Source organism: Maniola hyperantus, chromosome 20 (genome assembly GCF_902806685.2).
Source record: "Maniola hyperantus chromosome 20, iAphHyp1.2, whole genome shotgun sequence".
Lineage (NCBI taxonomy): Eukaryota > Metazoa > Arthropoda > Insecta > Lepidoptera > Nymphalidae > Maniola > Maniola hyperantus.
In genome coordinates, this window is record NC_048555.1 from 1617984 (window position 1) to 1686968 (window position 68985).

The 68985-nt window shown below is 38.0% G+C and overlaps 3 protein-coding genes across 3 annotated transcripts; 2 read left to right on the forward strand and 1 right to left on the reverse strand.

Annotated features, from left to right (window-relative positions):
- Positions 1 to 12509: 12509 nt before the first annotated feature.
- Positions 12510 to 17886, reverse strand: LOC117991951 (protein D2-like). Its single transcript, XM_034979590.2, has 4 exons — positions 17768 to 17886; positions 16987 to 17107; positions 14627 to 14837; positions 12510 to 13000 (listed from the first exon to the last, which is right to left on the reverse strand). The coding sequence occupies exons 1-4, from the start codon at positions 17825 to 17827 to the stop codon at positions 12856 to 12858; spliced, it is 537 nt and encodes a 178-aa protein (XP_034835481.2). The 5' UTR covers positions 17828 to 17886; the 3' UTR covers positions 12510 to 12855.
- Positions 17887 to 19632: 1746 nt separating this feature from the next.
- Positions 19633 to 36232, forward strand: LOC117991952 (uncharacterized). The gene is made up of 9 exons (XM_034979591.2): positions 19633 to 19771; positions 20219 to 20387; positions 21684 to 21804; positions 22180 to 22399; positions 23619 to 23740; positions 31312 to 31436; positions 32137 to 32272; positions 33206 to 33626; positions 36106 to 36232. The coding sequence occupies exons 2-9, from the start codon at positions 20244 to 20246 to the stop codon at positions 36218 to 36220; spliced, it is 1404 nt and encodes a 467-aa protein (XP_034835482.2). The 5' UTR covers positions 19633 to 19771; positions 20219 to 20243; the 3' UTR covers positions 36221 to 36232.
- Positions 36233 to 48362: 12130 nt separating this feature from the next.
- Positions 48363 to 52199, forward strand: LOC138403759 (uncharacterized). Its single transcript, XM_069505542.1, has 4 exons — positions 48363 to 48371; positions 48648 to 48768; positions 50210 to 50573; positions 51407 to 52199. The coding sequence occupies exons 1-4, from the start codon at positions 48363 to 48365 to the stop codon at positions 51522 to 51524; spliced, it is 612 nt and encodes a 203-aa protein (XP_069361643.1). The 3' UTR covers positions 51525 to 52199.
- Positions 52200 to 68985: the final 16786 nt, after the last annotated feature.

Genomic DNA, 68985 nt, shown 5'->3' on the forward strand with positions numbered 1-68985 from the left:
ATGTTCTCAAAATCGTTTCATAGCTGACACCTACGTCTTACGAAGAAACCTACCTTCCAAATTCCAAGTTTGTAGACCATTGTTCCTGAGATTTCGTGATTGTCAGTGAGTGAGTGAGTGAGTGGTATTTCGCATTATAATATTATATTATATAGATTAGCGACTGTGTTTTCTAGGAGTGTTTTCTCTGTAAATAACTATTTCATAAAATAGATTAGTTGATAGTTCCATTTTATACCTGGGATTGCTCGTATTATTTCCCGTACCGGGTAGCATAAATCATCCAATCCCAAAGAATACTTACGTAAGATAAAAATATAAAAAGTTCGATGATAAATTGTCTTGATGCCATTCGGCATTCGCAATAAAAACTTTGTTAATCAATCCAAACGGCATAATATTTACCGGAATCATGACGCGATAAGTAATTTCAACAAAGTTACCTGTAGTAACGTAAAGAAATAAATGTTTTATTAGCTAAATAAAAGTAATGACATGAGAAAATCACCGTGACCAATCTATCACCGGCCGACTCCTGAGTATGGGTCTCCTCTCAGAATGAGAATGGTTCAGTCCAGTCAAAGTCAAAGTCAAATGATTTATTCAAAACTAGCTAATGCCCGCGACTTCGTACGCGTGGATTTAGGTTTTTAAAAATCCTGTGGGAACTCTTAAATTTTCCGGGATAAAAAGTAGCCTATGTCCTTCCCTGCAAGCTACCTATGTACCCAAATTTCGACAAACGGTTGAACGGTTAAGCCGTGAAAAGCTAGCAGACACACAGATAGACAGAAAGACACACTTTCGCATTTATAATATTAGTATGGATAGGTAACAAATTACTCTTTTCGATTGTCAGTTGTTGGATTTGTAAGATATAGTGGTGATAAATATTACGCAAACTTAAAACTAAAGCTAAGAGGGTTCCAAAAGCGCCCAGTACCCGTAGTACAAGATTTTACGTCTCACCAAACCAAACCAAATTCGAGAGTCGAAATACTTCCGCGTTACAGTAAACTGGATCTTAAATGCCTTGTTTTAAAGCTCAAGTTTGTCTAGACTTCTACAGCCAGCGCTCCAAGCGGAAACATTGCGAAATTAAAATCAGTGGCATTGATTATTTGACTTCAATTCAAGGCTGTTTAGGTCCATTTTACTGTAACGCGGAAGTATTTCGACTCTCGAATTTGGTTTCGTTTGGTGAGACGTAAAATCTTGTACTACGGGTACTGGTCTGAGAACGAATCTGCTACGCTGGCCCAGTACGGTTTTTTTTTTTTTTTTTTTTTAATAGATATAGCGAGCAAGCGAGCAGGCGGGTCACCTGATGTTAAGGATGACGGACTTCACACACCATGAAGAACATTTTTGTACAACTCTTAGGCATGCAGACTTCCTCAAGATGCCCTCGATTTCCGGCAGAAGGGGTTTGGAATTTTATAATTTCTAGATCTCTGGTCTGGTCTGGGGGCTACGGCCGTGGCTAGTTACCACCCTACTCTTAGACTGCATCATCACTGGCCTGGGATCGAACCACGGAACGTCCCGAATAGGAAACCCGATGTCTTACTCTTAACCACTATGCTATCGCCGCTTACGTCCGTAAACCATGGTAGCATCGAATTCAAGAAAAAAACCGGCCAATTGCGAGTCAGGCTCGCGCGCCGAGGGTTCCGTACTACAGTCGTATTCTTTCGACATTTTACACGATAATTCAAAAACTATGATGCATAAAAATAAATAGAAATCTGTTTTAGAATGCATAGGTAAAGCCCTTTCATATGATGATGAACTTGATATCTTTATCTTACTTTGAAAAAACTAATTAAGTACCTATCTGCATAATAAATTATTCTCTGCTCCATATCTACGTATCATGTTGACTCTTCTAGCGATTGTAGAGCTCAGTAGTTAAAACCCGCAGCCGTCAAAGCAAACTGAGTGAAAATATTCTCTCAGCGAGGAAAGCGCTTAAATCGAAAGGAGGTGATGAGGTTTTAATCGAAATTCAATACTAGACGCATTTAAGCCTTTTTAGGGTTCCGTACCTCAAAAGTAAAAGCAGAACCCTTATAGGATCAGTTTGGCGTCTGTCTGTCGGTCTGTTAAGAAACCTACAGGGTACTTTTCCTAATTATTTTTTTTCGTTGATGGTTTCGTATAGAAGACAAAATTCATCCAGAGGTAAAATAAGGAGAGAGCTGATGATTGAGAATTTCGGAGACGGGTGAAGAGCACGCTTAAGGTATTGAAGATAGGTGGGGGGTGCTTGAACAAATGTCACTCGAAACGTCATCCGATTGCCAGTGAGCTGAAAAAAAATTCAAAATGGCGAAAAAAAGATGGCCGCCATTTTGAATTTTGTCGGTGTCCATCTCGGAGAGTATAAAAGATGGAAGAGTGGTTTTTTAGCAAAAGATGATCAGGATCCGAAGGTCTACTCGATGAATAGAAAAAAATTCAATAGGTATGGCGAAATTTATTTTTCCATATAAAATATTTGGACGACCAAACTATAAAAAAAAAATTATTTACAACAAGGTCCGCGTTTGTGGTCCGCACCCACGCACCCTACTAGTATAATATAATATAGAAAGAAATTAAGGCACTAACCTCTTACCTCTACTTTGGTCTTTCACAGAAAATTAATTCACCACAGGCAATCAATTTTTTCGGTGTTTCGGTAATTTATTATTTTCATTACAATACTTGCAATTAGCAAATTAATCGAGCAGTAACCTACCCCCATAATAACGACCAGATGTACGGGACCAAGTCTTTACGACTGCCAACAGTTTTTCACCTAATTTTATTCACCAACACATTTGTGTGCACTACATAGAGTTGAAAATCCTTTGATACTAATTTTGGTGATTGTAAAGTTAAAGTGGTTTTCACAGTATAGGACAAAGTTATCAATGCGTGTTGTTAAACCAAAACTAGACTTTAATGCGTTGTGATAAGGGAATAGTTAGGTGTAAACGGATATGTAAGAATGGTTTATGGGCCTGTTACAGGAGTACAGTGGACAATGTTTAGGGGCAGTTTGAGTGGCCGTTACACGCGTCTGTAGGTTTTATTGTCAAAAGTCAATTATGGTTTTGTCTCGTTATTCTGTGTGTCTGTGTACCTATCAGATACCTACACCTACACTTTTACCTATACGTACCTTTATGGTTAACGTAGAAATGCCTTGAGTATCCTGAACGACATCCTTTGACGACCTCCCTGGCGCAGTGGTGAGCGCTGTGGTCTTAATTGCGGGAGGTCCCGGGTTCGATTCCTGGCAGGGGTTTGGAATTTTATAATTTCTAAATTTCTGGTCTGGTCTGGTGGGAGGCTTCGGCCGTAGCTAGTTACCACCCTACCGGCAAAGCCGTGCCGCCAAGCGATTTAGCGTCCCGGTACGATGCCGTGTAGAAACCAAAGGGGTATGGGTTTAATAAAAACTGTCATACCCCTTCCAGGTTAGCCCGCTATCATCTTAGACTGCATCATCACTTACCATCAGGTGAGATTGCAGTCAAGGGCTAACTTGTATCTGAATTAAAAAAAAAAAAAAAACAACACACTTGAACTTGAACTAAACTTGGTACCCTGAACAAGGTGAAGTTGTCCTTCATGCGAAAACAACGTCTTACTCTCTATCAGGCTCAAATCCGGTCTGGCATGGAGTATGTACTGTTGCCATTTTGGAATGGCTCTGCCAAATACCAGATCGACGCATTAGACTCGACAGATCGCCGCGCCCGTAGTATCATTACTCTTATTATAAATGCGAAAGTGTGTTTGTTTGTTGGTTTGTTGGTTTGTCCTTCAATCACGTCGCAATGGTGCAACGGATTGACGTGATTTTTTGCATGGGTATAGGTAAAGACCTGGAGGGTGACCAGTGGCGTGCACAGGATTTCAAGCCAGGGTATGCATTTACGTATGAACTTGTTTTACGGCAGGTTATAATGAAAAAGTAAGCATTGATTTCTTACAATGAGGGTAAGCAGTGCGTTTATGCTTCTATGAGCTGCACGCCACTGAGGGTGACATAGCATAGGCTACTTTTTATCCCGGAAAATCCAAGAGTTCCTACGGGATTTTTAAAAAACATAATTCCACGCGGACGAAGTCGCGGGCATCAGCTAGTAAGCAATATATGCGTGTGGTTTAAATTTACTTGATTTTTTCGTCCCCGAATCTTTATTGTCCTGACATTAAATCGCAAAAATTATTTTTTTATTTAGTTCATTTTTAATTATTAATTAAAAAGTGCAAAATAAGCGAGCGAAATTTAATTCAATGAACCAAAAGCTTAATTTGCTGTAATCGAAACGTGCGTCGATTGTGTTTGGGATTTGTGTGGTGCTGCGTGGTGGTGGTGCATATTGCTTGCCTGGTGGCTGCTTCTTCCTGCATGTTTAGCAGTGGGAGGGCGGGCGGTGCATTTCGCATGCTGCATGTTGCATCATACAGATTCGACCTGTTTCAGCGGATTACAGCAAATTAAGCTTTTGGTTCATTGTATATCATGGACTTCCGCAAAGTAACGCCTGCTTCTAACAACATTCGAAATTTAATTTGCGAAACGGAACGTGACGTCACGATTCACGTTTCAAATTTATTTGGCCTCCGTATCCAATAGTAATAATGACGTGACAGGTGACTGACGTGAATTGTGACGTCATTCAAAGCCCGTTTGAACAAAATTTGGTAGAGTTTTAGGCTTTGAACTTCATAGTGTTCATTTCATCTGTTTAAAGGCATTTTCAAACACCATTATGTGGCAGACGTCCACTCGTAGCCAAAAATAAACAGGTTAAAGTCATAAAGGAGTGCTATAAAGGCATTATAAAGGTGGGATAAATAGAGAGCGCTAACGAGCTTGCCAGAGAGTGCATCGGATCTTCTACTCAAAGGCTTCCGATGGTAGAGAAATTGCTTCTACTATCGAGTTCTAAGTGAGTATTTTGTGAATTTTGTGTATTTTTAGAATAAAGAAACTCAATAAAACTATGCTTTTTGAGGCATGTATAGGCTATTAAAATCACAGTAACTATTTTGAAAATGTTATAGAAGATTTTGGATGTCTAAATTTTTTGTTATTACGAATATCGACTTCCTAGGATCGAGTTGCACTAATAAAAAAGATACAACTCATAGTACTTCTTAGTTTATTTTGTTTTATCATAATCTGTTCCATATTCAGTGTTTAACAAAAAAATACGTTTTTACAAACTTATTAAGATTACTATTTCATTATTGTAAGTATATTTTTTGGTAGAATCTATAATCTCAGGTAGACGTGGCATCAAAATTAACAGGTTAGATATAAGGTGTGCTATTAAGGCATTATAAAGGTGGGATAAATAGAGAGCACCTCGAGCGACGCCTCGAAGTTTTGTTAGAAGTTCCCTAACCGTTGTGAACTGTGGCATTATGGTGAGGCAATAGTCCCTTTAGCTCATCATGAAATACTATTTGTTCTTTGTATGTTCTACCTCGTAGTTAAAAGTTTAGTTGTAATTTTGTAGTTTTGACATCTTTCTTTTTTTCCTTGTATCGTTCTGTGAGCTAAATAAATATCTATTTATTACTAGCTGCCCCGGCGAACTTCGTACCGCCTAACAGTCGATTTTTTTCAGGCAATTTTTTAAATTTTTCTCTCCGTCAGAACCATCCTCGTACTTCAAGGAATATTATAAAAAAAGAATTAGCGAAAAGAAAAAGCGGTTCAGCTGTTCTCGAGATTTGCGATCAGCAACACATTCAGCGATTCATTTTTATATATAGAGATTTAATCACAAGGTTTTCGCAGCTCTTAGATGTTTAGTCGAGTTAAAATAATTTTGCTTTTATGGTAAGTTTGAGCATGCACTGGTAGTAGGGGCTACTGGCTTAAAGACTCCTTTCGGATACAGCTCGACGGTCTCAAGTTCGGTCGAAGCTCAGCGATAATCTCTTCCTACCGCAGGGCTGCCAAAATTTCATTAATATAATATTTTTAGTTAAGTAGGTAAGTACTATATACAATATCTGTCACCGGCTGTACTCACGTATTTAGTCGACGTTAGCGACGTGCGCGAATTGACTCCCTTGAAAAAGGACCCCGGATGGGTTCGAAACTAGTCGGGCTTAACGTCGACTAAATACGTGAGGTAAGTACTCTCATTCATTTACAGACCTCATGTTATCATATTTAAAAAATAATGTTTACAAAAATAACATGACAGAAATGTTAAAAATAAAATAACAGAAACAACAGAATAAAATAGCAAGATAATATTCTTATCTTTGGTAAGGTTAAAAAGGTTATGGTTAGGTTAAAAGTCATGTATCTATCTAATTGCTGGATATCATACAGACATAACAACATAATAATAAAATACCAAATTATGCAAATTGTAAAAAAAAGAAAACGAAAAATTCACCACTAACCAAGATTTTGAACAGTGTCAAATTACAGACAAGATTATTACCATACCCTAGATCTTAATATGAACTAGCTTATGCTCGCGACTTTGTCTGAGTGTACTACATAAATTTCAACCCCCTATTTTACTCCCTTAAGGGTGGAATGTTCAAAAATCCCTTAGCGGATGCCTACGTCATATTAGCTTTCTGATGCATGCCAAATTTCAGCCCAATCCAGTAGTTTCAGCTATGCGTTGATAGATTAGTCAGTCAGTCACCTTTCCTTTTATAATATATTTAAATGTAGAATTTAAACGCTAAAATAAGATAATAGTTATACCTAATTCAAATCCTATTCAATCAGTTTCGGTGCGAGCTCTTTTGAAAGTTACCAATATTTTTTTGTTTTCAATTTTTCATTGTTGTTAAAAGTGATGCTGCGCCACAGTTCTGAGAATATTTCCAATATTTTCAAATCTATATAATATTCCCACGTAGGTACCTACCTATAAGTACCCAATTTTCTGAATGCTGAATGCTCTATCTTCAACCAAAGCATTGCTTTCGCGTTTGTCTGTGTATGAATTTGAATATTTTATAGTCTTACTTGTATAGAAGTTGTAAATAATAAATCAAAGGTACGAAAGTGGCAGCCCTAGGGTTGGCACATTAAAAAGGCGTGTTGACTCAACAAGTCTGGTAGGATACGCCGATCGTCGGTTGCACGCCCTGATGCTACGATATTCCGTCCTATAATGATCCTATATTAAAATACTAGCTGAACCACCCTTGCTTCACCTGTGTGAATTTTTTTAAACAAATACTTAGGTATTTCATCTTCTCTATATTATATAAAAACGAATCGCTGAATGTGTTGCTGATCGCAAATCTCGACAACAGCTGAACTGATTTCGCTAATTCTTTTTTCATAATATTCCTTGAAGTACGAGGTTGGTTCTGACGGAGAGAAAAATTTAAAAAAAATTACCTGAAAAAAATCGACTGTTAGGCGGTACGAAGTTCGCCGGGGCAGCTAGTTACAAATAAAATAATAATAAGCAATTGACTGACCTATGCCAGTTTTATAAATACCACACACACTCCTTGATTTGGTTTCTACACGGCATCATACCAGAATGCTTAGTCGCTTGGCGGCCGATTTTGCCGGTAGAGTAGTAGAGTTCCTTTTTTCCTTTTGAGGTACGGAACCCTAAAAATCTGTGTTCCCATGGGATTTACAAATACCTAGAGTCCCCGCAGTCGTAAGCTTCAGTTAATTCAACATATTTAAACATTATTCTAAGTCAACACTCAGAAGCCTAAACAGAGAACATTACTTTGAAATATGGCGAGAGAAGCATTCCGTTCAAACTCCCGCTCTCAAATTTATAACCTCATAAATCAGGCTTATTCATAGGTGTTTTGTACATTTGAAACTCATATTGGAGCCGCGTCTGGCTATTGTGCCTATAGTTATCTATATATATGTCGGGATACCTGCTGCCCTCATAAAGATGATGATGATGATTAATCGGAATAAGTCAGGATTACAAGATATTAGATTAACCGAGCCTTCGTGGGCGCACTAACAATATTCTCGCACTACGAGAGATAACAGAAACTACCCTCAACAATAACTATAGCAACCCTTATTTATGAGTCATGACAACAACGTCTCCTTTGACTAGACAATCCTAAGTAACACTACCTAGGTCACTACCTACACCGGCTCCTCCACCCCCATATCGGTCCCAGACCAACCAGCTAACCTAGCACACCACAACATTAACTAACCCAACAAACAGGAACCACATTATAATAATAAAACCTACAGTATGACATACATAGTGTCTACTAAGAAGTGCCCTCGGCAAGAGCCACACGAATAATGAATCACTACGCACAGTGTGTTCGATTTTATAGTCTCACAACAACGGTGGGGACGATGACGTGATGTTTAATGAGCAATCTGTTTACAATTACGGCCCTGCCTTAATATATATATATATATAAACTAGTATTTTTTCGCCATATACAACCGCCAATTCTAGCTCTCTGCCAATTGGATGTGGTTTTGAGTATTTTTTGTTCGAGCAGCCCCCATCTATCTACAATACCCTGCCTGGGCTCCTCGACCGTCTTCCAAACCCTCAAGCATCATGTCTTCCCATTTTTTTAAAAAGTTCTCCAAAGAACCGCATCAAAGCCTCTTCAATATTCGCCATACAATTTCTATAGAAAAATAAATTCCGCCATTTTGATTTTTTTTTTCTGCTCATCGAGTACACCTTCAGATCCTGATCATCTTTTGCTAAGAAACCACTCTTCCATCTTTTATACCCTCCGAGATGGCGGCCATCTTTTTTTCGCAATTTTTGCTGCCCGCTCTAAAAATACGTTTTTAATAAAATGTATCTCATCCACGAAACCTATCAGCTGTGTTCTAACAACAAAAAATTGGGACTTTTTATAACACCCACTAAAACTTTTTTATGGCTGGCAACACCCGTAAATGGTATAAATAAAATATAGCGCGGCAACACCGCGCCGGCGGAGTGCGCAATAATTTCCACGTTTTTGGCGATCCGAGAGGTTGCCTCTTTTCGATTATAATTTATAGCTTTGGACGAGGCCCCGTCTGGTATCGTGAGTTCGTGTCACTCAGACGAGCGACATTTCACAATTTTATTCCACAACTTTTTGTCTTGCCACTTTATTGCACACAATATATCTATCTCTTTTTTTTTTTGATAAAGAAATGTTTCATACATAAATAGCTAAAAGCTATTAGGATTTGGATCAAATAAAAAATCCGTAAGAACTCTTTGTTTTTCCGGAATGAAAGTTAGCTTACCCGTCTCCGAGATGCAAGCTATCGCTGTATCAAATCTCCTCAAAATCGGTTAAGTGAATGGGACGTGAAAATGTTTGTGAATTCCTTAGTGATAAAGTAGCGTTAAAGCAACCCGCTGAGCTTAGTTGCCCACAAGATGCCATGGTGATATTGTAACTTTATATGATTTTAAAAGAGCAACTGCTGAGTTTCTTACCGGTTCTTTTCAGTAGCATTCCGAGAAGAGTCACAGACATACCGTGGCATGAGGGGGGGCACATTCCCGCATGTTACTCGCGCTCGCCCGCACTGTGTTAGCGTGGGGGTTGTACGGGTGTGGCGTCCCCACCACGATTGCGATCTCGACCTTTTTTTTTTATTCAGATACAAGTTAGCCCTTGACTGCAATCTCACCTGATGGTAAGTGACGATGCAGTCTAATAAGGTGGGAGCGGGCTAACCTGGAAGAAGTATGGCAGTTTTTATTAAACCCAAACACCTTTGGTTTCTACACGGCATCGTACCGGAACGCTAAATTACTTGGCGGCACGGTTTTGCCGGTAGGGTGGTAACTAGCCACGGCCGAGGCCTCCCACCAGACAAACTCAGTCTGTCGCGTACTATAGTACTTCAGTGTCTCTTGCGGCTGTCGCTAGTCTAGGGTACCGGTAAGCCTGAGAGCATAAAAAGTCATAAATGCTGTCGTAAAATTGTTTGCTGGAACTCCGGCCGCCGTAATCAGATCACGTCCGGTACCTACTGATAAAACAGTACACTCGTAACTGCTACTGATAAAGAACCCATTGGAAAAATAGGATTTATTTAATTGGTGGCAGTAAAAGTGGGCGTAAAATGAGCTTGTAGGCTTAGGTTTAAAGACGTTTATTCTCATAAAGACAAAGTCACTTACATGAGAACTTAATTCTAAGAATAAAGTTTACAAATATTCGCCATTTAGGTACTCATTCAATGCATTTGTCGAAGTGATTCGCATTACTCATAATGTGAGCAGCTAATTAAGTTTTAAATGCATTGAATGAGTGTACATTTTTTATGTGTGCAGGTATTTGGTTATAAAGTTTAGCTCCTTCATAGGTAAGGGTTTTTCTGCCATAATTTGTTCTAGTTTTGGGTAGGATAAGGTAACTGGCTCGACGAGTTTAATAGTTTTAATTTTTGTAAATGTGATATTTGTGTGGATTGTTTTATTTGTCTTGATACAAACAATGCCCAGGGGGAGTAATTTTGTGACGCACTACTTTCAATACTTATCTGTGTATACATACAGAACTAGCTGATGCCCGCGACTTCGTACGCGTGGAATTAGGTTCTTAAAAATCCTGTAGAAACGATTAAATTTTCCGGGATAAAAATAGCCTATGTCCTTCCCCGGGTTGCAAGCTACCTCTGTACCAAATTTCGTCAAATTCGGTTGAATGGATGGGCCGTGAAAGGCTAGCAGACAGACAGACAGACAGTAGCTGAGCAGACGAAATCCAAAAGAGTCGCAGAAAGTCGCTGGATTCAGGCGACCATGCCATGTGGAAGTCCCTTAAAGAGACCAGTTTTCGTCTGTCTGTTGATGAAGAAGAATAGTTTTCTATAATGATCATCATCATCATCAACCGATAGACGTCCATTGCTGGACATAGGTTAACTGTAGGGACTTCCATACGCCACGGTCTTGCGCCGCCTGAATCTATAGTGATTATACTTACCTATTCCTACGTACGGACGGACGACATCAGACGAGTCGCAGGGAGCCGCTGGATCCAGGCGGCGCAAGACCGTGGCGTGTGGAAGTTCCTAAAAGAAACCTATGTCCAGCAGTGGACGTCTATTGGTTGATGATGATGATGATTCCTACGTACTAAGGAGGTACTCTGCCCATTTTCTAGCCAAACCTTATCTGGAATGCTTCAATGTTTTTGAAAAAATTGACTTTTCTACATCGTTTACGAGGGTTGTAAGGGCCGAAACTACTCAGGGCTTTTAGCGTAAAGGGCACCGACGACGGTCATTATGACTGAATAGAGTCTACTTTAGATGCTTTCTCTACGAAGTTTGCGGTTTTTGAACCCTTTTTTGGTATCGATAACTTACGTTTAACGATAGGTACCGTCCGAGAAACTAATAAAATTTTGATACCGAATTACACTACATGCCTAATCTATACGTGCATATTGCTGACTGACTGACTGACATATCAACGTGCAGATTCTGCGCTGGGTCAAAAACTTGATAAATAAGTACCTAAATATCATTCAGATATACATACTTACATAATAAGTATTATGAGTCGCATATAATCAATCATTTATATTTTGTAATCTGGCGATAAGTTACTAAGATACTACGGTGTTATATTTTCTTAAAAATCTAATGTTTTTTTGACAAATAGGAACAATGATGCTAAGTAACTTATCTACAGATTACTGATAGATTATAATATAACTGGCCGTTAGAAATCTTGTACACTTTGGTTACGACGTTGTAACTTGTAATCGAAGGTTTTTATTTTTATTACAGCGCCATCTATTATATAACCTGGGAAGTAACACTGAAAAAGGTTCTGCCTCGAGTATGCCCCAACTGAACCAAATTGGGCACACTTGGGTGTCTTTCTCTCTTGGACTTGGGTTGTCAATTTGGGCAAATCCCAGCTCGCCTAGCAAACCTTTTACCCGACTTGTTTATGATTTATGCGTGCATAAGTATGTCTTTGTTTGGATTATGACTATCTATGGAACTAGAAAACTTATGGTGGACTATGACGAAACATGGGCCACAGCCTTCTCATACTAAGAGGAGACCCGTGCTCTGTAGTGAGCCGGTTATCGGTTCATCATGATGATGATGCTTTTGATTCCCATGAGATATTGGGTAATTATACAAAATTATATACATACATAATTATAAAAGCAAACCCAAAACATTTATTTTTACTTAAAACTATATTATTTTATTAGGTATTTGTCATAAACACTTTTCTTTTATTAAGTTTGATTAAAATCGCAGACCGACAATTCGGAGACGTAAAAATTGCCGGCCGACCGGGTCCCCTAGTCTGAATTCCTTTCGCGAAATCACTCATCTGAAAGTTCGTCAGGTTAAGAAAAAATTACACTACAAAGAGACCAGCTGCGCAATTGCGGTAGAATGACAGCTACAATGTCACGATCGCAGTCACCTCTGATAATTCAGCCAATCATAACAATTGAGATTGTAATAATGATTGATGCAGGTTTTACGAAATTGCCCTACAGGTAGAAAATTCTAACAAATGCTATTACCAAATAATTAAATCAGAATCAATGTAAAAACGACTTTAATGCAAAATTGCTGAAGATTATTTTTCAATAAGGTCAAAAGGTAAAATAAAATCAGTCAAGTGCGAGTCGGGCTCGCACACGAAGAGTTTCGTACCATCGTACAAGAAATAACACTTTTTTATTTTTTTTTATTTTCACGGCGGCCATTTTGCAATTTTTAGTATTAGTTATTATAGTGGCAAAAAGGAACGTACTTTCTCGGACTCGGATCGCCGTTAGGGTAGAACTAAAGATTCTTTTTTATTGTGTTATTTTACTGGTTCAAAACTTTTTCGTCACAATCATTTACAACGCGCATTGCTTGTAAGTATATTGGTCATTGTCGCACTCGACCGTTTGCGACAGGAAGAAGTTGGCGGCGATACATTCTCCGAGTCCATACCTCGATGCAAAGTCGTTCATGCTGAAATTGGTGAGGTTCTTGTGTCTGCTGTACAAAAAGAAAAGAAAATTAATCACTACCCATATTATATTATACATGTGTGGCGGTTGCCACAGATTCAACTAGATGGCACTGTTCAATCGATAACATTTCATGATGTAGTCCCGAACAATTGTACCGCCGACAATCCTCGTACTAACGGAGTTTTCTGCAATCTGGACTATACATAGAAATTTCAAGATACAACCGTCGGCCCAGCTGGCGCTACCGAACACAACCAACCGCTCGATGGGAGATCTCTCTTTGGTACGGTCGAGCCTGCACACCGCTTCCGTACACATACGAACATTATTGTGTTAGCTTGTTGGTTTGTTTAAAAAATAAAAAAAAACACGTCACAACGGGGCAACGTGGGATCAACGTGATTCTTTTTAATTAAAGTTGAGAGTGACATGAGCTACTTTTATCCCGGAAAATCAAGGAGTTCCCACGGGTTAGTTTGTAGAGGAGGGTACTGAAATGCAAGCTATCTCTGTACTTAAAGCCAGCCCTACTAAAAGCCCTGGTTAAAATGTTGAGAACATGTGAACTAAGAGACTTACTTTTGCATTTCTGGTGTTGTAACATCGATTTTTTTTGTTTGTAGAGAGGTCACTGGAATGCAAGCTATCTCTGTGCTAAAAAGTTTGCCCAACTAAAAGCCCTAGTTAGCCTAAGAGACTTACTTTTGCATTTCTGGTGTAGTAACATCGATTTTTCTTTGTTTGTAGAGAGGCCACTGGAATGCAAGCTATCTCTACGCTAAAAGCCTGCCCTACTAAAAGCCGTGGTTAGCCTAAGAGACTTAGTTTTGCATTTCTGGTGTAGTAACATCGATTTTTCTTTGTTTGTAGAGAGGCCACTGGAATGCAAGCTATCTCTACGCTTAAAGCCTACCCTACTAAAAGCCGTGGTTAGCCTAAGAGACTTACTTTTGCATTTCTGGTGTAGTAACATCGATTTTTCTTTGTTTGTAGAGAGGCCACTGGAATGCAAGCTATCTCTACGCTAAAAGCCTGCCCTACTAAAAGCCGTGGTTAGCCTAAGAGACTTAGTTTTGCATTTCTGGTGTAGTAACATCGATTTTTCTTTGTTTGTAGAGAGGCCACTGGAATGCAAGCTATCTCTACGCTTAAAGCCTGCCCTACTAAAAGCCGTGGTTAGCCTAAGAGACTTACTTTTGCATTTCTGGTGTTGTAACATCGATTTTCTTTGTTTTTTTTTATAGAGATAGCGAGCAAACGAGCAGGTGGGTCACCTTATGTTAAGTGATTACCGCCGCCCATGAATATTTGCATCACCAGAGGAACCGCCGATGCGTTGCCGGCCTTTTAGGAATTTTTTGGTCCACCGCCCCTTGAATAACCCCATGTTGTAATCTAGTGGGAACACCGCCGATGGGAGTTGGTTCCACAGTTTGCATGTGCGTTGAAAGAAGGATCTGGCACAGCGGACGGTCGAAGTGCACCAGACACCCAGGTGGTGAGGGTGAAATTCCTTACGGTGGCGCGCGGTGCGGTTGTAGAAAAATGAGGGTGGAATGAGGGTGGTTTGTAGCGATGTTACTGGAATGCAAGCTATCTCTACGCTAAAAGCCTGCCCCACTAAAAGCCCTGGTTAGCCTATGAGACTTACTTTTGCATTTCTGGTGTAGTAACATCGATTTTCTTAGTTTGCTTGTAGAGGACGATCACGTATCTATGGTACCCGGACCCCGGATATGGTGTGACTGGGTAGTAACAAGTCAGATAGTCGCCTTTAGCCAAGTTGTTGCTTTGGATGTTGACTATTATGGCGTGGACGAATTGAGCGTCCACGGGTGCTCCTGCGCAGGGCGTGTCAACATCTAAAACAAGATTTTTTTTTTAAATAAGTTAATTTTAAATAGTTTTGCACGCTATATTGCGTTTTGAAAAATACTAAATCACTAAAACTACAAAATGAGACAAATGGTTATATGGAAGTGTATAATCTGCTGTTATGGCTCGTAGCGTAATATATTATATTATCTAAAGAATATGAAACTACTTGATTGAATAGTTAAGACTTAATTTATTAGAGCAGAATTCATCCAGAGTTAGTTACAATAATTTATAATAATGACAAGATGATTTTCTACCAAAGACTAATGACAGTCATATTGCATGAAGATTTACACAGACTGAGTATGTATATAAGTAAGTATATATGTAAGTAAGTATGTTATATACTCATAACAGGAAAGTGGAACGCACCTGCTTCGATAGTGCTTTCTTAGGTTCAAAAACGAATACCGGCTTAAACATCGACGCAAACACCGCCATAATATCATCTACACTAATATTATAAAGAGGAAAACTTTGTTTGTTTGTTTGTTTGTTTGTACTGAATAGGCTCAAAAACTACTGGACCGATTTTAAAAATTCTTTCACCATTCGAAAGCTACATTATCCACGAGTAACATAGGCTATATTTTATTTTGGAAAAAAAATAGGGTTCCGTAAGATATTTGGGTTTTTCGGACACAAGGTGTAAAAAATCAACCAGAAAAGTTACTTATTTTGCGTACGCTGCCTAAACTATAAAAGATAGAACCATAAAATGTTCTAATTAATTGTAGATCTTATAAATATCTACAAAAAAGTCCGCGACACACTATACCCATCTATGTCGAGTGAGGCACAGCAACCATTTTTTTATTTAAAAATCTTGAATTTTTTTTGGACTACATTTAAACGCGTTTATTTTACTCATGCTATTAATCCTTATCAAAATAAATGATTTCATCACTAAGAACAGTTTATGGAGATAATATTTGGTCTTTGAATGATTAAAATTGGACGTTTGGTTTTGAAGTTATGGCGAAATTAAAATATTACGATTTCTGCTGCACGGCCCGTTGTATATTATTATATAAAGAGGTAATGTCGTTAAGTTTGTTTGTAGGGGGTAATCTTTAGAACTACTGAACCGATTTTAAAAACTCTTTCACCAGTAGAAAGCTACATTATTCCTGAGTGACATAGGCTATACGGGATCTTTAAAAACCTAAATCTACGCGGGCGAAGCCGCGGGGATCAGCTAGTAGTTTATATTTTAACTAGCTGATGCCCACGACCTCGTTCGCGTGAATTTACGTTTTTCAAAATCCCGCTGGAACTCTTTGTTTTTCTGGGATAAAAAGTAGCCTATGTGTCAATCCAAGCTATAATCTATCTCCATTCCAAATTTCATCCAAATCTGTTCAGCCGTTTTTGTGTGATTGAGTAATAAACATCCAAACATCCAAACATCCACACTTTCACATTTATAATGTTATTAGGATTAGGATACCAGCCGTCATTCTCTCTTCATTTCGAACTCATATCTCTTTCGCCTTTTACCACCGTACTGAAAGATGCGGGACTCGTTTCCATTCTTGTGGCGTCGATTTTTTTTATATACACGCACGAAACGCTTGAGGGTCTTTATTTCTTGCGACAATGCGGCATGCTACATATTATGGAAATATTAATCAGCATGCTACCGACGATTCTGGGTACATTTTAAATTAATGTAGCATGCTGTCCCGTGGCATGCCTCAATGACGCACTCTGTTGCTCTGGCGCAAGGCTTGCAAAGCATTGCTTTGTCTAGCAATGCGGTAAGTTTTGACGTGCAGCCGAAGTGCTTCTACCAAGATATTATACACTTTTCCATACTATAGTTGGGCCATTACAAACGTGCGAACTGGGTCACAAATATTTTTTTATCAGACCTCTCACTCGCACTTACAGGCCTTATAGAATCGGAATATGATGCTCTAGTGTTGTGTGCAACAATAAGAAAAAGGATTTCTCGATAGTCGATAACAGGTTATGAAGAACGAGGGGAAACAGTCGGTATAAAGTTGGCATCCATAGTGACTTTTGCGGAACTCTCTCACCCAGTTCGAACGTTCATAATGGTCAACCTATAGCTGTGCTTTCGCGCAAAGCAATACCCCTCGAGGCTGCAGAGCATATTTTCTTACTTACCGACCATTATGATAGTGTACAGTTCACCCGGTTCTGCAGGATAGTGTATGTATGGCGGGATAGAGGCGGAGTAGGCTGGTATCTTGTTACCTAAGTCCACTTCTTCTGAAGAAAATCTCACCTGGAAAACATAAGCACATTACCAAGAATTGCCCCGCAGTAAAGCAGTGTGTGTTTTAGTATGGAGCAAAGAGAAATCACACATTCACACACACATCAGAGCAACAACACATTCAGCGATTCATTTTTATACCGGAAGATTTTTTTGGTTTTGCACATTTTTTTATGTTGTATAGAAACGAAATTTAATTAACACATATTTTTATTTATTTTTACTTAAGAATACCAAAGTTATCATTTACCAAAGATATCCACTTTTGAACAGATCATTAGGGTCATCCTACAAACGTTATCTTCAGCTGTTGATCAAAATACACGCACTCACACCCGATGACGCGCGCGGCGGCCGTTGACCTCTGCGCGCTTTAATATCGTCTAAGATGCGACTACTGCGAAGGTACTTTTTTTAAGGGAAAACGTCAGAGTCAGCTAGCGTGCTTATAGCGTGCTTTGTTTACGAATAGTATGACCATGATTTGCTTATTGTAAGGTAAAAAAAATATTTCAAAAAAGGTACAAAATTATGAATAGAAATGTGTTCTATTAACGATACAGGACCACCAAAAAAAATTTGTGCAAAACCAAAAAAATATTCCTGTATAATATAGAGATAGATGGAGATGTCAAATGCTTTTTAAAGTGTCTTGTTAGAAATACTCACTGAAAGTTTGGTTGATGGAGCATTTTTCAAGACAAACGGCGTCAAAAAGTAACTATTCATCTGTTTCTCTATTCTAGAAAACTTTTCGCCTGCAGTACAGATTGCAATGAATAGAAGAATTGATCCTGACAACCGCATTATGATTGAGATCGGCCTTCTCCAATCTAAAAAAAAAACCGACCAAGTGCTAATCAGACTCACGCACCGAGGGTTCCGCACTCGGACATTTTGTACGATAAATCAAATCAAAAACTATAATGCATAAAAAAAACTGATACAATATACAGGTAAAGCCCTTTCATATGATACTCCACTTGCTATAGTTATCTTACTTTGAAAATTGAAAATACTAATTAATTGTTCAATTAACACATTTTAATTTATTTGTCTGATGTAACCACAAATCCACGGTTTTAAGATTTATTCCTTTACTTGTGCGATAAGACTTAACTATTCCATTCCAAAAAGTTGGCCTACGCCCGTTCGGTACCTACCCTCATTCCGCACATTGTCTTGATTACGTGACTTTTGAGCCCACCAATCACAACAAAGCATTCTCCCCTGTCCCCCACCAACATTTTACGATTTTGTTTTCATGCAAGGCCTTGTATATGCGTACTCTTGTATTGTGGCCATAGTCCATTACGCTGACCAAGTGTGGATTGGCATAACATTATGGACAACTCGCAGGCATTCTCAGGTTTCCTCACGACGTTTTCTTTCACTGCTAAGCGGGATATTTAATTGCTTAAAACGCACATAACTCCGAAATGTTAGTTCCCCACTGCTTCATTATCATTCACTATCATTATCACTGCTTCATTATCATTCACTATCATTATCACTGCTTCATTTTATTGTTAGCTATAATTTTTTTTATAACAGGAATCAAAATTTATAAAATTTGAACTTTATAATTTTGACCAGGTTACTCTCGGGCCTTTTTTGCGTGGACTACATAAATGTCACCTACTTTACCCCCTTAGGGGTTGAATTTTCAAAAATCCTTTCTTAGCTGATGCCTACGTCAAAATAACTATCTGCATGCCTTTCAGCCTGATCCATCCAATAGTCTGAGCTGTGCGTTGATAGTTCAGTCAGTCAGTCAGTAAACTTTTCCTTTTTGTATATTTAGATATATTGTATGAAAATTAACTTACTCAATACCAAGAGAATTTTTCAGCACACAGGTTACCTTCTTTAAGGTAACTTAATAATTAAAAATATCAACCAATATATATTTATTTTAACCCACATTTTATATAATCAAGTACTTTATTTTCGTAACCATTCAATTAAGCTAATTAAGGTCTATTGTGATAAATAAGAAGGTTAATTTAATTATTCATTTCCCTTAACCTAAATTAACCAACAACTTTATTTTCAACTAGATGATGCTCACGACTTCGTCCGCGTGGATTTAGGTTTTCAAAAATCCCGTGGAAACTCTTTGATTATCCGGGATAGATACTTAATACTTCCCGGGAGTGCAACCTATCCCTATACCTAATTTCGTCAAAATCGGTCGCGAAAAGCTGGCAGACAGACAGACACACATTCGCATTTATAACATTAGTATGGATTTTATCGAGATCATGGAAATGTTTAAAATCAGGATTTGTTCAGGATTTAAGAGTTCAAAAAGGAATGTTTTATTTTGCAAATTATCTGATGGACATATCTTCCATACTAATAAAGGATGAAATTAGAATACTAACGAAAACTGAGCACTATTACTAATTATTATAACTACCTAAACACAAACCAATACCAATATCCATTTGTCTTATACATACTTGTAATTCTAGTGATTTAGTATTTTTCAAACCCACAATGTATATCTAAGTGTAAAGCTCAGGGTCAGTGCCCCACCTACGACGTTTGCACATATCTACGCAACGTTTGTTGACCTCTTGCGTCAGTCAGATGTTTTGTTTGCAATACATTGCGAACTTCAAAATCAAAATCATATTATAATCGTAGACGTTTTCCTGCTGCGTTAAAGTAAGTGATATTTAATTGCTATATTATAACTGCGGAAAGTCAGAGGTTTCGCCCGGGATCAAACCCCCGACCTCCCGAATAGGAGGCGGATATCTTTACCACGAGGCTATCAATCACAGCTTCGAAAAACTTACAGCCCAAGTTTAATTTTATCGGCAACTTTAGATATTACTTAGAAGTATATTGTAGTTATGTACATGTATACATATAATATTATAGTCATGTATTTGTGCTAAATTTTAATTACCTATTTGGTATTGAGACAGCCAATTTAATTTGTTTATTTTATCAACGAAAATGCATTTAACATTCGTCTACTTAGGGCTCAGTATAAAAGTCCCTTGTGTATAAATTAACGTTGATATAGGTTTAAAAAATCGAAGATATAGCCTGGCGGTAGCGAGCAGAATTAAAAAATATCTAGTATTTTAAACAATTGTTTTCTAGTAAATGTGATTGAGTTCACTACAACATGAGATTAATACTTCTTTGTATTACTATCATACCATGGCCGTCTGCTGCATCCGGGGGCAAGCATCCTAAAGTCGCTAAGGCGTTTGAGACTTATCTATTAACTCCTGCCATACTCCCTATAGCTCCTAACGAGTTATTAAATGTAAGTACAATTTTATCTGATTACTAGCTTATCCCCGCGACTTTATCCGTGTGGACTTCGTCCACATTAAATTTCAATCCCCTATTTTATCCCCTTAGGGGTTGAATTTTCAAAAATCCTTTCTTAGCGGTTTCGTACCATTATCCTAATATCCTAATATCATTTTTTTTTTTTTTATTCAGAAACAAGTTAGCCCTTGACTGCAATCTCACCTGGTGGTAAGTGATGATGCAGTCTAAGATGATAGCGGGCTAACCTGGAAGGGGTATGGCAGTTTTTATTAAACCCATACCCCTTTGGTTTCTACACGGCATCGTAAGTACCGGAACGCTAAATCGCTTGGCGGCACGGCTTTGCCGGTAGGGTGGTAACTAGCCACGGCCGAAGCCTCCCACCAGACCAGACCAGAAATTTAGAAATTATAAAATTCCAAACCCCTGCCAGGAATCGAACCCGGGACCTCCCACTATTAAGACCACAGCGCTCACCACTGCGCCAGGGAGGTCGTCATACTTCCTATTATAATATTATAAATATGAAAGTGTGGATGTTTGGATGTGTGGATGTTTGAATGTTTGTTACTCAATCACGCAAAAACGGCAAAATGGATTTGGATGAAATTTAGAATGGAGATAGATTATACCCTGGATTAACACATAGGCTACTTTTATCCCAGAAAATCAGAGTTCCCGCGGGATTTTGAAAAAGTCGCGGGCATCAGCTAGTTATCTATAAAAACGGCAAAAAAACACGTTTATTTTATTCTTTCTTTTAGTATTTGTTGTTATAGCGGCACCAAAAATACATCATCTGTAAAAATTTCAACTGTCTAACTATCACGGTTCATAAGATACTGCCTGGTGGCAGATGGACAGACAGACGGACGGACAGCAGAGTCTTAGTCGGAGTCGAAACCCTATGTCTCGTTTTACCCGTTTGGTATGGAACCCTAAAAAGCGAAATAAAAACAATGAAACAAAAAGGAAATGTGCTATCATTTTTGCTTTATTTTTTCGCGACTTCGTCCGCATGGATTTAGGTTTTTCAAAAATCCTGTGGGAACTCTTTAATTTTTTTGGGATAAAAAGTAGCCTATGTCTTTCACCGGGATGTAAGCCAACTCAGTAGCAACGTTCATCAAAATCGGTCTAACTGTTGGGCCTTGAAAAGCTAGCAGACAGACAACAGACAACACTTTCGCATTTATAATGTATGGATGGTACGGAACCCTTCGTGCGCGAGTCCGACTCGCCCTTGGCCGGTTTCATACTCTATATTTCTATATATTTTTTGCAGCTCAATTACCCAACCGCGGAAGTATGTTTAGGAGATGTGATCCCACAAACTCGAACGATGATTGCGCCCAAAATCGACTATGATTTTAAACCTGGTTCTTACTACACTCTTATTATGATAGGTAAGTATCACATTAACTTTTTTTTTAATTCAATACAAGCTAGCCCTTGACTGCAATCTCACCTGTTTTTTTTTTAATTTTTTTTTTTTTTTAAAGAATATTAGCCATGTTAAATGACAAATATTCCCCTCTCCTCTCCAATTAAGCGTCAGGCTTGTGCTAGGAGCAGGTACGACAATAGTGCAACGGGCGGGGTTTGAACCGTTGACCTTACGTTTTCAGTCCACTCCTATACCGGTTGAACTATTGAGGCTCATGAACATTATTGTGCAAAATGTCGAAAAAATACAACTGTAGTACGGAACACTCGTTGCGCGAGCGTGACTCGCTGTTGGCCGGTGTTTTCATTTGGTGTTCACATGGTCTAAATTCCAGATCCCGATGTGCCATCAGCGCATGCCCCTACACTTCGCAGTTACCTGGTTTGGCTTCTAATGAACATACGCATCGAGGCAAAGTCAGGGCAGCAAGTGAGTGACACTATTGCGTGCTACATTCCGCCTACCCCATACCCAGGCTCGGGGTATCATCGGTATACTGCACTGCTCTACAAACAAGCCGCATTGATTGATCCTAACAAATTGGCATCTAGACGGTAAGTTTTTTTTAATGAAGAAAGAAAGAAAGAAAATGCATTTATTTCTCAGAATAAGGACTATTAGAAGTAGCCCTATTGTGACACTTACTGTTGGAGGGAGATAGCTAAATGCATTTAAGCTCTTATTAGAACGTGACAAAATGATTATGTTTTGTCCTTATCACCGTGGCCACTTTTTTTTGTTTGCCAAAATGTATTTGTAGGTGAGTATTTGGCAAACAACGTGAAGTGAGGTTATGTTGACTCAAGTAGTAAATAATTAATAATTGATTCGTTTTGTTGTTTTTTAGGGTTCCATACCGTAAAAGGAAAACGGAACCCTTATAGGATCACTTTGTTGTCTGTCTATCTGTCTGTCTGTCTGTCTGTCTGTCAAGAAACCTACAGGGTACTTCCCGTTGACCTAGAATCATGAAATTTGGCAGGTAGGTAGAGCTTACAGCAGACATTTGGGAAAAAATCTGAAAACCGTGAATTTAGGGTTAGATCACACAAAAAAAATTAAATTGTAGTCATGAAATAATAATTAGTATTTTCAATTTTCTTAGTAAGATAACTATATCAAGTGGGGTATCATATGAAAGGTCTTTGCCTGTGCATTCTTAAACAGATTTTTATTTATTTTTATGTATCATAGTTTTTGAATTATCCTGCGAAATGTCGAAAAAATACGACTGTAGTACGGAACCCTCATTGCGCGAGCCTGACTCGCTCTTGGCCGGTTTTGTTTTTGAAGTTATTGTACAATGGTGGGTTGCAGTATACTAGGCTACAATAGCCGAAGCGAACGTAAAATAGACGGAATAACATTTCACAAGTTAGTACCTCTGCTTGAGCGAGAGGGACTGAGGGGGCCACGCCAGTTGCATATCTGGACATATCTGTGATTTATTTGTTGTTGGTATCACAGATAAAAACAAAGTACAAATGTAACATTTTCACCTGTGACACCACCCCAAATGGGTGTACAGCTCAGCATAATGTCCAGCATCATATGCGTTAACACACATAAGATGCAGGACGCTTATTTTCAGCTGTGACCCGTAATGTGTACCAAAAATATCCATACTAATACTATAAATGCTAAATTGTGTCTGTCTATCTGTCTATTTGCTAGCTTTTCACGGCCCAACAGTTTATCCGATGAAATTTGGTACAGAGTTAGCTCTTCCTTCGGTTGTCGGTTCTTTCCAACGGTTTCCTTCTCTCTTTTCAGTTTGGGCGTAAAGCGCTACAAGTTTGATGTGATCTCTATCGCCCAGCAGCTCGGCCTGGGTAACCCGGTCGCTGGCAACTTATTCAGATCCAAGATCCCGGCGGTCTACAATGAATATTATTGTACGAACTCGACAACATGTCTGGCAGGATAAATGCAATAAAAATTAACATGAATTTTTTTAAGTTAAGCAGTTTTATTTCAAAAATATGCTTCTACATAATCTAGATATATAAAAGGAAAAGGTGATGACAGACTGATTGACTGACTGACTGACTGACTGATCTATCAACGCACAGATCAAACTATTGGACGGATCGGGCTGAAATTTGGCATGCATGTAGCTAATGTGACGTAGGCATCCGCTAAGAAAGGGTTTTTGAAAATTCAACCCCTAAGGGGGTGAAATAAGGGTTTGAAATTTATGTAGTCCACGCGGACGAAGTCGCGAGCATAAGCTAGTAATATTATAAAGAGATAAAGTTTGTAAGTTTGGTTGTAGGGGATAATCTCTGAAACTACTGAACCGATTTTGAAAATTCTACGCTATATTTTATTTCAAAAAATTAGAGATCCCTACGAAAATTGTAATAAGCTACCCGTGCAAAGCCGGGGCGTGTCGCTATAATAAATGAATAAATAAGTAAAGAGTTACACAGCTATCTTGCGATGGTATTCCCATTAAATGAATGGTATAGTGGAATTATTCAATTAGTCTGCAGATAAAAGTTTAATGACATCAATGACGTCATACTTAGTTATTTTTATTGCATTGATCCTCCTTATCCTTACCTACTAATATTATAACGTGTCTTTCTGTCTTCTGTTAAGTTATCGATATAAATGACAAGATGTGGTCAATCGAACAAAATTTTTCACGGTTTTGGAACCAAGTAAATCAACGCCACCTCTTAGATACTAATGAACGACCCGTTTGAAATCCAGACGTCACGGAGGTTGCATTGGTGCTAAATAAACATTTTAGGACCAATAAGTCGGTGCCATTTTGCTTTTTCAATGGACCTTTCCTTACGAAGTAATATAATATAAGTCATTGTGTTTTCTCGGCTCAGTGCGGGGTGACAGGTGATTCGCTAACTCAGTGTTTCTACATTGCTGTTTCATTGAGTGATATTGAATCATTTTTTCTAGAAAACCTTCAATGGATTAAGGGGACTCAGTTCGGTGCTTTCTTCATACAAACGTAGGAGGGAAATTACAACAATATTCGATATTGTACACACAAAACTAAGAATTATATCGATTTATCTCGTCATTATCTAGGTTTATTGATATATAAAACATTGAAAAAGTATTGATTTAAAAGTTACGAGGCTCAAAAGATTCCTATTTTAACACTAAATTAATGACAACTTTGGGCGTAAATAAATAAGATTAGGGATATGAAAATTCTAAAACAATTTATCATTAGACGTAGTTTATTTATTCATTAGTTGAAATAATTTTACTTTGCAAACATAAATTCAGCAGTTTTTTCTCAAAAATACTTTTCCTGAACCCTTTTCGCGCGCTTGATTTCGGTGAAAATCATCGTGCCTCTCAACTTTCACATACAATGTCAAGTGAAAAGCAAACATGTTACCCACGTGCGCTGCCAATTTCGGTCGAGCGTCCTGCGTCACCTTAAAAATAAATGTCAAATGAGCTTGGTGGCTATCACTCAGAGTTAGACACTGATTTAGTGAATCAGTAGGCAGGATGCTGAACCGCAAGGGTGATGGGGATTGGGATGATGGATATCCATCATCCCAATCAAATCCCAGTCAAAAAGAAATTAATTATTAGGAATCATTATCAACTGGTGACAGAAGGGCTGGCTCATTTTTTGCGCAGCGGATCAGCCTGGCTGTCCAGCGCGGAAATGCAGCCAGTATTCTTGGCACCATTCCACGCGGTCATGATTTATATAGTAATTAGATAAGGCTAGCTTTAAGTTTTATTGTATTAAAAAAAAAAAAAAAGAATACTTAAAAAAAAAAAAAAAAAATTATTAGGAACTATTCAATTCAATTCAACCTCATTTATTTGCTGATACAGGTATACGAACATGTGTTAATACATTTTTTTTTTCTTTTTTTTTTAATCGAAAATATTACAATAAAACTAAAGGCTAGCCTTATCTAATTACTATACAAATCATGCCCGCGTGGAATGGTGCCGAGAATACTGGATACATTTCCGCGCTGGACAGCCAGGCTGATCCGTTGCGCAAAAAATGAGCAAGCCCTTAATACATAATAGTACATTGGACAAGCTGATGCCGAGCTGGCATGCAATACTTAGTCTTAAACATAAAAACTACTAAATCCATACTAATATTATAAATGCGAAAGCGTGTCTGTCTGTCCGCCTGTCTGCTAGCTTTTCACGGCCAGTTTAACCAATTTTGATGAAATTTGGTACGGAGTTAGCTTACATCCCGGGGAAGGACATAGACTTTTTATCCCGGAAAATTAAAGAATTCCAACGGGATTTTTAAAAAACCTAAATCCACGCGGAATAAGTTGCGGGCAACATCTAGTACAGTATAAATACCAGGTAGAATTTTCGGTTATTTGAAATAATGCCAATAAATTCCTAAAAGGCCGGCAACGCATCGGTTTACCTCTGGTGACCCGCGTGCTCGTTTGCTCGCTATCTCTATTAAATAATAATAATTTACTAAAGGGATTAAATAGAGGGTTTTTCGAAATTGTTAGTCTGTCAACGCTGCACTTTCAAGTATGAGGTCATTATTCTAGGACCTACCTTGTGAACTCAACGTCTATCAATTCTTTGAACTATATACCCGACCATTGTCACTACTGCTCAGTAGGACAAACTCTAGTTCTTCTAAGAACCTCCTGTGAATTTCTGACCACTAAAAAGTCAATGTGTATAACATAGCGGTAAATTAAAACTACCTGACTATTCATAAGTACTTGTAAAAAGTTTACATGAATAAAAAACATTCTATTCTATTCTATTCTATTCTATAGCACTAACAATACCTACTTTATAACCAGTACTAATCCACAAAATTCTTTGTTGTCTGTCTGTCTGTCCGTCTGTCCGTCGTGTCTGTCAAGAAAACCTACAGGGTACTTTCCGTTGACTTAGAATCATGAAATTTGGCAGGTAAGTAATTATAATATATTAAGTATAGTAAGGTCTTATAGTAGGTACAAAATAAAGGGAAAAATCCGAAAACCGTGATTTTATGGTTACAACAAACAAAAAATGTGTTTACGAAAAAATAATTTACTGAATCACATAGATGGCGCAGTCCGTTATTAAGTTGCAGTGTTAAAGTGTATATCTTGTACGATGGTACAGAACTATTCGTGTGCGAGGCCGACTCGCACTTGACCGGTTTAAAAAAACCACGATATCTATTTTATTATTTCACTTGAGATCCTGATGCTGCTCCAGCTTTGGTAGTGTCGAGAGATTAAACTATGCAAATTCGATTAAATTTTTATTTTTATTTCATGTAAGCCAACTTTTGACCCAAGTCAAGGCTTTTGATGCTTTGAAAAAAAGATGAACTGATTAAAACCTGTGGCTTTTGTCCTGGACCTAGGCAGTTCTATTCAAAAAGCAAACTGTTACATTATTATGTAATCCTAGGCACTGATTCTATCACTGATAGCTAGCCACATTACCCAGAGTGTGGGTTGCGGATATCAGGCGGACGAAGTCGCGGGTAAAAACTAGTGTACCTAATTATAATTTTATTAAAAGGAAGCCCTTATCACAATTTACAACTAATGCAAAATTTTGGCTGATATAAAAAATTTCGTTCGTCGTTTCCAATAAATTACAGTAAAATTATGCGATTGCACTTTGTATAAAATGTGTGCATTCAATCGAGTTTCATTGACAAAGAAGAATTTCTGGTAAGTGAAAGACGAATAATATTTTATTATACGCTACCCACATAATAAGTTTTATACATAATAAGTATATATTATAATATATTACAAATTTTAAGTAGTTTAATAAAAATGAGTAACTACTTATTATTTCATCGAAAAAAGAATTATATGCGTTCATTTTTTCAAAAGTTGTGTTTGTAAAATCTATCGTTGTCTAACCGTATAAACTGTAATGTTATAACTGAATAAGTTTTCTTAAGAAGTAGGTATAAGTAGAAAATATAAAAAATTTGACTTTACACTCTAACGTAAGATTTTTTTACAATTTCTGTTATCTTTCAAATCTAAATAAAATAAAATAAAAATAAAATGTTTTTATTTCGACCAACAAGGATCATATTGGTGTTAGTAATTACACAAAACTTAAACCTAATTGTTAGTAATTATTAATATTAGTGTTAGTAATTACACGAAACTTAAACCTATTTGTTAGTAAAAAATCTATAACTATTTAAATTAGGACAGGATCGATTTGCCAGCACGTGAATCATACAACAGTGATTCAAGTACTGGCAGTCGATCCTGTCAGAAAATACCTTCAGGAGGCCATTGGGGCTGGACCGGACTCTACGCAACAGGGATGTGCACCACTTTCGCATAGTAGTATAAAAACAGTCTACATGCGCCTCGGCGAACATCCCTGACGCGCTGCAGAATCTGGGCAGCCCCATCAGCATCCTGAATGCATTATTATATTGTACACGCAGGGCATTGTACTGCTTTTGCGTGTAATCGATCCACAGGCTGCTCGTGTAGAAGGAGGTGCAATATGCTCTGAAAAGAGTGATTTTGACGGCTACAGAACAACGAGCAAACCTGCGGACGATCATGTTTGCCCTAACAGACAACGCCCTGCGTTCTCTCTCTATATCTGCATCGTCTTTCAGGTCAGAGGATATAACATGCCCCAGGTATTTAAACTGCTCCACTCTCTTTAGTGGAGTCTCATACAGCTTTATAGGTGGTACAGTGGGAGGAAGTGTTTTTCCCCTGGCCTGAAAGACCATGCATTCACTCTTCTTGACATTGTAGGTCAAGCCGTGACTGTGGGCATAGGTCTCACAAATGCCCAACAGTTTCGTGATACCACAGACAGACGCACTCAGCAACACCATGTCGTCTGCATAACTAATGTTATTGAGACACGCTCCATCAATATGACATCCGACACGCGTACTGCTAAGTGCCTCTATCAGCGCATTGACGTAGAGGTTGAAAAGCTTAGGCGAGGTTAAGCCCCCCTGCCTCACGCCACACTCCAACCTATAAGGCCTAGAAAAGCTTTCCGACCATCGCACGACATTCACCTGATTTTCATACCAAAATTTGAAGATCCTGTTAATTTCATCGGGCATTCCAGTATCTTTCAGTTTTTGCCACAGGATGTCGTAATTCACCAGGTCAAATGCCTTGGACAGATCGAGAAAACATGCGTAGACGGGGGTACGTTTTTCCGTATAGTACCGGACAGTTTGCTTAAGACACAATATGGCTGACTCTGTAGATAAACCAGGTCTGAAACCAAACTGGTTGTCATGCAGCTTAATGAACGTATCCAATTGTGTATTAAGCAAACCGTCAAGTACTTTAGCAACAACTGTAGCAAGGGAAATCGGCCTGTAGTTAGACTTGTCACAGATGTCCCCAGTTTTATTTTTCACGATTGGTACCACCACGGTTTTCATCAGTGCTACAGGCAAGTACGAATGTCCTATGCACATATTATAAAATATCGCTAGCACCCGGGGAAGATGGGGACCAGCGTGTTTCAGGTGTTCTATGCTGAGGCCGTCATGGCCGGGAGATTTGCCGCGCGACATAGAAGTAATAACCTTGTTAACGTCATTGGCTGTAAATCGGACACCAATCTCCCGACCACACGTCTCCCGACCCCCCCCTGACCGTGATGACCCCAATGGTGATTTTACTGTAAAATGATCTTTAAACAAGTCAGCTATAAGCCCATGGTCACTAATGCCTTCAACGCTCACTGGAAGACCAGGCCTACCATTTGATTTGTTCGTGGCTTTCCAGAAATTTCGGAAGTCCTGCTTTGAGTGATGTGAAGCTAAGATATCCATTCGTATTTGCTCGCTATGGTTTTGACACCATTTTAGCCGTGACTTAAAAATACTGCGGCTCCTTTGCATTTCCTCAAATACATGACCTCTAATGGGTTTACCATACCATATCCACATCAAAAACGCAGACCTAGCCTCCCTATGAGCGCCGAGTACATATCTGTTCCACCCAACCACAGGACGCTTCCCCCCGCCCCTGCTGACACTACTACACTCAGAAGCGGCTCCCGTTAAGATCACAACAATATCGCTGTATAGCTTGTCAATAAACATAGTGTGATCCGCAGTTGTACAGATATATTGGGAACAACAGTTATCATTGGGAAGTTCGATAAGACCCAGTCTCTCGTTACACAGCTTACTGTACGATTCTATCTGTTCAGGTTTTCGATCTCCCCAAAGAATTTTGTTATCTACTGATTTCATGTTTAAAGTTACTTTCGGCTTAATCGAATCTAAATTGCACTCTATTACTAATGGATAATGGTCTGACCAAAATACGTCATATTTAACGTAAACATTTACAATAGACGATAGAGCGGACTTGGTGGTTATACAGTGGTCCAGCCAGCGTCTGGATCCGTGAGCGTCACTCACGAAGGTATGAGTTCCCGACATTAAACCAAAAAGCCACCATGATTCCAACTTCATAGTCGCTGATTGTTCTTCCCTGTGCTGGGGACAATACGCAGATTAACTTTCAGCTTTTATAAAATAACGAAGGTCTGGCACGCACTGGCTGTCTCTCTAAAAGCTCATGTCCGTCCATAATATCTACAGCCAGAGCTCCAAGCGGAAACCTTGCGAAATTAAAATCAGTAGTACTAAATTTTCGACTTTAAATCAAGGGAGCTTAGGTTAATTTTACGCTAAAGCTATTGTATTTTTTTGAACATTGATTCAGCACTTTTGGGAAAGCTTCCGAGTCTTGATCAAGAAGGTTGCCGGCCTATCGGTGTTTTGCAGGATATATTTCGGAGAGTGTGCTCAGGAGCTGTTCGATCTTGTCTCCCTTACCTTTCTACCACCGTACCGCAAGACACCGGGCGAGTTTCCACCCCTCATGATCAACCCATCGCCGGCTCACTACAGAGCACGGGTCTCCTCTCAGCGTGAGAAGGGTTTCGGCCATAGTCTACCACGCTGGCCATGTGCGGATTGGTAGACTTCACACACCTTTGAGAACACTATGGAGAACTCTCAGGCATGCAGGTTTCCTCACGATGTTTTCCTTCACCGTTAAAGCAAGTGATATTTAATTAATTAAAACGCATATACCTAACTCCGAAAAGCTAGAGGTGCGTGCCCGGGATCGAACCTCCTACCTTCGATTAGAAGGCGGACGTCCTAACCACTAGGCTATAACAGCTTCCACCCCTATCGTCCAAATTCAACACTTTGCATCATCATTACTTATACGCCCATCTATGGTCTGGAATACTCTTCCGAGATCTGCCAATTATAATCTGGTTATCTTTAAAAGGCCACATCATCACTTCCCATCAGGTGTGATCGTGGCCAATCGCTTATAAAGAAAAACTGAAAAAAACATGTCAAACCTCAGCAACCTCAAATGCCTACTCTTAAATTACCATCCTCGTATATTTTTCAGTTATTCGTAAAGCAGTCTTATTAACTCCAGTATGAAGTGGATATTCGCTTGTGTCGCAATAGCTCTGCTAGTGTCAGATGTAGAGCTAAGAAGACTTTCAAGGCGTAGGAGACCGAATATTGAAGAAGGCCTGGATATATTCACAAGAAATGGTATCATTTGCGACCCACCGAACAGATCATTCAGAGTAAGTACTAAGTCACTTTATACAATACTCTATCTGCAGAAAGAAGTTAGTACAGCGCTGTCTCTGTTCCATAATCTTATACAATTTTTTCTCCCCATTTTTGTCTGGTAAAGCCGTGCCGCCAAAGCGATTTAGCGTTCCGGTACGATGCCGTGTCGAAACCAAATTGGTTTAGTAAAAACTGCCATACCCCTTCCAGGTTAGCCCGCTTCCATCTTAGACAGCGCCATCACTTACCACCAGGTGAGATTGCAGTCAAGGGCTAACTTGTATCTGAATAAATAAATCCATACTTATACTTATATATATACATATTTATATATAATATTATAAATGCGAAAGTGTGTCTGTCTGTCTGTCTGCTAGCTTTTCACGGCCCATCCGTTCAAGCGATTTTGATGAAATTTGGTACAGAGATAGCTTGCATCCCGGGGAAAGACATAGGCTACTCTTTATCCCGGAAAATCAAAGAGTTCCTACGGGATTTTCAAAAACCTAAATCCACGCGGACGAAGTCGCGGGCATCATCTAGTAAAAAATAAATGATAGAGACAAAAGTCTCAGTGGGCGTTAACCGTTTTGAGCCACCAACTAATCACGAAACTATTTTTGCTAATTTTTCGAAATGTTTTTAAAAACATTTTCAGACGATGATGATAATGATGAATTATTGGTGTGACTAATAAAATGACTTTTACAGGTACAGATGGGGGAAACGGAGGCAAGGACTTTAGGGGCTGAAGTCCCCCCTTATGACTTAGTCGATGCACCAATCATTACATTAGATAGTGACGCTGAAGCTGACGAGGACTGTCTGTTTACTGTAATTATTGTTGGTGAGTATATTAATAAACTAGCTTATGCTCGCGACTTCGACCGCGTCGACTATACAAATTTCAAACACCTATTTCACCCCCCTAGGGGTTGAATTTCCAAAAATTCTTTCTTAGCGGATGCTTGCGACATAATAGCTATCTACATGCCTTTCAGCCCGATCCGTTTTGAGCTGTGCGTTGATAGATCAGTCAGTCAGTCAGTCAGTCAGTCACCTTTTCCTTTTATATATTTAGACTAGCTTATGCTCGCGACTTCATCCGCGTGGACTTTTCAAAAATTCTTTCTTGGCGCATGCCTACGTCATAATAGCTATCGGATCTATTATGTAGATTGACTTAATTAGCTTTTAAGGTTTATTGTAGTATTGTGATCTTTCTTTCTGCATGCCAAATTTCAGCCCGATCCGTCCCGTAGTTTGAGCTGTGCGTTGATAGATCAGTCACCTTTTCCTTTATACAATTTAGATTTATTCTTCATGCACGTGAATTAGGATTGCTAAGTAATATGGGCCTCATTAGAAAGCTCTGTGGTGAAGAAGAACGGTGAAAGTTGTGGCTAGGACGTCGGCCTTCTTTTCAGGAGGTCGGGAGTTCGATCCTGGGAACGCACTTGTAACTTTTCGAAGTTATGTGCGTTTTCAGCAAAAATCTATCAATGATTCTAAGCTTATTTCGTGGTCCCGTACCCGAAAGGTGTCAACGGGACTCTAATGCTAAGCCTCCGCTGTACGTCCGTCCGTCCGTAAGTCCGTCCGTCCGTCCGTCCGTCCGTTTGACTATCCGTCAGCGCTGTATCTCGTGAACCGTAATACGTAGAGAGTTGGATTTTTACTGCCGTCATACTTATCAATAAATAATAAAAAATTCAAAATGGCCGCCACGAAAAAAAATGAAAAAAATTGAATGTTTTTTTAAATTTCCACTTGTTTATAGCCATCTACGAAAAATGTCTTAACCAGACTTCTGGAGAGAATTCTGAAGGGGAATCTGGAAACGCTGAAGAAGAATATGGAAAGTATCCTTATGAGGTGGAAGAAGAAGAATCTGGAGGAGAAGAATCTGGTGAAGAAGAATCTGGTGAAGAAGAATCTGGAGAAGAAGAATCTGGTGAAGAAGGATCTGGAGAAGAAGAACCTGAAGAAGAAGAGGGGCCTAAATACGGTTATGATATCGAAACTTTGCAAGTGGTCGGCAACATGTTCTACGACACGTACAGTAAAGAATTGGACTTCGAGTCAGGTTGTGTAGGGTCGGAATACAGACCCCCTACCCTAATTCCTGGAGCTGGACGAAAATTTATTGTCATTGTTGTGTATAAACATAACCAAGAGATTGCTATCGAAGAACTCATTGAGTAAGTTCTTATTTTAAACATAATATTTTTTTATTTTATAGTTTTTAAGGTTCCGTAGCCGAATGGCAAAAAACAGAACCCTTATAGATTGGTCATGACTGTCTGTCTGTCTGTCCGTCCGTCCGTATGTCACAGCCACTTTTTTCCAAAACTATAAAAGCTATACTGTTGAAACTTGGTAAGTAGATGTATTCTGTGAACCGCATTAAGATTTTTACACAAAAGTAGAAAAAACCGGCCAAGTGCGAGTCACGCTCGCGCAATGAGGGTTCCGTACTACAGTCGTATTTTTTCGACATTTTGCAAGATAATTCAAAAACTATGATGCATAAAAATAAAAAAAAATATGTTTTAGAATGTACAGGTGAAGATCTTTCATATGATACCCCACTTGATATAGTCACTCACTTCGAAACTTGAAAATACTAATTATTAGTTCATGACCACAATTTAATTATTTTTGTGTGATCTAACCCTAAATTCACGGTTTTCAGATTTTTCCCCAAATGTCAGCTATAAGATGTACCTACCTGCCAAATTTCATGATTCTAGGTCAACGGGAAGTACCCTGTAGGTTTTCTTAAAAGACACGACGGACAGACGGACAGACAGACAACAAAGTGATCCTATAAAGGTTCCGTTTTTCCTTTTGAGTTACGGAACCCTAAAAAACATTCAAAAAACAAGTATTCATTTTAGAACACAAGATTCGTCATAAAATATGAAAGCTAAGTAACTAAAAAAAATAGGGTTTTCTCGACCGGACACATCATCATTTTTTAGGGTTTCGTCCCCGAAGAGTGCCAACGCGACCCTATTACTAAAAGCCACCGCTTCCGTCCGTCCATCCGCCCCGTCTGTCTGTCAGCGGACTGTATCTCGTGGACCGTAATAGGTTGAGAGTGAAACGTTTTAAAGAAAGTATATTTTTACCACCGATAAAACAACAAATAATAAAAACATTAAAATGGCCGCTATGAAATTTAAAGACAAATATGTTGTTTTTCCTATACAATGCCATGGAACCCTTGGTGTGCGAGTAATAGTTATCCCATTTTTCAGAAAACATTAATATCGAGCGCAGCGAAACCAATAATTATATTAATCTATGATCAAAGTCTTATTTGTTCCAAATTCGATAAAACAATTTAATTAATTTTAGAACAGACAAATAGGTCTTTAGGAAGGTCCGTAGCTACTAAGTAAGCCGGTGCTGACACTGAGCCGGTCTAAATCTATGTCATCTGAATAAGATAAAGCGCTGTAAAGCAATCATATATGGATAAACTTAATTGTCAAATATGTCAAGAAAATGTCAGGTATAAATTTCAATGAAATGCCGCCATGAAAATTTAAAAGAAAGAGATTTTTACGTAGATAGAGTAATAAAGGTAGATGCAGGAACGTTTGCTTTCTCATTTGCACTAAAACGAGAGCACAGATAAAGTTACTAATGTGATAATTACAGAGACGGAGCTAACCTATTTTTAACCGACTTCAAAAAAAGGAGGAGGTTCTCAATTCGTCGGAATCTTTTTTTTTTTTTTTTTTTTTATGTATGTTCCCCGATTACTCAAAGACGCCTGGACCGATTTTGAAAATTCTTTTTTTGTTTGAAAGGGTATAGTTCAAAGTTGGTCCCATTTAAATTTGGTGAAGATCTGATGAACATCTTCGAAGATAGATACTGGAACTCCTCAACGGATAAGAGTAAATTGCTCGCGATCAGTGTAATAGCTTAGTAAACAGTAGATTTTTAACCAGTCATAGCATAATTCCATGGGGCCACTAAAAATTGTGAAATAAAAAATTTTTACAAAAAAAATAAAAACCGACTTCGATACACAAACACTAAAAATTGAAAAATAATTTAATTTATTACCGAATATATTATGTATACAAGAGTTAATATAGTTCCATAATAATATTTTTTGGGGTCGGTGCCAATGAGGTGCCATTGTGGAGTCTCATAAAAATATGAAGTCTAGACGATTCGCGCAGCTAAAGCTAATTGGCACCGGCACCAAAAAGTATTATTATGGAACTGTATTAACTCTTGTATACATAATATAATCGGTAATAAATTAAATTATTTTTCAATTTTTAGTGTTTGTGTATCGAAGTCGGTTTTTATTTTTTTTGTAAAAAAATTTTTGTCCCTTATCGTGTAACTGTTTTTTTTCAAGAATACATACAAGAAGTTGCAAAACAAACTTTGAGAATTCGTGGCGTAATTGTATTTCTCATGAGTTATTTACTTGTTTTCACATAAAAAACGTTTAATACAAATATTGTTGGTCGGTTAATACAAATATTGAGTACTAAACAATGGTAATAATTATTGTCGTGTTATTCATCGTTACGTCGTGCTATCGCTATCTCACACGCGGTTACACAGTACTTACATCTACCTATTATTCTATCTACGGATTTTTAATACTTATACACTTATATTAAGGTATATCTATGCATTTTACAGCGTCTGCAGTTCAAGAGTCACCCCCTGTCAGTTCAGAGATCAACTCGACCTTCCCAACCCATACGCCGCCAGTTTCGTTATCATACCTGATGTCGCAGACGCCGAATATTACTAATCAATCTGGGCCCTGAGTGTAAGTTTTCAACTTAAAAAACGTGACACTGGAGCTACGTTAAGAGAAGTTTCCCTAGCGCACTCCCCAAGAATATACAAACGTAGCTTGGTATTCATTTATGTACCTACAAACCTTTAATCTTCAAAGCAAGAGTCCTCATCTTTGCTTTTTATTAATTGTCACCAAGCGCAAGCCTATCTTGAAAAAAAAAATTACTATTACAGCGATCACGCACTCATCCGATCCGAATTCGTAAAAAATATCTACGACATAATATCTCTACGTCTACAAAAAAATCGGTGTACATACATAAAAAAAAAGGGCCGAACCACCTCCTTTTTGGAAGTCTGTTAAAAATAAAAAGGAACGTATTTTCACGGACTCGGATCGGATAAGTGCGTAACCACCGTTAGCCAATCAAACCCAATGGAACTTGAAAACTGTAGTTTGACAGATTTTCTTCAAATTATGTAATTGTAAAGTTACATTGGTATAAGTTTCGCAAATTGCTAATGCGCGTGGCCGCAATTTCAGTCACGACAGCACTAGACTGAAGTTTCGAGCTGATGGTATATTTTTACTAAATTATACGTCAAATGACGTCATTTCGATGTTAATGAGACATGGTTCCAGCGCAATAGCAATTTGCAGGAGTTATAAGATAAATTTGTATTGAACCATTGAGCTTGTGTAACTATGAAACTAAATATTTTAACGGAAATCTGTTAAACAGGTACATAACTTTTTTTACATTATTTAACTAAATTAGAACGTCCGTTGGAAATCATACTCGTATTAATAGATTTTGGTAATATTAGGTCACAATAATGGCGAAAAGTCATTCCTATTCTTAGATTGATCGCATTATAACAGATATAATATCATCCCATCCCATCATAATAAATCCCATCGCACGTCATGTTACTTAACTTGGAAAGTTATACTATAAGGCCTTTGTTGTTTAGTATGTACTAAAAATATTATATAGATAAGATTGTAAAAGAAAGCTTTTTTGGTTATTGTAATAAAATATATTAATCCTGTTCATTTATCTGCTTTTTTGGACATTCCTTTTGCACAGTGCTGCATGCTACAATAATCCATACTAATATAATAATTACGCGAAAGTGTGTAGGTATGTCTGTCTGTTTGTCTGCTATACTCTTTCCGGGGAAAGAAGTTAATACAGCGCTCTCTCATTACGTAATGCCATACAAATGATAAAGGAAAAATCTCGTTGGGCGCACCAACCAATCACAAACGAAATTATGTATCTCTATTTATGGCGCATTTCTAAGTGATCGGCTGTAAAATTTGTAGCGAACACAAATCATGAAACATAACCTTTCATACGTAAGTATTATTTATTTTGTTGTTTTGTCCCTTTCGGGTATACCTACGCGTCTGACAAGTCTCCTTGATTCTTAGTCTGAGGGCGTAAGCAACAACCAACAGGCGGCGGCGCGCTATGATTAGCTGAGATATTTTCGCGCCATTCAAAAATAATATTTCTGCGCAAGTACATCGGCGAAACTTATAAAAGTGGTTGTATTGTACATCAATAATTGTATAGGAATGCTAATGGCACTTACCTGCTATATCACTGAGCCGTGATAGAGAGAGAGAGATAAGAGTAATTTATTACCTATTTTGAATAAATCATTTGACTTTTGACTTTTGATAGCCTAAACAGATATGTAAAGGAAAACATCGTGAGAAACCTGCAATCTGCATGCCTGAGCGTTCTCCATAATTTTGTTTCTCCATAAAGGAGTAGTTAGCAATTATTATGAGGGAACCGAAGAACGGACAACCCCACACACAACTGCTAAACCATACTAGCCAAGTCAGGCAGTAATTATTACTATTTATATTATTATGATATAGCAGACAATCAAGTTTGAAGAACATAAAAAACATAGGACATAGATAGTCTAAACACATTAGCATTCATCTTCAATCAATGGGTTCTTTAACTTCTTCGAATATAAATGTTATCTACATGAGGCAGGCATTGCAAATTAATTAGAACTAGGTAATAGAAATCGATTGTCGTTGATGGCCCAGTGGTTAAAATTTTGGCCTTTTATTCGGGAGGTCGGAGTTTCTATCCTGGGCATGCATTTTTAGCTTGTTCATGCTTAAGTATTGCCCGCGACTTCGTACGCGTGGATTTAGGTCTAAGAAACCTAAGTCCATCCATACAAAGACGCAGGCATCAGCTAGTGAATCATAATTTCATAATGTCATTAGGCGTTAAGCTTCATTTACGCCAGAGCAACATACTTAATGCAACATTGTAGCATGCCAATAATTTAAAATGTAGCCAGAATCGTTGGCAGTCTGACGTACGGCGTACCGTAATATTCCAACTTCATAGCATGATACCGCATGCTGCTTGAGGCCGCAAAACTAATATTCCCATTAAGCATGCCGGGTTGTCGCATGTTGACTTATGGCTAAGCTCTTCTGAGGTTGGCTTCTGTGATCGACATCTACATATACATGTCGGAGAACAGGAGGATGGCTGATAATTATTATTCATCTTTAGCCGACATCAGAAGGTAGTAATTAATAGGTAGGTACTTTAATCCATGTTCTTTACAAATAGTTCTCAGTAACGTATCGCACATGGAAACCATCAACGTAACACAACCAGATCACCCTAACCTAACCCTACCTATGGTCGCCTCCAACCACCCCTCACAGCGACCCCTCACCTCACTCTAAACTAGCTAACCTAAGCTAAACACTACATCGTGTGATTAGGGCGCAATTGCTATTGCAACCTCTCAATCAAGTCACGACCTACTCCGTTATCTAATCATCTCAAGGTAATCAATCACAACTTCATGAACGCTCTTAAAAGGATCATTGCATCGACTCTCTTACGATCTAAACCAGATATTATAATTGACTTCTCATTACTAATTCAGAATATCGCAATAGCTCTACCTTCTCCACTCTGTGCACATCTGCATACAGAACACCATAGCATCGTGCGCCACATGCGCCACGACTACTATATCCACCCAAATAAGCGATCACAACAGAAACCAGGTAGAATGTAAGCTATTCGATCTCATGGGCAACTCATTGTCTAATCCATTTCAACATTACACGAGAGTCATCAATGATTCTTTACCAACCGGGTTATACGATTCTAAAGCGGGTACCTACTATCAAAGTTAACTTCAAGTTACTATCACACTAAACTATCACTTCAAACTAATCATTATCTCAACTGCCGGTATATCTCCAATTACACTCTAAATCACTAGCGTCTGCAGAAATAACCTTAACGGATGTCCTTATAATAATCTATCCACTGAGCCAAACGTTAACTCACGAATTACTCTAATATTCACCAATAATTATAGTATTCCATATTCGTCAAACAACTACGCGAACATTATTAATAGTGCTTTGCAGACAAAGTCACCGGATGGCACTAGATGTTACGATTTAACACAATGTACATTAGCATCGAACAATTACTGTTCTAACTATATCACAATCACCGAATTAAATATCACGATTAAGAAACTACCTACCTATCTAAAAGAATAATAATTAGCTAAGCTATAATCTGATACTTAATTAATTTAACGCGAGAGAAAATTGTGAACGACAACAAAATTCGTGCGTGTCAAAGTCCAACTCTGACAACTAAAATAAAGATGGCTACCTTCCGTAGAGTAAAACTCATACGTTTCTTTTCACGGAGTCTATAGACAGTAAGAACTCTTTCAATATCGACCCTCCAATACGGCCATTCTGACATGCGACCGTCCTCGGGCGCTAGTATGTATCAAGCACAAACATTTTATAAACGTCAGAACATCCGCTCGTTCATCCTGACAATCAGCACAAGCACACAAACCACATATTCTAAAGCATGCATATCACAACCATTACAAATAAAACAAGCATGACACAACCAAAGCATAGCCCAACTTTATCCATAGTAGCAACTTCTAAAACACACTGCACCATTTGCCATAATAGACTCACCGCTCATAATTATGTCTCATAAAACCCGAACTCCAGCAGTACCCCGCTACTGATCCTATCACCTGTTCCAAACACCCACCACACTATACACCAAGCTAACTCCCCTCAGCTGAAACGGCCACGCCGCCGTCCATCCATCATCGGAACAGCCACCTCGCCGTTTATCATCTAAATGGCCACCTCGCCTTTTAGACAACTCCCTTTTTTTCAAAACAGCCACCTCGCCGTTTATTATCTAAATGGCCACCTCGCCTTTTAGACAACTCCCTTTTTTTTTCAAAACAGCCACCTCGCCGTTTATTATCTAAATGGCCACCTCGCCTTTTAGATAACCCCCTTTTTTTTTCAAAACAGCCACCTCGCCGTTTATCATCTAAATGGCCACCTCGCCGTTTAGACAACCCATTTTTATAAATCAAATATTCTTTAACGTCGCAATAGCACTTTTCCAAAAGCAATTCACTAAGCTCTTCCTTATACACATCCAAACTCATCCTTTTGAGGTCAATCGGCAGCTTATTGTTAATTTTTTTTTTTACAGCCATAGCGCAAACGCTTTTCATGCATGTACCACTGTGACATTCTGAAATGCATAGCTCGTTCGTGCATCCAACCGACCCACTCATCCTTACCTCATAATCTCGTTGGAAATATTTTTGACATCTCCTAATAAATACGCCCATATCCTCTATGCATCGCAATGGAAGGACCCCCATTTTTTTTTATAACGGCATACAGCAATCGAACAGACCCATAACACAGACAGTCCTTATGCACTTCCTTTGAAGTCGAAATGCCCTTTTAGCATCAACGTAATTACCCTACAATGTCAATCCATACGACAACACGGATGATACACATCCGTGGGATGCACCCAAAGCCGCATTCAATTATATCATCTGCACCAGACGTCCCCACGCATACACAAATTCGTCCAATTCAGCACACACACCTAATGTGCACCCTCAAATTAGAGTTCCTGTCGCAAATTATTCCCAAAAACTTTAACTCATCAACCCTCTCCATCGTCGCATGATCATGAACTGCATCATTTTAGTTTTATTTAAGCGCACTTCCAAGTCATTATTACTAATTCAATTAATTATCCTCCAAAGCGCCGTTCAATTCCCATTCCTACATTCCTTCAACATTATTCTATCATCTGCAAACAATACACAACGAACAGTGGTCGCTATCGTAATGTCACCAATACAAGTTACAAAAAAAAAAACAAATATTCCGGCGAATTTAAAAACCTCCTCCGTTTTGAAGTCAGTTCAAACGGAAGGATTCTAATACACCACACATACCATACAGTCTGAGGTACCCCCCGCTTATCACATTCCAGTGGAGATCCGTACACCCTTTGGTATTATTTTTCATTCTAGCAATCCCAGCGCACATTTTCGGTCCATTCAAATACGACTCTATCCATTCATAAGCTCTTCTTTCAACACCATATCCATCTAATTTATCCAATAATATTTTATCATTCACAAAGTCAAAAGCCTTAGTCACATCCTGAAAAATAATAGCAATAGGTACCCTGTCATTCAGGCTATCATTATCTATTCCACTTAAACAGAAACAATCCTCAACAGTGGAGCTGTCATTGCAAAAACCAAATCGTTCATCCACGAGCACACCATTGGCATCGAATTTTTTTTTGAGACGTTTCACCATTACCTTTCCAATCATTCCCGCTAATATTAGCACCAATGTTATAGTACGGTGCCACATCAATCGCCTTTTTTTTGAACACGGGCTACAGGAATGGTAACTATAGAAATTTTTAAGTTGCCTAGCAACCCCTAAAACCCCTTATTCAAACGACTGATTCACTATGTCTGCAAATACACTGCATAGGCGAATAGCGCTCTCCTCTACAGAGCCAGTCCTCATCTCATCTTAGCCCAGCTTCAGTGTCACTCGGTGACTCTATTATACCAAAAATCCCTTCAGTCAACCATACCGTTTTATTATTACAATTATCCATTTTCACCTTCTTAAAGGGTAAACACAGCACATAGAAAAGTTATACAACATCATGAAAGGAATCAAATGCCTCGCCGACGCTTTCCGAATATTCGAAAATGTAAGGGACAAGATAAATTTCATGAATAAAATTATTTCGTATTATCCCCGTTGTAGTCCCTCCCTTATTAAGACCATGCAGACCTATATCGCACTATTTTTTCAACCCTTACTGCCAATGCTCAAGTAGCATCATGATCTGAGAGTGCTAGATAGTCAATCTCAGCAGCTGAAAACATCAGACCACTAGCTATTAAATTAGATGACAACCGTGCTGGGACATCACACTCCCAATGCTATAACCATTTAGTAAGGAAACCAAGTAGTTTGGAACCCTCGTAGCCTTAGCTCCAAGCTTACGCAATCCACCATCACCACCATACCACATAACTCCAACAACTGAGAGTCAAAATTGTAAATTAACTAAACTTAACTATTTTGAATAAATGATTCGAGTTTTGAGTTTAACTCCATTAAATCACGGCCACTTTCACCACTCCTTAGCGCATCTCTACACAAAATAATCCTTCTTTCTTTCTCTTTTTATTCAAAACACACAAAAGTAAATCAAGCTTTTCAAGGAAGACCACGTGTGGGTATTAAAATTGAAAACATGTCTTGCACAAATAAAATAAAAAAAAAAAAAAAATCTTTTAACTTTTTTTTTTTTTTTTAAACAAAGCTAGTGTTGCAATGATTTTCGAAAATGTGGGCATAAATCGTGTATCCCACTTCTGATGTCGGAGAACAGGAGGATGGCTGATAATTATTATTCATCTTTAGCCGACATCAGAAGGTAGTAATTAATAGGTAGGTACTTTAATCCATGTTCTTTACAAATAGTTCTCAGTAACGTATCGCACATGGAAACCATCAACGTAACACAACCAGATCACCCTAACCTAACCCTACCTATGGTCGCCTCCAACCACCCCTCACAGCGACCCCTCACCTCACTCTAAACTAGCTAACCTAAGCTAAACACTACATCGTGTGATTAGGGCGCAATTGCTATTGCAACCTCTCAATCAAGTCACGACCTACTCCGTTATCTAATCATCTCAAGGTAATCAATCACAACTTCATGAACGCTCTTAAAAGGATCATTGCATCGACTCTCTTACGATCTAAACCAGATATTATAATTGACTTCTCATTACTAATTCAGAATATCGCAATAGCTCTACCTTCTCCACTCTGTGCACATCTGCATACAGAACACCATAGCATCGTGCGCCACATGCGCCACGACTACTATATCCACCCAAATAAGCGATCACAACAGAAACCAGGTAGAATGTAAGCTATTCGATCTCATGGGCAACTCATTGTCTAATCCATTTCAACATTACACGAGAGTCATCAATGATTCTTTACCAACCGGGTTATACGATTCTAAAGCGGGTACCTACTATCAAAGTTAACTTCAAGTTACTATCACACTAAACTATCACTTCAAACTAATCATTATCTCAACTGCCGGTATATCTCCAATTACACTCTAAATCACTAGCGTCTGCAGAAATAACCTTAACGGATGTCCTTATAATAATCTATCCACTGAGCCAAACGTTAACTCACGAATTACTCTAATATTCACCAATAATTATAGTATTCCATATTCGTCAAACAACTACGCGAACATTATTAATAGTGCTTTGCAGACAAAGTCACCGGATGGCACTAGATGTTACGATTTAACACAATGTACATTAGCATCGAACAATTACTGTTCTAACTATATCACAATCACCGAATTAAATATCACGATTAAGAAACTACCTACCTATCTAAAAGAATAATAATTAGCTAAGCTATAATCTGATACTTAATTAATTTAACGCGAGAGAAAATTGTGAACGACAACAAAATTCGTGCGTGTCAAAGTCCAACTCTGACAACTAAAATAAAGATGGCTACCTTCCGTAGAGTAAAACTCATACGTTTCTTTTCACGGAGTCTATAGACAGTAAGAACTCTTTCAATATCGACCCTCCAATATACATATAATACTAATCCACAAAATTCAAATTAAATAAAACACTATATAAGTCCCGCAAATTACTATTGCGCCGGAACCATGTCTCATTACCATCGAAATGACGTCATTTTGACGTGAGCCGAAATAAAAATATACCATCAGCTCGAAACTTCAGTCTAGTGCTGACGTCACTAAAATGGCAGCCACACAATTCTTGCAAATTAGAGATTTGCAAGACTTATATAGATCAACTTTTAGCTGTTATCAAGTCAGTCAAGGCTTTCCATGCTTTGGAAAGCAGATGAGCTGAGCTGAGGAAAGCCTGTCGGCTGTTCTTCTGAATCTTGCAGCTCTATTCAAAACGCAAAAATAGTTTCATATGTGTGCCTTTTCGGGTGGAGACCATGGGTTAGTGGGGCGAGGATGCTAGATCCTTTTTAAGGACCTTTCATCCCGTCTCGCGGAATTCTCGGGGAACCGGTCACCAGAGGGCTGGCAGCTACCTCGGTCAGCATATTAGTCTGGCCATTCAACGAGGTAACGCTGCCAGCGTTCTGGGCACCCTTCCTCGTTGCGGTGGTTTAGATGATATTTTCGATCTGTAATTTTTATGTTCAATTTTTTTGATTCGTTTTATTACAATAAACGCAAAACGTTACAATATGTAATCTCAATAACTAATGATCCAATTATTGTGAAAATTCTTTCACTGATGGCGAGCTACATTACCCCAGAGTCCGTATATATGGCAGACAAATTCTTGGGAAAAAACTAGTGTAATTATATTTTTATTAAAAGCTAGTCCTTATCACAATTTACGCCTAGTGCAAAACTATGGCTGATATAAAAATTTACATGAGCTCAATTTCATGACAGTCGTTTGCAATAAATTTAAGTTAAATTTTGCGATTGCAATTGGTATATAATGTGTGAATTCAATCGAGTTTCATCAACAAAGAAGAACTTCTGGTAAGTGTAGACTGTAGGACCAACAAATATTATTAATTAAGTTTATACACTATATAATTTATTATTATACTTCATGTTACTTTTATAATTCCTTGGCATTCCGAACCAGTGGTAGATGCATCCGACGATTCGAAAGCACTTGTGAAAGTTTACTTGAAAAAAAATATATTTATTATTATTATAATATTATTATTAATACTACTCGTATATTATATACCTGTGTATAGAGTACAGAACAGAAACATTGAAGTTAAAATCAGTGGTACTGAATTTTCGACTTTCAATCAAGGAGTTTTGGGTTAATTTTACTCTCATGCTATTGTATTTCGATGCTTGAGTTCTATAAACATGGGTGAAATGTAAAATCTTACAACTACTATTCTCTACCAACGGAAAGAAGTTAGTATAGCGCTCTCTTTTTATTACGTAATCTATATATTATTATATAAAAGGAAAAGGTGACTGACTGACTGACTGACTGATCTATCAACGCACAGCTCAAACTACTGGACGGATCGGGCTGAAATTTGGCATGCAGATAGCTATTATGATGTAGGCATCCGCTAAGAAAGGACTTTTGAAAATTCAACTCCTAAGGGGGTGAAATAGGAATTTGAAAATTTGTAGTCCACGCGGACGAAGTCGCGAGCATAAGCTAGTCCCATAGAAATGACAGAGAGAAAAAATTCAGTGAGAGTTAACCATCATGTTCGTGATTAGTTACCAACTAATCACGAACATGTTTTCAAAAAAAAAACATTCGAAATTCAATTCGAAAATGTTTTCAAAAAACATTCGAAATTCATTCGAAGACATGGTTTCGTTCGTGATTGGTTGGTTTCTCAAAATGGTTAACGCCGAGTGAAATTTTTCTCTCTGTCATGACGTTACCACCCTACCGGCAAAGCCGTGCAACCAAGCGATTAAGCGTTCCGGTACGATGCCGTGTAGAAACCAAAGGGGCATGGGTTAGTTAAAAACTGCCATACCCCTTCCAGGTTAGCCCGCTTCCATCTTAGACTACATCGTCACTTACCACCAGGTGAGATTGCAGTCAAGGGCTAACTAGTATCTGAATAAATAACGTAAAGAATTACGGAGAGTAACAGAGGGAGCCTCTATCATAATCATCATGATCAACCCATCACCGGCTCACTACAGAGCACGGGTCCCCTATCAGAGTGAGAAGGGTTTTCGCCATAGTCTACCACGCTGGCCATGTGCGGATTGGTAGACTTCACACACCTATGAGAACATTATGGAGGCATGCAGGATTCCTCACGATGTTTTCCTTCACCGTTAAAGCAAGTGATATTTAATTACTTAAAACGCACATAACTCCGAAAAGTTAGAGGTGCGTGCCCGGGATCGAACCCCCGACCTCCGATTGGAAGGCGCACGTCCTAACCACTAGGCTACCACAGCTTCTGTGAAAGATTAGTTGAATAAAAAATATTTTTATTTTCATTTTCATTTTCAATGACATCCTCGTATATTTTTCAGTTATTCTTAGACCAGTCTTACTAACTCCATCATGAAGTGGATATTCGCTTGTGTCGCAATAGCTGCAGCTCTGCTGGTGTCGGATGTAGAGCTAGGAAGAGTTCCAAGGCGTAGGAGAGTTAACGTTACAGCTCAACTGGCAGATACATTCCCAGACACTTTCCTTTGCGCACCACCGAACCGACTTGTTGAAGTAAGTGCTAAGTCACTTTATACTCTAAAATAAAATAAAAACCGGCCAAGTGCGAGTCAGGCTCGCGCAATGAGGGTTCCGTACTACAGTCGTATTTTTTCAACATTTTGCACGATAATTCGAAAACTATGATGCATAAAAATAAATAAAAATCTGTTTTACAATGTAAAGATGAAGACCTTTCATATGATACCACACTTGATATAATTATCTCACTTCGAAAATACTAATTATTAGTTCATAACCACAATTTAATTTTGTTTGTGTGATCTAACATTTAGATTTTTCCCCAAATGTGTGGTATTCAGATTTTTCCCCAAATGTCAGCTATAAGATTACCTACCTGCCAAATTTCATGATTCTAGGTCAACGGGAAGTACCCTGTAGGTTTCTTGTAGGTTTCTTCCGTTTTTCCTTTTGAGGTACGGAACCCTAAAAATGTGCTCATGAACATAATAGTATATACTAGCTGCCCCGGCGAACTTCGTAACGCCTAACAGTCGATTCTTTTCCAGCATTTTTTTTAAATTTTTCTCTCCGTAAGAACCATCCCCGTACTTCAAGGAATATTATAAAAAAAGAATTAGCAAAATCGGTTCAGCTGTTCTCGAGATTTGCGATGAGCAACACATTTAGTGGTTCATTTTTATATTATAGAAGAAGATTTAGGTCCAAAATAAGAAATAATTATTATGCTAAAATAAAAAAATAAAAATGTGTTCATGAACATACCTACAGTACGCGGCAGAAAAGAATGTACATCGACCTTTAGAAGGAGATAGCGGATTTGTAGAGCATTGTCTCTGTCGTTGAGACCGACAAAACGTCATATAGGTATGAGTGACAGAGACAACGCTCTACAAAACCGAAATGCCATTCTAAAGGCCGATGTACATTATTTTCTGCCGTGAACTGAAATTAGTTTAGTAAACTTGCAATGGTGCACATAAAAGTATTACAATATCTTGTATGATGGTACGGAACCCTTTGTGTGCGAGTTGGACTCGCACTTAACAGTTTTTATGGTTCCGTACATCAAAAGGAAAAACGGAACCCTTAAAGGATCACTTTGTTGTCTGTCTGTCGGTCTGTCAAGAAACCTACAGGGTATACTTCCCGTTGACTTAGAATCATGGAATTTGGCAGGTAAAGAAAAAATCTGAAAACCGTGAATATAGGGTTACATCACACAAAAAAAAAATTAAATTGTAATCATGAACTAATAGTTAGTATTTTCAATTGTCGAAGTAAGATAACTATATCAAGTGGGGTATCATATTACCTTCCTTACTTGTGCATTCTAAAACAGATTTTTATTTAATTTTTATGCATCATGGTTTCTGAATTATCGTGCAAAATGTTGAAAAAATAGGACTGTAGTACGGAATCCTCGGTGCGCCAGCCTGACTCGCACTTGACCGGTTTTCTCGTCTTGCCTTTATTGAAAGATGAATACGGTATTTGACAGCTAGTCAAATCAGTAACTTTTTATCAAACGTCAAAACGCGCGCTTAATATGCGAGATTCTATGAAATACCGGTGTGTGACGTCACAATCAATTGACGTGCTTTTTTTAGTTTAATCGATAATTTAAAATGGTCTCTTAAAACCAACAAAGGACGTGGATTTTACGTATTTTGGAAGACCCCTCTATTTAATAATCACTGAGAAAGAATTTATTTTTGATGTAGTCAAATACCCAATTATTGATGTGACTAAAACGACTTTCACAGGTAATGCAGGGAGAAACTGAAGTTAATTTAGGGACAGTAGTTCCCGCTTCTGACTTAACCGAACCACCAGTGATTACATTGAGTAATGACGGCGACTGCTTGTATGCTGTAATTATAGTTTGTGAGTATTCATGAATTTATTCTTCATCTGCGGGGATTAGGATGAAAGCTTAGAGTGGGGGCACACGATGCGCTGCGTCGTTTTACATATAAATATCTGTGGCATGTCACACGATGCGCTCCGGCGCCGGACTTGCAACGACCGAGACGAGGCGGGGAGGGGTGAATGCGTTGCGATGTATGTACCCGTAGTACAAGATTTTACGTCTCACCAAACCAAACCAAATTCGATAGTCGAAATACTTCCGCGTTACAGTAAACTGGATCTTAAATGCCTTGTTTTAAAGCTCAAGTTTGTCTACACTTCTACAGCCAGCGCTCCAAGCGGAAACATTGCGAAATTAAAATCAGTGGCATTGAATATTTGACTTCAATTCAAGGCTGTTTAGGTCCATTTTACTGTAACGCGGAAGTATTTCGACTCTCGAATTTGGTTTCGTTTGGTGAGACGTAAAATCTTGTTGTACGGGTACTGAGCGGCACCGCTCAGTTGTTATTAACAGACTGTCCAACGCTGCTAAACGGCGCCGCTGCCACATATAACAACGTTGCGGCACCGCACCGCTCGTCTGCCCGCTGCCTGATACGGTGAAATCTTTGCGGTGCGGCGCCGCAAAGCATCGTGTGCCCTTAGTCTTAGAGGTGAAGAAGAGCGGTAGGATATCAGCCTTCTTTTATTATTCACTAGATGATACCCGCGACTTCGTCCGCGTGGATTTAGGGTTTTTAAAATCCCGTGGGAACTCTTTGGTTTCCAAATTTCGTCAAAATCGGTTGATCAATTGGGCCGTGAAAGGCTAGCAAACAGACACACCTTCTCATTTATAATATTAGTATGGATTATAGGCAGTTGTTAGTATCATTTCGAAGTAATATGTGTTTTCAGCAATTAAATATCATTTGCTGTAACGGTGAATGAAAACATCGTGTGGAAAGCTGCATGCCTGAGAGTTCTCCATAATAATCTTAAAGGTGTGTGAAGTCTGCCAATCCGCATTGGGCGTGTTAGACTATGGCCTAAGCCCTTCTCATTCTGAGAGGAGACCCGTACTCAATAGTGGGCCGGCGATGGGTTGATCATGATGATGAAAGCTTTTCATCATCATAATCAACCCATGCTTTTAGAAAGAGATAGCGGTTTCGTAGAGCGTTGTCTCTGTTGTTGAGACCGACAAAACGTCACAAAGGTATGAGTAACAGAGACAACGCTCTACGAAGCCGAACTCTCTTTCTAAAGGTCTATGTACGCTATTTCCTGCCGGCTATCGTAAAGAGTTTGAATGTTTACAGAATGCGTATTTTTACTGCCGCTATATGAACAAATAATAAAAAATTAAAAATGGTGCCCACGAAAATTAAAAACAGTTAAAAAGTGTTATTTCTTGAACCTTTCGTGCGTTAGTCCGACTCGTTTAATTTAATTTCCACTTGTTTACTCCTAGGCGCCTACGAAAAATGTCTTAACGGGACAGAAACTCCTGAAGAGGAACCTGAAGAAGAAACAGAAGAACCTGAAGAGGACTGTGTAGATGAGGAATCTGAAGAAGAATTAGAAGAACCTGAAGAAGAAGAGATGACTGATGAAGAGATGGCCGAAGAAGATATGGCTGAAGAAGAGATGCCTGGATACGGTTATGAATACGAAACTTTGGCAGCGTGCACCAACCTAGACAGCGACTTGGACTTAGTGTCAGGTTGTGAGTTGCCATACAGACCTCCTACTCTAACTCCTGGAGCTGGAACCAAACAGTGTATTGTCGTTGTATATAAACAAGACCAAGAAATTGATGGCGAACAAACCGCTGAGTAAGTTCTTATTTTTTTATACAAATACAACGTTTGACGACCTCCCTGGCGCAGTGGTAAGCGCTGTGGTCTTATTAGCAGGAGGTCCTGGGTTCGATTCCTGGATTTGGAATTTTATAATTTCTAAATTTCTGGTCTGGTCTGGTGGGAGGCTTCGGCTTCGGTGGCTAGTTACCACCCTACCGTGCCTCCAAGCGATTAAGCGATTCAACTTGGCTGATAGAGGGGAGGGGGGGGGGGGGCACTTGACTCTAATAAAAATTCTAGAAGAAGATCTAGAAATCAAAAAATGATGTTCTCAGACCCACAGTATTTTTAAAAGACCTATTCAACGATACCCCACACTATGGGGTAGTCGAGAAAAAAAATCATCCCCAATTTACATGTAGGGGAGCTACCCTAAAAAAAATATTTATCAAAATTTTATTTTACTACTTTTTCGGCGTGATTAATTTAATTTATTTCATTTCCACACAAAAAAAGAACACAATATTGGTTTCTTCGTGCTCCTAAGCGCTTGGCGGGTTGTCTGAGCACTGCACATTCCTCTGTCGTTAGTAACTACTTAGTCTACTTATTCTAGGTACATTGTGCATATAATGTAGGTAGTTAGCATATATTTAAAATGAAATATTTATATCCATGCCAAATTACAGATTTCTAGCACTAATAGTCTCCGAGATTAGCCGAGGGCCGACGGACGGACGGACAGACGGATATGGACATGGCGAAACTATAAGGGTTCCTTGTTTACTACGGAACCCTTTTTTTGTTTCTCTTCTGGTCCGACTTGCACTGGACCGATTGTTAATTTATATCTTTCATTTTTACAGAGTCTGCAGAACAGGAGTAGCCCCTTGTCAGTTCAGAGATGATTTCTGCCTTCCCGATCCATACGCCGCCAATTACTACAACATAGATGATGTTGCACAAGCAATGGCGGAGTGTTAGGAACCTTACTAATCAATCTGGGCCTTGAGGCTGAGATCTATAGAGCGCAATTTGACTTTGCTCAGACTTAAGATTGAGTTAAAACGAGACAGATTTATGTGAGAGATGTTTAACATCTGTTTTAAAGAGATGTTTTAAATCTGTTGAGATTATGTTTTAACTCTGTCTTAAGTCTAAGCAAAGGCAGAGTGTGCTCTATAGATCTCACTCTTAGTGTAAGTTTTCAACATAAAAAACGTGACACGGGAGTTACGTTAAGAGAACTTTCCCTAGCGCACTTCCTAACGCTCTTTATACAAACGCAATTTGGTTCTCATTTACAACCTGCAAAGCAAAAGTCCTCAGCCTTACTTGTTACAGTTCTTGCAATTCACGAAGGCGAGTGAACTTTACTTGCGGTTACGTCGTATACACGGACATTGCGTAATGTGTGCGTGCACGTCGGAGCAATCAGTCGCGAGCAAGCGCTCGCAAACGCACATATTTAGTGTAGGTACCTTACTTATACCGATACGACTTACACATAAGTATGAGCCACTCGCTTTCGCGAAATGCAACAACTATGCTGACATCGGATACTATCACGATTGTCACTAAGCGCAAAAATATCTTGTACAAAACAAAGACTATCAACCAATCAAACTTAATGAAACTTGAAAACTGTGGTTTGAGAGATTTTCGGGAAATTTTGTAATTGTAAAGTTACGGAGGTAAGATTTGTATATATTAAATCATTGATCTCGCGTAACTTTGAAACTAAATATTTCAATGGATATCTGGTTAACCATAGACATCGATATTAGTTTCCAGAACGTATTTACAAAATTTCATTTACTTTGAATTCGAATGAGAGTTTAACGAACGAAACTACGTTTATTTAGATTTCTCTTAATATGCAAGTTTTGGATGTCCGTCCACGGTAAATACAATGCGATCAAAGTAAAAATCGACAGCCCATATAATATGTGAATTAGATACCTACCAACACACTAGACACAACACACTAGATATAAACACTAGAGTCTAGACGGATCATTCCAATAAAAAAAAATGCGATCTGTAACTTAATGAAGTCCAGTACCAACTTATTTTGATGGCTTCATAGAACGCGTTAGTTTGAAATAACACTTCTAGTACTAATCTAGTTATTAATAAGAATAGAAAAGTAAATGACCTCCAAAAAATTCTTTGCATATAGAATGTTTTCTTTTTCTAAATTATTTAATTTAATTAGAACGTCCATTGAAAATCGTATTGATAGATTTTGATAATATGAGGTCACAATAATCTGGCGAATAGTCAGTCCTATTCTTAGATTGATCGCATTATATAACAAATTTATACGAACGTTTATGTTATTTTAGTTGGAAAGTTACACTAAGGCCTTTGGTGTTTAGTTTGTACTAAATATATTAGAAAAAGTGTCAAAGCAAATGTTTATTTGGTTATTGAAATAAAATGTATTAATCCTGTTCATTGATATCTGCATTTTTTTTGGGAATTCCCTTTGCACAATGGTGCATGCTACAATAATTCATACTAATATAATAAATGCGAAAGCGTGTATGTCTGTCTGTCTATCTGTCAGTCTGCTATACTCTATCCGCGGAAAGAAGTTAGTATAGCGTTCCCATACAAATGATAGAGGAAAAATCTCAGTGGGCATTCACCATTTTGAGGCACCAACCAATCGCAAACATGTTTTTAAATTCATTTCAAATTCAGTTCGAAATGGTTAATTAAGTATCAAAAACATTTGAAATTCAATTAGAAAACGTAGTGTAACGCCCACTCAGTATAAACATAGCAAGAATAATCACTATCGTCGAGGAGCTACCCGTGCACCCACTCCACTGGCTTCTCCCATCAGTGGGTCTAAGGGGAATTCGTATTAATTATCACCACTATATCATCTTATAAATTAAAATTTTGACCATCAGTAAGCGTAAAATTTCACATAATATTCTGAGTAAATAATTTGAGTTTGAGTTTAAAGAAAATGGTCTTTATGGCCGAGTTATTACATAATTTTATAGGTTTTCTTGCTGTGAACGCCTTTTTTACAAAAATAGACTGCGCCGCAGACTTGATTTCAGTGACCAACCTCACCACAATCATTGCATGCTGAAGAACACTGCAACTAGGCCGAGACTGAGTAGGAAGCACTTCAGGAAGATTTTCCAAAGGATCTTGATCTTGAGATACTCTCAGATGGGGTTTAGGGTAAAATAGGGAATCTTGAAATTCATATACTATATACTATGATATTATTATAAATGCAAAAGTTAGCTGTTAGCTTTTCACGGCTCAACAGTTTATTTTGATGAAATTTAGTACAGAGTTAGCTTACACCCCGGGGAAGGATATAGGCTACTTTTTATCCCGGAAAAGCAAAGGGTTCCCACGGGATTTTTAAAAACCTACACACGAGGTAGGAACCTATAAGTGACAACACTACACTCATAGCCGTATAGGAATGCTAATAGCACTTATCTGCTATATTATCACTGAGCCGTGATATGTCTCGTAAATTGCTATTGCGCTGGAACCATGTCTCATTAACATCTAAATGAATTCACTCGAAATAAAAATATACCATCATTAAAATGGCGGCCACGCGCATTAGCAATTTGCGGTACTTATAGTTAGCTATAGTTAAGAAATCTGCCTTCTATTCAGAAGGTTGGCGGTGGCGGTAAAGGAACCATGTCTCATTAACATCGAAATGGCGTCATTTTGACGTCAGCCGAAATAAAAATATACCATCAGCTCGAAACTTCAGTCTAGTGCTGACGTCACTAAAATGGCGTCCACGCGCATTAGCAATTTGCGGGACTTATATCCAAGTCAAGTCTTAAGTAATTATTACTATTTATATAATTATGGTATGGCAGACAATACAGTTTCAAGAACATAAATTATTTAAATGTAGAACATAGATAGTCTAAACCAGGGTCTGTTATCTTCTGTAGACGACTTTATGAACTTGCACACTCGTTCATTCTTCGCACACAACGAGATATAAAAAGTATATACCATGAATAAAACTGATGAATTTCGTAATCTTTGGACTTTCGCCTCTATTTTATAGTTCCGTACCTCAATAGGAAAAACGGAATCCTTATAGGGTCACTTTGTTGTCTGTCTGTCTGTCTGTCTGTGTGTCTGTCTGTCCATCTGTCTGTCTGTCTGTCGGTATGTCAAGAAACCTATAGGATACTTCTCGTTGACCTAGAATCATGAAGTTTGTCTGGAAGGTAGGTGTTATAGACATGAGGGGGAAAATCTGTAAAACCGTGAATTTGTGGTTACATCACAAGGAAAAAATTAAAATGTGATCATGAACAAATATTGCTATTTTCAGCTTTCAAATTAAGATTACGATACCGCACGTGCAGGTTTGCACAGGACTGAGCGACCGCGGGCGAATTGCGCGAGTAATCGCTCGTCGAACTTGCACACTCGCTTATAGCCCAGCGACAAAGCTATCGAAACTACAAACTCGATTCCCGCTGATCGCCAACTCGTTTATAGTTTCTAGTTCTACTCGTTTCTCGTTCATCGTCGGCGGTCGGACCACTGCCTTTATGGTTGCCTGCGATTTATGTCACCGACCGAGTTGTCAGTTATGACAACTAGTCTAAGATCCAGCCGATTGAGTCTGCAGGTAAATGTTTTTTTTGATAAAACTTAATTTTTATGAATGATACATTGATACAAGAATAGATTACAATGATCCGATTCTGAAAATTATTTCACTGACGGCTAGTACATTATCCCAGAGTGTGGATATCAGGCAGACAAATTCGTGGGGATAAACTAGTGTAAGTAATTAACATTTATTATAATTTTATTAATAGCAAGGCCTTATCAAAATTTATAACTAATGCAAAATTTTGGCTGATATAAAAAATTTACATGAACTCATTTTCATGACAGTCGTTTGCAATAAATAACAGTAATATTTTGCGATTGCATTTGGTATATAATGTGTGCATTCAATCGAATTTCATAAACATAGAAGAATTTCTGGTAAGTGTAAGACCGATATTATTTATTATATCCTACAAAATGTTTAATATTTTCTTGTTACATATTTTTATATATACCTGTGTATAGAGAACAGAACCAAGAAAAAATGTAAGGAGAATAGATTAATTATTACTAAATATTCAGTGTAGTGTAGCGAAAAAAATTTAAGTTGTTCAAAATTCAAGTCTGTTCAAAATTTGTAAAGATACAAAACTGAAACGTATTATGTTTAGTAGGAAGGCAACGGTATACAAAGATTATTTTTTTAATCTATAAAAGTTAAAAAAACAACATTAAAATCAAACTGTGTGCAGTTAAGTTAACACGCGGTACAAGTAAAAACTTCAGAAAACGAAACTTCAAGATAATTGGACAAATTCACAGTATTAGGAGTAGGACAACAATATGGTCTTGGACTGTAATAATAAAATGGTGTGATTTTTGCTATAGTGGTAGTTTATGGGGCTTGAATTAATTATTACAGAGAGTTTTTTTAAAACTCATGATTTTTATGAATTTTTCAAATAATTAATAACGTCATTCTATACGGAAAGCCTATATTCTATACGGAATGGCGTCACAAGCCGTAAACGACAAATATTTTTCATTTTTTTAACATAATTTCTGCGGAAAATATTTTTTATGTTAAAAAATTGAAAAATATTTGCCGTTTGCGCCTTTTGAAGTCATCAATTGCTTTTTCGTACATGACGTTAATAATTAATTATGTTAAAATAAATAAAAACCATCTTTTTTAATTATTATCTTTAATTAATAATTATAATGAATTCTAGCCCCACTAAATAAACTACCACTATGAAAAAAATCACATCATTTTACTACTACAGTCCAAAACCCTATTGTAGGATTTTTTACTAAAATATTGCTAATATTATTTTATATAACTATTATTTTAACCGACTTCAAAAAAGGAGGAGGTTTTAGATTCGACGGAATCTTTTTTTATGCATGTTCCCCGATACTTAGTGAACAGTGAGTTTTTATTTTAACCAGGCATAGCATATTATCTTAATACATGGGACTACTAAAAAATTTGAAATAATTTTTTTTTTAACTGACTTCAATACCTATGCACTACCAATAAAAATTTAAAAATAATTTAATTTCTTACCAAATTTATTTTGTATACAAGAGTTAATACAGTTCTATAGTAATATTTTTGGGGTCGGTACCAATGAGGTGCCATTGTGGAGTCTAAAAAAATATGCGGTAGGCATAGACGCATTCACGCAGTTAAGGCACTGACCCCAAAAAAATATTATTATAGAACTACATTAACTCTTGTATGTACATAATATTATATTCGGTATTTTTTTTTTATTTCAGTGTTTGTGGTTAGGTAATGAAGTCAGTTTTTTTTTACTCTACATTACATATTATTACACATACCTTGCAAATAGGAAAAAAACACTATAGATACAAGGCTCGGCCGAAATAGCAATTAACGAAAAGGATACATACAGTAACCGGCAAGAAATATTGTACATCAACCTTTAGAATGAGATTTCGACTTTTTAAAGCGTTGTCTTTGTCACTAATACATAATATTATTATGTGACGTTTTATCGGTCTCAACGACAGACAACGCCTACGAAACCGCTATCTCTTTCTGAAGGTCGATGTACAATATTTCCTGCCGAGTGCCGACTTTAAATTCGCTTCGGAAGTCCTCGCCTTCGCCTCGTCCTTCCAAGTTCCAATATTACTAGACTGATAATTGCTTTATTTCCGGCCTGGACAGTAATGCATCCTTTATTAATTACCAACGCAACGGTGATAGAATTCGAGTCTCGAAACACTTTTGCGTTAAATATAAAGTTTAATAACGATTGAAAAATATTTAAGATCTCTTGTCATCGACAATAAATTTAATATATTCGAATTTTTCAAATGACAACAAAAACATTAATATTTTTAGACTTATTGCTTATCCATACTAATATTATAAATGCGAAAGTGTGTCTGTCTGTCTGCTACTCTTTCATGGCCCATCCGTTCAACCGATTTTGACGAAATTTGGTACAGATATAGCTTGCACACCGGGGAAGGACATAGGCTTTTTATCCCGGAAAATCAAGAGGTTCCCTCGGGATTTTTAAAAACCTAAATCCACGCGGACGAAGTCGGCATCATATAGTAAGCAATAAGTCTAAAAATTTAAATAATTTGAAACAAGCTTTTTGGCTGATATTTTTCGGGACTCATTTTAAAGCACTTATTTCATTTTTTGAGCATTTTATTTCAATGCCTACGACTGACCAATCTCAATTAATAACATCCTCGTATTATTTTTCAGTTATTCTTAGACCAGTCTTAGTAACTCCATCATGAAGTGGATATTCGCTTGTGTCGCAATAGCTGCAGCTCTGCTGGTGTCGGATGTAGAGCTAGGAAGAATTTCAAGGCGTAAGAAACCTACTCTTAGTGTTGAAGATAGACTGGCAGCTGTATTCGGAGACGATTTCCTTTGCGCACCACCGAACCGAGCAGTTGAAGTAAGTACGAAGTCACTTTATACTATACTATATCCGAGGAAAGAAGTTAGTATAGCTCTCTCTCTGATACGTAATCCCATACAATTTGATAGAGACAAAAATCTCAGTCACGTCAGTTAACCATTTTGAGTCAGCAACCAATCACAAACAAAACTATGTTTTCTAATTTTTCGAATGTTTTTTGAAATCAGTTTCGAATTGAACTTCGAATGATTTTGAAAACATATTTGTTATTTGTTGGTGACCCAAAATGGTTAACGCCCACTAAGTTTTTTGTATGTATCATTTGTATGGGTTTTTTAAAATCCTCCTAAGATATTATTCTAAATTAAATAAAGAAAAGGAAAATCTTGGTCTAAATTGAATATTTCAGATGATCAACTATTTTATTTTGATAAGAATTAGTAGTATGTCAGTAAAAACACCTTCGACAGTAAGACTTTGTTTCAGATCATTTGAAAATACATTTGAAAATCATAAAATAGATTATTGTGGGCCAACCTTTTTTAAAAAAAAAAAAAAAAAAAACCTTAAAGATACCTACATGTATGCTATCATGGACTTTTTATAAAACTTTTTAAGAGAAACAATTTCACCATACATTGTTTTCGTGTAACTCTCAATTTTTCCGAGAAGAGAGGATTTTTCCCTAGGGATATCTAATTTTTGAGAAATAAACTATACCTATAAACCTTTATCTTGAATCACTCCATCTATTGGTGAAAACCGCATTACAATCCGTTGCGTAGTTTAAAAGATCTACGCGTTCATACAAACGTACATACATACATACAGCGGGAAGCGACTTTATTTTATACTAGCTTATGCCCGCGACTTCGTTCGCGTGGACTACACAAATTTCAGACCCCTATTGTACCCCCTTAAGGGATGCATTTTTAAAAATTCTTTCTTAGCGGATGCCTACGTCACAATAGCTATCAGCATGCCAAATTTCAGCCCGATCCGTCCAGTAGTTTGTCAGTCAGTCAGTCAGTCAGTCAGTCACCTTTTCTTTTTATATATTTAGACTAGCTGAATTTTTAAAAATCCAATGGGAACTTTTTGGTTTTGCGGGATAAAAGTAGCCTATGTCACTCTCTAGGTCTTTATCTATACCCATGCAAAAAATCACGTTAATATGTTGCACCGTTGCGACGTGATTGAAGGACAAACCAACAAACCAACAAACAAACACACTTTCACATTTATAATAAGGGTATGGACTATGTAGAGATGTTACTGTAGAGACACACATGACGCTTGTACCTGATTCAGCGGATCATCGCCATAGAAATATATTTCATTTAATCTAAATATATAAAAGGAAAAGGTGACTGACTGACTGACTGACTGACTGACTGACTGACTGATCTATCAACGCACAGCTCAAACTACTGGACGGATCGGGCTGAAATTTGGCATGCAGATAGCTATTATGACGTAGGCATCCGCTAAGAAAGGATTTTTGAAAATTCAACCCCTAAGGGGGTGAAACAGGGGTATGAAATTTGTGTAGTCCACGCGGACGAAGTTGCGAGCATTAGCTAGTATTAAACGATATTATATAAAATACTAGCTAATGCTCGCGACTTCGTCCGCGTGGACTACACAAATTTCATACCCCTGTTTCACCCCCTTAGGGGTTGAATTTTCAAAAATCCTTTCTTAGCGGATGCCTACGTCATAATAGCTATCTGCATGCCAAATTTCAGCCCGATCCGTCCAGTAGTTTGAGCTGTGCGTTGATAGATCAGTCAGTCAGTCAGTCAGTCAGACAGTCAGTCAGTCACCTTTTCCTTTTATATATTTAGATAATATCGTCGCAGTCCGTACTTAGTTCTCGTATTGGGAACACGACTGTTAATAAATGAGGTTATAAGGAAAGTTAGTGTTTCCTTTATCTCAGTCCTAAGAAGAGGCACCCGTATCCCCTAAATCTGTATATATAAAATTCAAAGTCCTGACTGACTGACTGACATATATATCAACGCACAGCCTAAACCACTGGTCCTCGAGACATGAAACTTTGAGGGGGTGTTCCTTTTAAAGAGTAGGTATCCACTAAGAAAGGATTTTTCGAAATTCCACCCCTATGTGGGTTAAATAGGGAATGAAAGTTTTTTTATTTTATTTTTATTTTTATTCAGATACAAGTTAGCCCTTGACTGCAATCTCACCTGGTGGTAAGTGATGATGCAGTCTAAGATGATAGCGGGCTAACCTGGAAGGGGTATGGCAGTTTTTATTAAACCCATACCCCTTTGGTTTCTACACGGCATCGTACCGGAACGCTAAATCGCTTGGCGGCACGGCTTTGCCGGTAGGGTGGTAACTAGCCACGGCCGAAGCCTCCCAGCAGACCAGACCAGAAATTTAGAAATTAGAAAATTCCAAACCCCTGCCAGGAATCGAACCCGGGACCTCCCACTATTAAGACCACAGCGCTCAACACTGCGCCAGGGAGGTCGTCAAAAGTTTGTATGAAAGTCCGTCATTTTTCAAGTTATTTTCATGAAAATTGGTATTTGGGTTTTCGGTCACTAATGAAGAAATACGTGTTCCAGGATTTTTGAATTCCACGCGAGCGAAGCCAGGGCGGGTCAGCTAGTTACTAATAAATGACTTTTACAGGTACAGCAGGGAGAAACTGAAGTAGATTTTGGGACAACAGTTCCCCCTTCTGACTTAACCGAACCACCAACCATCGCAGTAAATACTGACGATGCTGACGACTGCAGCTTGTTTACTGTAATTATAGTTTGTGAGTATTATTTAATATTTTATTCGTCATCCGTGGGGATTAGGATCAATGAACCAAAAGCTTAATTTGCTGTAATCCGCTGAAACAGGTCGAATCTGTATGATGCAACATGCAGCATGCGAAATGCACCGCCCGCCCTCCCACTGCTAACCATGCAGGGAAAAGCAGCCAATCGGCAAGCAATACGCATCACCACAAAAATTCCAAAACACACTCGACGCACGTTTCGCCCCGACACCGGAGCATCCTCAGGAGATGTAGACCTTACAATGCACAATTGCAAAGTCATCATATTGCATCATACAGATTCGACCTGTTTCAGCGGATTACAGCAAATTAAGCTTTTGGTTCATTGTATATCATGGACTTCCGCAAAGTAACGCCTGCTTCTATACAACAGCGATTAGAATCGCTAAATTTGGACCTCATAAGAAACCTCAGAGGTGAAGAAGAGCGGTGAAACCCTTGTGGTTAGGACGGACGGACAGCGGCTCAGGACCCTAGTACTGAGACGCTGTCCGACCGTCCGTTCGTCTGCGTGTCAGCGGGCTGTATCTCGTGAACTTAAATTGGGTATTTTCCTACTTTTGAATTGGTTAAAAATTATTACTTTATTATAAACTGGGATGAAAATAATGACGTAAGCTGGAAAAAATATTAAAATCCAACAAAGATTTACAAAGTTACAGGCATTTTAATTTGGGAGTGGGAGGGTCTACTATCCCTTTCTCGCAAAACGAAAATTTGTATGAAACCGCACGAAACTACTGTGGCATTTGTCAAAATGACGTCATAATTCTATATTGCTATCTCTGTCTAATCAGAAATATTTAAATGCTTATAACTTTTTTATTATTTGATCGATTTAATTATTTTTTTCAGTTTACGTCATTATTTTTATCCTAGTTTATAATAAAGTAATAAAAAAATTGGAACCAAATACCCAATTGTGAGTTTAAATTTTCAGAGAATGTGTATTTCTACTGGCGCTTTACAATCCTACTAATATTATAAATGTGAAAGTGTGGATGTTTGGATGTTTGGATGTTTGTTACTCAATCACGCAAAAACTACTAAACGGATTTGGCTGAAATTTGTAATGGAGATAGATTATAATATCTTGGATTAACACGTAGGAAACCTTAATCTCGGAAAATCAAGGACTTCCCGCGGGATTTTTAAAAACGTAAATCCACGCGGACGAAGTCGCGGGCATCAGCTAGTAAATAATAAAAATTTCAAAATGGCCGCTACGAAAATTAAAAAGAATACAAAAGTGTGATTTCTTTTACGACGGTAGGTACTTACAGAACCCATTGTGTGCGAGTCTGACTTGTATTCGTTTTAATTTCCACTTGTTTACTACTAGGCGCCTACGAAAGCAGTCTTAACCAGACTTCTGAAGAGACTTCCGAAGAGAATTCTGAAGAGGAATCTGGAAATGATGAAGAGGACTGTGAACATTATCCTGTTGAGGAATCTGAAGAAGAATCTAAAGAAACTGAAGAAGAAGAGGTGCCTGAATACGGTTATGCTTCTGAAACTTTGGTATTTTGCCCCAACCTAGACAGCAACTTAGACTTGTCAGATTGTGAGTTGCCATACAGACCTCCTACCCTAATTCCTGGAGCTGGAACCAAACAGTGTATTGTTGTTGTATATCCACAAGACAAAGAAATTGATGCCGAACAAGTCGCTGAGTAAGTTCCTATTCTAAACTTACTGAATATTATTTTTATCCTTTATAAAAGTTTTAGTTTTTACATAGCTAATATCGTCCCCTTAGAGCGAAAAGTCACCAAAGTCCAAAAGTGGCAATATTTAGGGTTCCGTACCTCAAAAGGAAAAACGGAACCCTTAAAATAGGATCACTTTGTTGTCTGTCTGTCTGTCTGTCTAGAAACCTACAGGGTATTTATCGTTGACCTAGAATCGTGAAATTTGGCAGTTATGTAGGTCTTATAGCAGACATTAGGGGAAAAATCTGAAAAACCGTGAATTTGTGGTTACATTACACAAAAAAAAAAAAATTGTGGTCATGAACTAATAATTAGTATTTTCTATTTTCGAAGTAAGATAACTATATAAAGTGGGGTATCATATGAAAGGTCTTTATCTGTGCATTCTAAAACAGATTTTTATTTATTTGTATGCATCATAGTTTTTGAATTATCGTGCAAAATGTCAAAAAAATACGACTGCAGTACGGAACCCTCGTTGCGCGAGCCTGACTCGCACTTGGCCGGTTTTAAATCTTTTATAAAGTTTTAGTTTTTACATACCTAATATCGTCCGCGTAGAGAGAAAAGTCATAAAAGTTCAAAAGTCGCATTTTTTATTAATTCCATCAACTCTCTATATTTTAATACAAGTTTCTAACTACAATTTCAATTAGTTATACTTACTTAGTTTTTGTTTTAGTTATATCATAATATAATGTCAAAATTATGTTGTATGTATACTTTATTATACACTTATACTTATATATCTTTCCACTTTACAGCTTATGCAGAACAGACAACGCCCCCTGTGATATCAGAGATCAATTCGAACTTCCCGATCCATACGCCGCCAATTTCTTCAGCATAGCCGATGTCGCAGAAGCAACGGAGGACTGTTACGAACACTACTAATCAATCTTGGCCCTGTACGCTTAGTACGAGATTTTATGTCTTACCATCATCATCATCATCATCATCATCAGCCTGTGGAAGTCCACTGTTGGACATAGGCCTTCCTTAAAGAGCGCCACCACACCCGGTCCTCAGCCTTCCTCATCCAGCCACTTCCTGCCAGCCTCTTTATATCGTCGGTCCATCATGCTGGAGGGCGTCCCACACTACGCATGCTTAAACGTGGTCTCCACTCAAGGACTTTCCGGCTCCAACGGCCATCGCCTCTACGATAGGCATGACCTGCCCACTGCCACTTTAGCTTGCTACTAATAGTTTGGGCTATGTCAGTGACCTTGGTTCTCCTGCGGATCTCCTCATATCGGATCTTATTCCTCAAGGAAACTCCTAACATAGCCCTCTCCATAGCTCGCTGAGCGACTTTGAATTTGTGGACAAGGCCGTTTGTTAGTGTCCAGGTTTCAGTACCATAGGTGAGGACGGGAAGAACACACTGGTTAAAGACTTTCGTCTTCAGGCACTGAGGAATTGACGATGAGAAGACTTGACTCAATTTCCCAAATGTCTTACCAACGTTGATAGTATTCGATTGGCGAAACACTTCCGTGTACACACACACATAGTAAACTGGATCTTAAGTGCCTTGTTTTAAAGCTCAAGTTTGTCGGCACATCTACAGCCAGTGCTCCAAGTGGAAACGTTGCGAAATTTAAATCAGTGGCATTGAATTTTTGACTTCAATTCAAGGCTCTTTAGGTCTACTTTACTTTGACGTTATTGTGTTTCGAATCTCGAATTCTAGCAACGTTGGTGAGACGTAAAATCTTATACTAAGCGTACTGAGTGTAAGTTTTCAACATAAAAAACGTGACACGGGAGTGACGCTAAGAAAAGTTTCCCTAGCGCGCTGCACAACGCTTTTACACAAACGTAGTTTGGTTCTCATTTAGGTACAAGGTAAATACCTTCAAAGCAAGAGTCCTCATCCTTGCTTTTTACTAAGCACGATTGTCGCCAAGCCCAAGCCTCTTGTAGAAAAAAAAAAACAAAAAACGACTACTATCATGAAAACTGTGGTTTGACGGATTTTCGTGAAATTTTGTAGTTGTTGTAAAGTTACACGAGTAAAATGGTCTTTGTAAATCATTGGGCCCATGTAACTTTGAAAATAAATATTTTACGGAAATTTGGTAAACCATAGATATCGATATTGGTTTCCAGAACGTATTTTTCAAAATTTCATTGACCTTGATTAAGTAGATAATAACTACGTTTATTTAGAGTCCTCCTAATATGCCAGATTTGTATGTCCGTCCATGGTAAATACAATGCAATCAAAGTAAGAATTGACGGCCCATATAATATGTGATGTAGTCCAGTAGGTACAGTACTTGTTTTGATGGCTTATTGGATGGCGTTTGTTTGAAGTAGCACTTCTAGTACTAATCTAGTTCAATGATGAGAATAGAAAAGTAGAACCTCCAAAAAAATCTTTACATATAGAATGTTTTTTTTTCTAAATAATTGTTTAATTAAATTAGAACGTCCATTGGAAATCATATTGATAGATGTTGATAATATGAGGTCACAATATGGCGAATAGGATCTATTCTTAGATTGATCGCATTATATAACATATTTATACCAACGTTTATGTTATTTTTAGTTGGATAGTTACACTAAGGCCTTTTGTGTTTAGTTTGTACTAAATATATTAGAAAAAATTGTCAAAGCAAAGTTTATTGGTTATTGAAATAAAATATATTAATCCTGTTCATTGATATCTGCCTTTTTTTGGGAATTCCTTTTGCACAGTGCTGCATTCTACAATAACCCATAGGTACTAAATATAAATGCAAAAGTGTGTCTGTCAGTCTGCTATATACTCTATCCACGAAAGAAGTTAATATAGCGCTCTTTCTGTTACGTAATGCCATAAAAATGATAGAGGAAAAATCTCTCAGTGGGCGGTAACCATTTTGAGCCATCAACCAATTACAAACATGTTTTCAAAATACATTCGAAATTCCATTCGAAAATGTCATCAAAAAACATTCGAAATTCAACTAGAAACATAGTTTCGTTTGTGATTGGTCGGTGTCTCAAAATGGTTAGCGCCCATTGATTTAAATACGGCAAAAATCTTCGGCAGACTGTCGTACAGAAATTTTGCCATCCAAATCGTAAAAACCGAAAATGCTATCGACGTGACATATAGCTCAACGGGTTATGAAGCTGAATTGGTAATGGGCGGAGCACATAGTTCAATACAGTCTCAAGTTGCTAGAATCATAGAATGGTGACCTCGCACCGGAAAGTGCAGCGTTGGAAGACCAATCACAAACATGTTTTCAATTCATTCGAAATTCAATTATTAGAAAACATAGTCTAACGCTCACTGAGTGTAAATATAGCAAGAATAATAATATTTACTATCGTCGAGGAGCTACCCGTGCACCCACCGTCTTGCTTCTCCCGTCAGTGGGTCCAAGGGGAATTCGTATTTAGATGTACAACCACTGCGTTAGGGTATGAATTTAATGTAACAATATGTCGATACATCGATCGTATCGATAATTAGTTGAATTAGTATTAATTAGTTAGTAAAAAACATTTTTTTAAATATTTTATTTGGCAAAAACAATCTTTATGCGTAGAAACTGCTTATTACTTATAGTTAAAAACTTGTTATTTGATCTTATTATAAGTCCCGCAAATTATATATCGGGGAACTTACACATAAAAATAGATTCCGACGAATCTAGAACCTCCTCCTTATTTGAAGTCGGTTAAAAATATAATAATATTAATTGAACTGGTTAAAAATATTTCAGTAAATAAACCCTAAATCGGGTTTTGAACTGTATGAGTCCCGCAAATTGGTAATGCGCTTGGCCGCCATTTTAGTGACGTCAGCACTAGACTGAAGTTTCGAGCAGATGGTATATTTTTACTTAAATACAGGTACGTCAAAAATGATGCCAAAATGACGTCACTTCGATGGTAATGAGACATGGTTCCAGTGCAATAGCAATTTGTGGAACTTATATTGTCATCAAAAAAGTACATAGGTAATTTATAAAAGTTTTAACACATTGATTTATTAATACTTAAATCAATGTTTTAACAGCATTGAGCAGACCAGTAATTAGATAAGTGAGTATACATAATTGTTCAGACAGACAACAAAGTGATCCTGTAAGGGTTCTGTTTTTCCTTTTGAGATACGGAACCCTTAAAATACAAAAAACATGATCCTAATCCATACTTATATTATAAATGCGAAAGTGTGTCTGTCTGTCTGCTAGTTTTTCAGGGCCTCACAGTTTAACTGATTTTGCTAAAATTTGGTACAAAGTTAGCTTAACATCTCGGGGAAGGGCATAGGCTACTTTTTATCCCGGAAAATCAAAGAGTTCCCACGGGGTTCTAAAGTTCCCATCCTTTAAACCAATTTGTATGAAATTTGGTAGAGAGGTAGAAGCGTCCCGGCAACAAACCCCGCAATTTCCCGCAAACAAAGAAATTCTACGCATGCATAGGGTTGTCAAATACATGACGTGTTTTTAAAATGGGCACTACCATAACTTGTGTTATGAACGTTGTTGGCCTCGGGTAATATAAATAAAATAAATAAATATAAATAAACTTTTATTTCAGGCATAAATACACCCATAATTGTGTGTTAGTACAGAAACAATTCCTTAACCTATGTTAGTACCTAACATAACTGGCCTAATATAACTGGCTTTTTGTTGAGATTATTTTGTTGCTTTAGCGTTTAAACTACCGTGAGTGATTTCCATTATAAATAAAATCTGTCCCGGCTGTACTCACGTGTTTAGTCGACGTTAGCCCGACTAGTTTTGAACCCATCCGGGGTCCTTTTTCAAGGGAGTCAGTTCGCGCACGCGCCGTTTAGTTTTAAATTATTTTGTTAGTTCTAAAGAAGGACTGATCGGGATTTCCACACTTCCGAGTTCTGTTTGTTGTAATTTTTTTAGTAACTCTATTGTAATTATTAATGAGGTTATTTAAATTTCATTTGAACCTTAACGCAAACAGTTACATTAGTGTTTTAAATTTTTAAGTACTGACTTATGATCTTTTATAATATTATTTTATCAAATTAGTTAACTTTTGTGGCTATTAGCCCTTAGCCGGCCGGTTTGACTATACAGTATAGGTGGTGCGCGGCAGTCATGCAAAATTCCCGTCGTATGAGATACGTGAAGTTATCAGTGAATGACTGCAGCGCCACTTGCGCACGGTACTCGGTCCGTCGTTCATTCGTTCGCCCGTCAATTCATTCACTTGAACTCGTCCAAAATACAGACTGTACTTGAATATGCCTGCGAACAAATTATTGAAATTTGATTAGCTGTTTTGTGCATGTATTAATAATTATTGCTTGTGTATTGACGTGTATACATAATATATAAATAAGTACGTATGAATTTATAATGTATGTATCCTAATATATTATAATGTAGCCCACAGCAACTATAATAATAGTAGGGGAGCCCCAGAGGCTAAATAAGGATTTACTCGAGCGTCGTGGGGACCTATTGGGTTGTAAAGATTAGGTGCTAAGAAGACAAAAAGGTTATATGATGTATGGATGTTTCACAAGTGGGGAGAGCGTGTAGGTACATGTTTTCAAAAATGTAAAAAAAAATTGTCACAAAGAAATACTCGAGTGCTTCAGATATTAATAGTGTATGCACCCCCACGTGTTTCTGTTATCGAAAAAATATTAATCAGCCGGCTTGCAAGGTGGAGGTGGCCGTACAAAGGGGTAGAAGGTGGCGCTCCATCTTAGGCTGCATCATCACTTGCCACCACGTCTAATTGCAGCCAAATGCGAGTCTATAAATTCAAGAAAAAAGAAAATAAATATTTATAGAGCGGGTCAGATATTGAGAAGGGGTGTTAAGTGAACAATCACATCAACCTCAAATAGCTCATATTTAAAAGACTGACGATTGGGACAAAACCAGAAGTCATGGCAGATGTTTGAAACTTTGTGACTCTCCTATTTCCTTATGTCAAGCTCAAATTGTCAGATTATTGAAATGCACACTTTTCTGCATCTAATTAACTTACCATGCCTTAATCTGACGCGCTCGAGTAAATCCCAAAATCCTCGCTTGGGCTCCCCTACCATAATTAACATTAATTTAGGTATATTAAGTTATTCAGTAGTTAGATTACAATAATAAAATGCATTCTCTTGAATAAATTATGATTATTATTATTATAATAATAAATTTAAACGTTGAACATAGATAGAAACACATTAATATTCATCGTCAATCAATGGGTTCTTTGCATTTAAATAAAAATAAATATTATCTCTCACCGAGGCAGATAAGTGAATTAGAAAGTGATAGTCGGTGATAGCCCAGTGGTTGAGACTTCAGCCTTGTATTCGGGACGTCGGAGGTTCGATCCTGGGCACGCATCTTTAACTTTTCGGAGTTACGTGCGTTTTCTGCAAATTTTGTTTTCTATCTTCT

Bases quoted from the DNA above. Each gene is read 5' to 3' on its own strand.
- LOC117991951 (XM_034979590.2), bottom strand. From the start codon at position 17,827: ATGAATAGTTACTTTTTGACGCCGTTTGTCTTGAAAAATGCTCCATCA. The intron at 14,838-16,986 runs GTAAGTAAGAAA...ATCTTGTTTTAG, and splicing joins GTACACTATCATAATGGTCG to ATGTTGACACGCCCTGCGCA. The intron at 13,001-14,626 runs GTAAGTCTCATA...CTTTTTGTACAG, and splicing joins ACTACACCAGAAATGCAAAA to CAGACACAAGAACCTCACCA.
- LOC117991952 (XM_034979591.2), top strand. From the start codon at position 20,244: ATGAGATTAATACTTCTTTGTATTACTATCATACCATGGCCGTCTGCT. The intron at 23,741-31,311 runs GTACGAACTCGA...GTGTCGCAATAG, and splicing joins GGTCTACAATGAATATTATT to CTCTGCTAGTGTCAGATGTA. The intron at 33,627-36,105 runs GTAAGTTCTTAT...TGCATTTTACAG, and splicing joins GCTATCGAAGAACTCATTGA to CGTCTGCAGTTCAAGAGTCA.
- LOC138403759 (XM_069505542.1), top strand. The intron at 48,769-50,209 runs GTGAGTATTCAT...GTTTACTCCTAG, and splicing joins GTATGCTGTAATTATAGTTT to GCGCCTACGAAAAATGTCTT. The intron at 50,574-51,406 runs GTAAGTTCTTAT...TCATTTTTACAG, and splicing joins GATGGCGAACAAACCGCTGA to AGTCTGCAGAACAGGAGTAG.